Source organism: Macrotis lagotis, chromosome 1 (assembly GCF_037893015.1).
Source record: "Macrotis lagotis isolate mMagLag1 chromosome 1, bilby.v1.9.chrom.fasta, whole genome shotgun sequence".
Taxonomy (NCBI): Eukaryota; Metazoa; Chordata; class Mammalia; order Peramelemorphia; family Peramelidae; genus Macrotis; species Macrotis lagotis.
In genome coordinates, this window is record NC_133658.1 from 891394834 (window position 1) to 891466922 (window position 72089).

The 72089-nt window shown below is 36.3% G+C and overlaps 1 long non-coding RNA gene across 1 annotated transcript; it reads right to left on the reverse strand.

The window, feature by feature from the left end:
• Nucleotides 1-39605: 39605 nt before the first annotated feature.
• Nucleotides 39606-49366, reverse strand: LOC141491398 (uncharacterized). The gene is made up of 3 exons (XR_012469593.1): nt 49284-49366; nt 47186-47339; nt 39606-39821 (listed from the first exon to the last, which is right to left on the reverse strand). It is a non-coding gene; the product is annotated as an uncharacterized LOC141491398 (long non-coding RNA).
• Between the last annotated feature and the right edge of the window lie 22723 nt (nt 49367-72089).

Genomic DNA, 72089 nt, shown 5'->3' on the forward strand with positions numbered 1-72089 from the left:
AATTCAGTCATCCATTTACTCATTCATGCATTTCTATCTGAGAAATAGAATTATTTCATTTGTTCACACAATCATGCATTCATACACTCACTCACTCACTCACTCATTCCTTCATTCAACAAACATTTCCTGAGAACATTGTGAACCCATGAATCCACACTAAACACACAATTAGGAATAGAAGATAAAAAGATGCTCACTCTTCCATAAGACCCTGGATTCCCTCCATTTGCCATACTTGTTAGTGCTATTGAGAATTTGGAATTACTTTGTTTACTATTCATTTCCATTAATATTTATTCTCAGAAATCTTTTATAATGAGAAGTCATTCATTAGGACTTCTTAGGATAGATTATACAAGTTAAAAAGGACTCTGAGTTACTTGGAGGCATAAGTAAAACATAACTTTTGACTTGTTATTTTACCTTCTTTTTAAATTTTTTATTAGTTTTAATTTTATTTTTAAATTCCCCTTCCCAGGTCAACATTTACTTATGAAGCTTTGAATTCTAAATTCCCTCCTTTCCTCCCACCCCACTCCCCAAATTAAGAGAGCAAATTATGGAGCAGCTTGGTGGTGCAGTGAATAGAGCACCAACCCTGGAGTCAGGAGGATATGAATTCAAATTCAGACCAAGAAACTTCATAATGACTTAGCTGTGTGACCTTTGACAAGTCATTTAACCCATTGCCTTGTCAAAAAAAAATAAAGAGAAAGCAAATTACTTGGTATGGGTTAAAAATGTGTAGCCATGATATGTTTGCTATTTTAAAAATAGGCAGTGTAGCTGTCAAGGTGGATGGATAGTTAGATAGAAGCTAAGAAATCAGAAGAAACTTGAGACCTACCTGGGTAGAGACTGGGAGCACACTATACAATTTCCCAGCCTTCCCTTGTGAAATACCATGACATAGTCTTAAATGAAAGTGAAATGTGGAGACAGGGAGCTGTTTGCTCCCTTTTGTCTAAAATAGATGCCTCTGGGCTCAAATAGGAAAATAAATCCTCTAATTTTATTAATTTTCACATGCTGCTTTAAAAGGACATTTAATGGATAGGCAAACAAAGGCCCTTGAATGACTCTGCTACCTGCCTGAGGACACCCAGTAAGTTGTGAGTGGGGCTTAAAATAGAACACTTTTCAATGTTCCATATATTAATCCAGCCCCCCACCTTCTCTCCCTTCCTTATTCATAGCAATAGCTAACATGTGGCTAGCGTGTTACAGTTTGCAGGCACTTTATGTACATGGTCTTTTTTGAAGTCTCACAACCCCTCCACATGAAAGGTGGTGCCATCCTTCCTTTACAGGGGACGAAACCAGCCGGGGCAGCTAACTAGCAAGAGAGGTTTCCTAGAGAACTGGAAACAGAACAAGTCTCATCTCTAAGGCATACAGGCTCTGTAAGCCTGGGCAAATCACTTACCCCCTTCAGCACTCTAGGTAATTCTCTAATTGGCAGAAATGGGGCTACTCTATATTGATCAAGGGAGTTTCTTCATCTTGGATTTCACTAGATCTTTGAAATCTAACTGTGCTCCTAACAGTGAAAAAAATGTAAGAAGAAAGAACGGAATCCAGGGTTTCTGAAACCCAAGTCCACTGCTCTCATTGTCCCTTTTTCTAATTCCTGTTTATTTCAGAGAACATTTGAACTCACCCCTTTGCTGTCTCTCTCTCTCCTCCACCTCCATCTGTCTGTCTGTCTTACTCTGACTCCACTTCAGGGTAAAAGTCACAATGACTTTGCCCACTCTTCTCCCTAAGCAAACTCACTCTGTCTCTGTCTCTATATTGTCTCTATCTGCTTCTCTCTTTCTCTGCTTCTCTCTCTCTCTCTCTGTCTCTCTCTCTGTCTTTCTGCCTCTCTTTGTCTCTGTCTGTATCTGTCTGTCTGTATGTCTGTCTCTCTCATTCTCTGTCTCTCTGACTCTCGTTCTCTTTCTCTGTCCCTATCTCTATCTCTGTCTCACTTTTTGTCTCTATCTCTATCTCTTCCCTCTCCCCCCATGCCTGTTGAGTGAATATCCATCAACTCTTAATCTTTTTCTGATGATTCCTACCTTATCACTTCAAGGCTTTGAGGTTGGGCAGTGGGGAAGAAGATATCCCATCCTGGGGTAGCATATGGCATCCATCATCCACAGTGCTTTCAATACCAGGGCCACTGTCCTTCAGGGAAGGGCAGCAATGTCATTTTCTATACAAGCGCCAAGGTCTTATCTTTTCATTTCAAGTACATTCCTCCTGCATCAGACAGAGGATTCTACCTTAAATGTCATGCTGGTAATATTTATGGTTTTTTGACCAGCTGGAATTTCTCACCCACTTTTTACACTTTCCCAAATTATACACACATACTCACAAACACACACACACACACACAAATACACACAAACACTCCTGCTACTCACATTCAAACAGGATTGCTCAAAGAAAAATAAAATTCTTCTTTTTTACATGTTGGAAATGCACCTAATTTATTTGAGGAAACAATATAAAAGTAGGGTTGCTAAGGCTGTAAACTGCAGAAAATCCCTAAGGAAAGCTCAGTTGGGGAGCTGCTACATGTGTTATTTTTAGAAGATAGAAAAAGAGAAAGACAGACAGAGACAGGGAGAAAGAGAGAGAGAGACTGAGAGAACAGAACACTATATAGCTCACCTCCAGTGCTATTCATATCTGAGTTTAAATCTGGTGTCCAACTATTACTAGCTGTGTGACTGAGCAAATCCAAAGAAGAGGCAGGAGAGAGAGAACAAAAGCGAAGGCAGGGGAGGGAGGGAGGGGGAGAGAGAGAGGAAGAAAGAAAGGAGAAGAAGGAGGAGAAGGCAAAGGAGAAGGAGAAGGAGGAGGAGGAGGAGGAGGAGGAGGAGGAGAAGAAGAAGAAGAAGAAGAAGAAGAAGAAGAAGAAGAAGAAGAAGAAGAAGAAGAAGAAGAAGAAGAAGAAAAGACAGAAAGAAAGAAACTAGAGTTTGCCTAGAGAGGGGTAGGCAAAGTCATCATGACTTTTACCTTGAAGGGGAGGAGAATTGTAAGTGCTAATGAACAAAGGATTGTCATCTCAATTTTTCAATTTTAAAATATAGAAAATAATAAGACTTAACCAGGGTTGTTGTGAGAATCTAATCAAATAAGATAATAATTGTAAAGTGTGTAACACAGTGTATGGCACATACTAGCTGGTATATAAATGCTTCTTCCCTTCTTCAAAGCCTAGATATATTGCTACATATTGATTGTGTTTAAATTTATATAGACACATTATATGTGAATATGCATATCTATGTGTATGAATACATACATGACTGTATACATACATAGATACACACACATACACATACATAACATAAATATAGATAAGCAAGTAGGTGGCATCCCAGTGGATAGAGATTGAGTGCTGGATCTAGAGTCAGGAAGATCTGAGTTCAAATCAAACCTCAGAAACTTATAAGCTATGTGACCCTAGGCAAGTCAATTGCCTGTTTGCCTCAATTTCCTTTTTTGTTAAAAAGGAGCTAGAAAAGGAAATGGAAAACCACTCCAGTATATTTGCCAAGAAAACCCCAAATGGGGTCATGAAAATTCTGATACAACTGAGAGACTGAACAACATGTGTGTATGTGTATGTTTTTGTGTGTTTGGGTGCATGTGTGCATGTGTATACACTTCAAATTCATTTCTTTTCAGGTCATTTTCTGACCAGATTATCCAGGGCTTAAATGGATGACAATATATAGTCTCCTGAGTGTTAGAGGAAAGGAAATTTAGGAAGGCTATTGGGACACAGCTTTTACTGATTAATTCTTTCTCATAGATGGATGCTGGCACACTCTCTTTTGTACTGGGTAAATATCTAGGTTGTCAATATTGTCAGGAGACCCCCTTCCTGTATTTATTCTGCTTAACATTGTCAGCATGGGTTCTCTCTCTGATGCTGAGGATCAGGATGCACATGGGAATTTGCCATTACTGGGTCATTCCTGTGATTCTTTGGGCCTAATACAATTCAATTTTATTTATTTCATTTAAATAATTTATCCCTAGAAATCTACTATATGAAAGGTAAGACTAACATAGACTTTGACATGCTGGTGGATCTCTGATCTCTTGATCTGAATTCTCTTTATCATAATAACTGAAACCCATCTTACTGGTCCTGTGTCCCTTGCCCAATTCCTCCTATAATGCTTTCACTTAGAAATTTATCCAACATGTTGTGGGACTTTCTTCTATGGGGCATGAAGAATAGCTAATAGTCCTTTTATAGCTGAAAATGAAATTTTTGAAAAAGGAAAATTATATAAGTCTAGAATGACGAATGGATGGCCAAGTGTTGATAGAAAAGTCTATATTTTTGTCCTAAAAGCTATAGGATTGAGTATTGTGTGCACAGGAATGATATGATTGAACCAGCACATGAAGAATATTAATTTTATGACAGATCTAATGGCTTGAACCCTGCTCTTGGAGTCAGAAGAACCTGCATTCAGACCTCAGATACTTGATATTTGACCTTGATATTTGACCTTGAGCAAGTTGCTCAACTCAATCACCTCATAAAAACAGTAACAAAAAATATTAATATTAATGTTAATTAATATTAATTAAAGATGGATCTAGAGAATCCAGTGACTACAAAAGTGGGAATAATTAAGAGGGAAACCTTGCCATAAGAACTATTTGATATATATATATATATATATATTTATATTTATATTTATATTTATATTTATATTTATATTTATATTTATATGGGGATGAATGGGGATGGATTTCAGAAATATTGTACAATTAGAAACAATAAAATTTGATGACTCATTCATTGGCAAAAGAAGGTGAGGGAAAGACAAGAGTCAAAGAAAATTGAGATTGTGAGTCCAGAGGAGAAATCTGGAGGGCAGCAAGTCAGGGATGTGTGAGAATGGTGAGTTCCATAAGTGGAAATATTCAGTATTTGGTGAAGGACTAGAGGTCAGGAGAGAGAATAGGAACATACATACACATATATATATGTATATATATGTATATATATATATAAATTTATATAAACATGTGTACATAAACATTATATGTATGTACCTTGGGAAATTATTGCTATAGACATTCTATTTAATATGCAAAATCAATATCATTACTTAGAGTTACTAAGGACCCAGAAAATGCATCACAGCTAGAAAACTGGGAGATAGATTTTGATGGTCCAAAATAAAAATGAGAGAGAATGTCCAGACTTAATGAAGAAGAAAATGGAAATTCTAAGGTCATTGATACCAAGGGAGAAAAGAGTATCCTGGAGAAAAATAGTAGTTAAAAAAATCAAATTCTGCAAAGGGAATTGTAAAGTTAGCAGAGATCATTTGGTTTATCAATGAAGATAAAATTAAAGTACATGAGCAGACAGTTTTCAGATGAAGAAATCAAAATTATAGTCATTTGAAAAACCATTCTAATTCACTATTGATTTGAGAAATGCAAATTAAAACAACTTTTGAGATTCTAAATTATACATATCTGATACATATTATGACAGGAAAGAAATATGGTAAGTATTGGAGGGAATGTGGAAGAATTGGTAAACTAATGCCCTATTGGTGGACTTGTGAACTGATCCATTCTGGATAACAATTTACAACTATGCTCAAAAGGCTGCAAAACTATTACCATTTGATCTAGCAATATCACCACTATATAACATTTCAAAGTATTAAAAAAAGACAAAAAAGACCTATCTGTACAAAACTATTTATAGCAGCTCTTTTTGTAGTGGCAAAGAATTAGAAATTGAAGTGATGCTCATCAAGTAGGGAATAGCTGAATAAGATGTGGTATATGTTTATAATGGAATAGACTTACTTGAACCTATACCGAATAATGTAAGCAGAACAAGGAGAATGTTGTGCACATTCATGGTAACTTTTCGTGATAAACTGCTAGAAATGATTTGGCTCTTCTCAGCAATACAATGATCCAAGACAACCCCAAATGACCCACGATAGAAAGTGCTATTCATATCTAGAGAAACAATTGATTGTCTTTGAATGCAGATCAAAGCATAGCTTACTGTGTTTTCAATTTTTTTCTTTTGGTTTGTTTCTTTTTCCACAAAATGACTGATATGGGCACATATTTAATATGATTACATGTATATATGTATAACTATATAAAATTATTTACAATATTAGGGAGTAAGGATGTGAGGAGAAGAGGGAGAAAAATTTAGAATGTACATTTTTTATAAAATGTTAAAATATTTTAACATGTAATTGGAAAAAGTATTAAAAAATCTAGAGATAATTGCTAACAGTGGAAGAAGTTTCAGTCGAATATTGAAATTTCAAGGGGTTAACAAATTATTATGAGGTAGGGAAGTGGAAACAATAAATATTATGCCTGTTTTCAATAGTTTGTCTAATAAAGAGAAAAGAGAAATGGGATAGTAGTTTGTGGAAATTGGGAGATGACTGAATGCTTTTTTCTCTGATTTATGGTCATTTTGAGTTGTTTTTTTCCCCTTTAAGCTATAAGGGACATAAGGAGTCAGTAAATAAAGAGAAACCGAGAGACAGAGACAGACTATTGGAAGGCATTAGCTCCTGTCAGAAAAGAAAGGGGCTGATATCTTTATGTACAAAAGAAAGGGATGATCTTAACAAAGAGGAGGTTCATCTCTCCCTCAGAGCTTGAAGAAAGAGATAATGGGAGATCTGTGGTTTTGAAGAATGGAAAAGGAGATAAGAGAGATCCAAAAATGGATGTCCTTAACCATTTCAAAGGAGACAAGATCCCTGACAGAGTTAGTGGACAGGGCATGGGAGTGAGGAGGAAAATTTTGTGATTCTGGTGTTGAGGTTATGTAAAGAATCTGAGGAAAGAGAGGGCTTAGAGTAGCTGTTACAGAGATTATGGAATCAATCAGGGAGCCTCATAATAAAAATGATGTTTTAATAATATAATAAAAGGAGTGCTGTTCAGCAGTGAGAATCCATTTGCTATTAGATAATAATCATATAGAGGAAGTAGTTCTCACAATGTGACTTTCATCCATCATAATTCAGTAACACAGAAGTAGGAATGAAAAAAGTTAGATGATGAAGGTAACTCAGAGCTGAGGGGTGGCAATGTAAAAGCAGTGATAGATTGAGGAGAAAAATGACTCAAAGACTGTTATTATTATTATTATTATTATTATTATTACTATTATTATTCCTATTTCACTCAGCCAGATCTGTTTCTTTATAACTCCATTTGGGATTTTCTTAGCAAAGATTCTATAATAATTTGCCAGTTCATTTTCCAGATGGCATTTTTAGGCAAGACTCTTGGCCAAGACACTGGAATTATTTTTCACTTTCTTCTCTAGCCCATTTTACAGATGAGGAAACCAAAGCAAACAGGGCTAAGAGACTGAGCTAGGTTCACAAAGTTAGAGTTTGAGACCAGATAAAGACTCAGGAAGAGGAGTCTTCCTCTCCCAAGTCCAAGCACTCTCTGCTGACCCACCTAGCTGCCATGTCCTCAAAGACAGAAAAAATGTAGATAGTTTGGCTGGTCAACTAGAGAATCCAATCTATGAGCTGAGGAGCATGAAGAAGTGATGGTGTGAAAAGACAGGGTGGGATAGAGAGAGAATAAAGGTCATAATGAGGATGAAAGTTGGAGATAGGAGAAATTGGAAGAGGAAAAGCAGAAAAATAGGAGGTTATAGTCAACGTATTTCACAGTGCAAGGTCATGAAAGAGTTTTATATGATAGTGGCATCTGTAATGCCATTCTTTAGACATATTGATGTGGATCAATATTTTAAGTCAAGAATGTGGAAGGGATTGATATACTAGGAGTTGGGAAAGTCAAATAATAATGGAGAAGGAAGAACATTAACATTCTAATCATGGGAGACCGTGAAAAAACATGGAGGTGAGTGATGAAATATCAAATCTGGGGAAAAGAAGTCAGATTTTTAAACTACTATCTATTTGCTGACATTTTAATCTATTTAAAAAAAAATTAGGTCAGTTCTTTTAAATAATCTTCTGCACAAGGTAGGTACTATTATCATCCTAATTTTATAGAAGAAAAACCAAGACCCAAAGTACTTACTTTCATAGGGTCACCTACTAACCCAGAGTGGTGACTTTCATAGGGTCAAACAGTTAGTAAACTCTAGAGCTGGATTTAACACCTAATTTTCCTGACTCCATGTCAAATGCTCTTTACATTTCTCTGAATGGTTTCTTTACAAATTGATATTTTGTTTTATTTTTCCAATTACATGTTTTGGTAGTTTTTCAGCAATCATCCATTTGCAAATGTAAAAGTTATACATTTTTCTACTACCTACTACACTCCCTTCCTTCCTCCCTCCCCTTTGCAATGATCAGTCCTTTAAAAGTTGTACATATATATTTCTCTTTAGCATATTTACATATTGGTCATTTTGTGCAAGAGGAATTAATACTAAGGCAAGAGAAAACCATGAGTAAGGAAGGAAAAATATGAGGGAAGTTTTTTGGTTTTTTTTTTAGAATGATTTTATTTATTTTCAGTTTTAGAATTTTCCCCCATTCTTGCTTCCCTCCTCCCACCCCCATAGAAGACATTCTGTTAGTCTTTACATTCTTTAAGGGAAGTTTTTAAAATGTAAACATAGTATACATTCAGATTCTGTGGTTTCCTTTTTCTTTTTCCTCTAGACGAGGGTGATATTGTAGATAACATATCTACCAGGGCTGTCCTTGATTCCTGAACTGCTGAGAGTAGCTGCATCCAACCTAGTTGATCAACTCACAATATTTTTGTTTATGTGCACAATGTTTTCTTGGTTCTGCTTCCTTCACTCGGCATCAGTTCATGTAATTCTTTCCATGTTTCTCTAAAGTCCAACTACTCACAGTTTCCTATAGAAAAGAGTACTCCATAACATTCGTATACCATAACTTCTTCAGCCAATTGATGGGCATCTCCTCAATTTCCAATTCTTTGCCACTACAAAAAGAGCTGCTATAAATATTATGAACATGTGGAGCTTATCCCATTCATTATGATTTCTTTTGGATATAGGTTGATATTGCTAGGTGAGGGGGAAAGATCAGTTTTATTGCTCTTTGGGTATAGTTCCAGTTTGCTCTCCAGAATATTTGGATTATTTCACAAATTCACCAATAGTGGATTAATGTCCCAATTTTCCCACATCCTCTCCAATATTGATCAATTTTCTTTTTTGTATTGTTGGACAAATGGATAGGTGTGAGGTACCTCATAGATGTTTGAATTTGCATTTCTCTGACCAGTAAATATTTAGAGCATTTTAAAAATATTACTTAATGACAATTACTTAATCTGAAAACTGCTTCTTCATATCTTTTGACCACATATCAACTGGGGAATGACTTATATCTATATCAATTTTATTCAGTTCTTTATATGTTTTGGAAATGACATCTTTATCAGAAACACTAGCTGTGAAAGTTCTTGCCCAGTTTTCTGTTTTCCTTCTAATCTTGGTTGCATTGCTTTTGCTACTGCAAAACCTTTTTAATTTAATATAATCAAAATCATCCAATTTGCAATTTATATTTCTCTATTTTTCTTTGGTCATAAATTTCTCCCCCTTCAGACAGATAGAATATTTTTCGATTTCTTAATTGGACTATAGTATCACCCTTTATGTCTAAATCCTCTACCCATTTTGACCTTATTTTGGTATTGGGTTTGAGATATGGGTCTATGCCTAGTTTTTGCCATACTACTTTGTAGTTTTCCCAGGAGTTTTTGTCGAATATCAAGTTCTTATTCCAGAAAACAGTGTCTTTGGATTTGTCAAATGTAGACTACCATAGTCATTTACTCCTGTTCTTTTATTCCTATCCTAATCCACTGGTTGAATAACCTCTTATTAAAAGTCTTACGTACAATTATATAGTTGGTTAGTGTCAAAGATAGGACTGGAAGAGGGGTTGTTTGATTAAAAATTATACTAAAAGTGAAATTCACCATGAAAGTACCTTGTGACCATTTTATGATTATTGTTGCTATTATTATTATCACCATCTTGTGGGATAGGATTGTAATAGTAATAATAGAGTTATGATATATAAATATAATAAACATCATTATATCTTAAATAAATATGAAATTATAAATAATAAAAACAAAATATAGGTTCCCTTGTTGGAACAGGGAAAGAACTATGTTTTAACAGCAGTAAGCTCTTGATTAGGCAGAATCACTTGAGTCTAAGGATTAAGGACATGGCAGGTCACCTCAAACCAGCCTTCCATGGCACATACCTACATTTGCAAAGTCTGCTTTATAGCACAAATATCCCTCCTGCTGCCTGCCTTTGCATGTTGTTGTCTGTTAAGATTTGGTCATGAGCCATCTTAGAAATCTTAATTCTCAAGCTTTAAAAGGAATAGCATTTTGCCAGCTGATATGGAGGATTTTATGACACCACTGGGTCCCGTCCATTTTTCCCTTCAAACACAAGTTTGCTTCAACAATTGGAAGGTTCCCAAGCTGACTAGCAAGGAAAACAAAAGAAAGTCATGTTAAAATCTAAAGAGAAGGATAAAGTGTCACCAGGAGACAGAAGATTGGTATATGGCCAGATTGGAAGACCAATCACTGACTCCCTGTCTACTGTGGGACTTGCCCTAATTTCCTTCAGAGACTTTTGACTCAAGTTATCTCTTATTGGTTCCAATCTGTGGGTCAAGGCTACCTAAAGGGAGGGTGGAAGGAGGGAGAAAGACATTATCACAAAGGGGACCCTGATCCACTATGCTGAACAAGGACTGTCACTTTGTTCTTTATTTAGTTTCAACAAAATATGCAGTGTGACACAGTATGATAAATAAACATTCCTGTAGACTGAATAATGTGTCTCACACATATAGGTATTGCTATTTTTCAAATATATGAAGAAGATCTTGTAATTGATAATGTGCAAATTCACTTAAAAGTGTTACTGATTAATATCAGTTCTTTTTTCCCCATTGTATATTTTCTAAATCAATGAGTACTTATAGTACCATTTCTGCCATGTGTATGGCATCTATTATATTTTTCTTCTTTTTCCCCTTTTTTGGGGGGGTTTATAAGGCAATTGGGGTTAAGTGACTTGCTTAAGATCACATAGACAAGTATTGTGTGTCTGAGGTTGGATCTGAACTCAGATCTTCCTGACTCCTGAGCAGGTACTCTATCCCCTGCACCATTTAACTGCCCTGGTCTATGATATTTTTGATGATATGACAGAGGTCCAGGCTCAATGATGATTGAAGACATTATTATCCTGGTCATTTTCCTTAAAATGGAAACTTTGGGAGGAATAAACTAATCAGAGGACTTGGATGTTATCAGGGTGAACTTCCTGAATAAGGAGGCAGCCAAGGCAGAAATGAGACGGCCACTGGGGCAGAACAAGAAATATGAATAATGTATGGCTACTGCAGAGAAGCAGATTTAGGTTTGATGTCAAGATGATGGATGATGTCAAAAGTGCCATCTAAAAAGCAGAAAGTAGTGGGGCAGCTAGGCGGTGCAGTGGATAGAGCCCTGACTCTGGAATCGGGAGGACCTGAGTTCAAATTTGACCACAAACACTTAATACTTAGCCATGTGACCTTGGACAAGTCACCTAACCCCTTTTCCTGGCAAAAATAAAAAAAAAATAATAAAAGCAGAAGGGACTACTTCAAGAGGTTATGAACTCCCCTTCATCAAAGACTTCAAGCAGAGAATGGATGATTACTTGTTGGAGTTAATTGTAGAAGGAATTTTTGATCCTATTTAGGTTCAATTCAGTGGTTTCTGAAGGGCCTTTCATCTCTCAGATTGTGAGCCAGAGAATCTCTCTTCACAAGTTCAGCTGGAAGTCTCCTTAGCACAAAGTGTCTCAAGATGGAGCTTCTGCTTTGGTCTCCAACAGCCAACAAACTACAGTCATGCCAGGGTCAACTGCAGAGATATAGGTAGAGATACGATCTTGCATTGTTTACTCCCTTCAACTATTTTTTGACCACTTTAAATTCACATGTCTAATCACACCCAACTCCATTTTGGTTTGCTTGACTTTTTGGCAAACCCTGCAAGGTGCCTCTATTTTTAAAAGAGATACTGAATTTCTCATTAAAATATAATTGAATATATAAGTGATTGGGGTTATGTTACTTATATAAAGAAAACAAAAGCCTTGTACTCTTTTTATTTTTATTTCTTTCTTTTCTCCCTAGGGTAATATAAGTGGTAGAATCATTATATGAGTCAATACCTTCTGACCCCTCTAAATCCAGAACCTTCCAACTTTCATTTCTGGTAGCTGAATTTATAATAAAAATGAAAATGCAAATAATATGCCATTATTCTGGATATAGTCAATATTTCTAATAGCTATATGGTTCAATGCAGAGAGCACTGGTTTTTGAATCAGGAAGAATCATCTTCAATCCAAATCTGACCCTACACAGTTACTAGCTTGGTGACTCTGTCAAGTCACTTAATCCCATTTGACTCAGTTTCCTTATCTATAAAATGAGCTAGGAAAGAAAATAACAAAGTACTTCATTCTGCCAAGAAAATCCCAAATGGGTTCATAAAGAGTCAGACATGACTGAAAATTTCTCAACCACAACAATGTTCCTATAGCACTTTAAGGTTTGTAAAGCATTTTATAAGTATTTATTTCACATGACCCTTTCAACAACACTGTGTAGTCCTTCCTATAGGTAATAAACATTTTTTAACAGATGAGGAAACTGAGGATCAGAAATATCAAGATACTTGTCCACAGTCAATGCCATTTGAACCAGAGTCTTCTTGATTTTCCAAATTAACAAGATATATCTTTTTTAGAAAGATTTTATTTATTTTGAGTTTTACAATTTTTCCCCCATTCTTGCTTCCCTCCCCCCACCCCCCACAGAAGGCAGTCTGTTAATCTTTACATTGGTTCCATGGTATACATTGATCACAGTTCAAAGTGATGACAAAGAAATCATATACTTAATGAAGAAAAATAAAGCATGAGATAGAAAAAATTACATAAGATAATTTTTTTTTCTAAATTGAAGATCTTTGGTCTTTATTCAATCTCCATAATTCTTTCTCTGGATACACATGGTTTTCTCTATTGCAGACAGCTACAAATTGTGCCTGATTGTTGCACTGATGGAACGAGCAAGACCATAAAGGGCAATCCTCACTCCCATGTTGCTGTTAGGGTGTACAGTGTTCTTCTGGTTCTGCTCATCTCGCTCAGCATCAGTTCATGCAAATCCCTCCAGGCTTCCCTGAATTTCCATCCCTCCTGATTTCTAATAGAACAATAGTGTTCCATGACATACATATACCACAGTTTGATAAGCCATTCTAACAAGCTATATCTTAAAAAAAATAGTAGCTGTTATATAACAAAAAGAACATTGGATATTGGAGTCAGAAGATAAAAGTTCTAAGCCCAGAATCTCCACTTAAGATTAGCAGTGTACCTTTGGACAAGTCATATTTCCTCCCTGAGATTTAGTTTCTTCTATTGTAAAGAGGGAAGTAACTTGTGAAAAGTCTGTTTTACAGGGTTTTGTGAGGATCAGATGCTATTCCTTCCCATCCCATTATGCATTTTGCACCTATTTCGATATACATTTAAACAGGTTGTCGCAACAGTTTTAAGCTGTTTAACTGTCGGATGGCTGTGTTTTCACAAATTTGTGTCTCTGCCTATCTTACATGTTTCTTAAGGTCAGAGACAATTTTCATTCTATCTTTTTAATCCTGGTCCTTTCCACCTAAAGTAGGCACTCAATGATACCACTTATGTCAAACACCGATAAAACTTCAAAATTTAGATAAGTTTTGGCCATAATCAGATGTAAAAATTAGAAGTGATTTGAACCTTTGAGGTCATTTAGTCAACTATCCCCCATGATTCCTAAGGGGAGAAACCACAAAATAAAAGAAAGATTATGGGATAAATCATGGTGGTTAAATATATCTTGTGTCACCCCGGGTCAGTGGTTTTACCTCACTGGGGACCCACTTGCCTCAACTGTAAAATGAGATGCTTGAACTGGATGAACTACCAGGTCCCTTTTACTTTAAATCTGTAATCTTTTCAGTCTAGGATTAGGTTAGATCTCTGGGGGATTTTTGTTGTAGCAGTACCTAGAGGATCCCTTATCTTGGTTTCCTGTCTTACTAACCAGAGCTGACATAACAATGGATCCGGTGAGAAAAGGTAGATGATTCAATGCAATGCCAGCTCTGATGGAAAGAATATCTAATCTTGGGTCCTATCAATGCTGAGTCAGTGACATCACCAGGACTACAAAAGAGGGTCAGCATTTCTATTTTGTAAATGGTGTGATACTTCCTTAGAACACAAGCCAGGAAGTGTACAGGCTGCCTACTCTGTAGAAAAGAATGTGTGTCTGTGTGTGTCTGTGTGTGTGTGTGTGTGTGTGTGTGTGTGTGCCTGTTTATTAGAAATTTGGGAGCATAGTACAGAGGTGGGGTGGTTAGAGAAATATAGTCCCTGGTAGAGTAAGAATTCTCAATGAATATTCATTAGACATAATGAATTTATTATTATTGATAATGATGACAACAATATGCCTAATTTCCCCTCTTCTTTGCCCTGAAAGAGAATGTCAGACAACAAATTCACAATGGAACTACTCAGCTTTCCTTTAGCAAATGTCCAAAATGCTCTTCAAATGATAAGAGTTCTTCTTTCTTTCCATGGGGGCTCCTACCCCCTTGCAGGCAAATTTAGGATTCCTTAAACTGGCTTACCAGAAGGTCGAAGCCTGGGTGGATTTCTTCAGATGATTATGGTGTAAGGATGTATATGAGAAGAGGTCAGCTCTGTTGCTGAATCAATTCACTTTCCTTCATTTCAGGCATGTGGAGATTATCTTTTTCCTGGAGAGAACAAACACAAGATCAAGTTACTCATGTATTGGAAAATGATATAGAGATGCAAAATCACAGCATTTCTATTCTTTGTCTCGGTAGGTTTAAAGATTTCATTGGAAAAACATTAAGTGAGACTAGAAGGAAAGGAAAAGGAAAGGGCTAGAAAGGACCCTGCTCTTGCACTGAATCTGCCCATGACTGAGTTGCTAATGATTGCCCATGGAGAAGGGCACCAAAAACTCCTATTTTGCTTCTTTTCAGCTGTTTCTGAGCCATGATGAGTATGTAACTCAACTTTTCTGTTCTCATAGCCAAACACTAACCTGACACTGATTGGATTAATGGAAACAGAATTGAAATGGTTCCATTAGATTGGGGGAATTAGGTATATCAGGAATCAGACAGGATGTAATTTGGTCTATTTGTTTAAGAAAGAAAAGAAATGTGGGGGGGGGCCTGGGGAGAGGGGAGGAAAAAGATGTTAATTTGAAAGGGCAGCTGAATCCACATAAGAGAGATGACTCTGGGTCTCAGATGCTGTTTGTTTTCATTAACTGGCTGAGAAAGGAGTTAATGGAGATGGAGGGAGCTGAGTCTAAATCATTAAGACCAAAGCAAGAATGTTGAATGAGAAATGATCTATGACCAAGTTAGGAAAGAATGAGCAGGTTTGGTTTGAAAAAGGAAAGACAACATAATCTCCTCTTCCTTTATATCCTATCTTAAACATTTCCTAACTCTGTGACCCTTAGAAATTTACTTCCTTTGTTTGTGCCTCTGTTTCTTTACCTAAAAATAAGATTAGATTTATTGACTTGTGAAGTGCGCTTCAACTCTGAAATGTGGATGGTGATTTTTATTAGCATAGTCCCATAAATGGTAGACTCTTAGATCCATTGGGATAATATCTTTTGGTCATAGGGTCCACTAAAATGTCAATCTAATATTCAGAATTCACTGGAGGTATATATATATATCCTGCTGGTGCATGTCTACTGTAAGTGTGGAGTACCAACTTGGTGGTTAGGACCTTCTAGAGATTTGTGACCTGGTGGTCCAGATAAAAAATGAAAGCATGACTTGATGTTTAGAATGAGCTATAACTTAATAACATTGATCCAGATTTAAAGGAGCTAAAGCCTCAAGTTTTAGAACCAAAGAACCTCAGGTTAGTCCTCAAGTGCTAGTGGATATTAAGTCTAGAAGGCAGAGCTTAGTTTTCCCTCAGTTTAATAATTAATGAATCTGGTTTATAGAGCCTGATGAATCAAATTTTGTTTGTGATGTCCGGTAGTACAATTTCTGACTTATTCTAAGTAAGCAGTTTGTGTGGCTTTTTTTTTTGTTCAGTTTTAGGATTTATTTTTAGTTTTTTTTTGAATATTGTTTAGAAGACATTTGTCTTGGAGGTCAAGGTTAGATATGAATTTGGTTTAATTTTTATCTTTGGGATAATGCACATGTGTCCTTGACTTTATTAACAGTTCCTTAGGAGTATCTGCTATGATGTCAAGAAAAGTGAAAGATACAGATAAGAGTTGACCCAATGTCCAACATTTGTTGTTCATTCATTTTCAGTTATGTCTGACTCTAAAGAATCAGAGCCATTTGGAATTTTCTTGAGTGATTTGCCATTTCCTTCTCCAGCTCATTATTTCAGGAGAGGAAACTGAGATAAAGTTAGTTGACTTGCCCAGGGTCTAGATACAGCTAATAAATATCTCTGGTAGACTGAGCTTAGCAAGCTGAGGTCTGGTACTATATCCATTATGCTAACTAGGTGCCCTGTCCCAAGAATGATAAGGGATAAGGGATAAATTTGTTCTTCTTGTCAAGAGGTTGAAGCCTGATGATAGTGATACACACTACCTCAGCTTGGTGTTTCAAAGCTAGTTAACAGCACAACTGTGATTGTCTGCTAATGCTTGGGGCATAGTAAATGTGCATTTGTGGCCCTGATGCTATGATTGGGTGTCCCCCCCACCCAGGGAAGAGTTAAATGACTTGCCCAAGGTAACACAGTTAAGTAATGATTAAGTGACTGAGGCAGGATCTGAATTCAAGTACTCCTGACTCCAGGGCTGGTACACTATCCATTGCATCACCTAGCTGCCCTATGACTAGGTTTTGATTAAGGTGCATTATACAAGTCACACTGGTGATCTGGATATCCTGACAGTGAAACTTCTGCCTTCTCTGAATGCTTTGCCATTTTCTTCTCTCTTGTATTAAGGTAAATAGAGAGTAAGTGACTTGCCCAGGGTCATACTGCTTACTAAAGGTCTAAGACTGAATTTGAACCTAGGTCTTCCTGACTCCAATGCTCTATCCCCTGAGTCATCTAGCTGTCTTCTCCCTGGCTTGAGAAATCAGGAAATATTGAGTTGGAATCTTAAATTCTGTGAATGGTGGTACTTTACTCAGTGGGCAGGACTAAGTTGAGGACTGAAGTGTTACCCAGTTAGAGTGATGTAATTTTGTAAAACTTTGGTCAGGTTCTTGGGAACACTAGAACCACCTGTCCAATAGCTGAGACTCCTTGGCGGTATAAGAAAGGGAGAGAAAGTTAAGGGAGAGGGTATGGCTGTGATATTTTGTTTTATTGTTTTCATAGTTTATTCCTGCCTTGTCCCATAATTCAAAATGGAAAATGGCAGACTCATCATCAAGCAGTTAGGAATAAGATAACTGAAGTATAATGAGGTCACAGTTGTGATCCTGGTAATAAAAAAAATATGATGATGCTTTAAGGCTTGAGGGTTGACATTTGCCATGTGATACTTTTGCTGCCATGATGATCCAATCTGATCTGGAGCCCATGAATTGACTGGCTGATCTTTTTGAGACAAGTGAACCCAGACTTCTGGACACATCCTTCTTTTTATTCCTCTACTTGAAGGATTTTTCTTGCTCATTACGATATGAGAGCAAGAGTCAACAAGGCTAGAAAGCTACATCTGTCAGATATAGTTTTTTTCAATATAGCAATAGACTGCATCCAAAGTGAGCAGTAGACAGAACTGTTTGGGGATGAGAAACAAGGGACAATGGTCCACCTCCATCGTAGTTTTCTCCTGGTCTAATTAAACCCAAGTCCTTTAGTAGCAGACTCAAATTTTAATCCTTTCTCTTTCCTCCCTAAAGATACCACATTATCTCCCTTACCATATATGGCCTCTGTAACTCCAGAGAAGTGGCTGAAGTAATCTCTTCATATCCCAGGCAACTTTCTCAGCCAGAGGTATTTAACCTCATTTTTTTTATTAAAATACAATCATGCTTTAAAATTTTTAGAATCCTATTTTAAATATGCAAAATAGAATTATGCTTTTAAATTTTCAGAAGAATATTTTTTAAATATATAAAAGGACAGATTTTTTAAGTTCTCAGAATCATGTTTTTAAATTCTCAGAAACATGTATATCATTAATATGCAAAATAAGATAGAATAACATTTTTAAATTCTCAGAAGCATATTTTTAAATTCATAGAATTACAAAGGAAGCCAATTATATTGAAATATATCTGTTAGCAAATTTTTAAAAAGTTCATGGATCCCTAATTAAGAACCTCTACTCTGAATGCAGGCCCTACCAGTTCATTCTTTTTCTTTTTCTTTTTTCTTTTTTCAAGGCAATGGGGTTAAGTGGCTTGCCCAAGGCCACACAGCTAGGTAATCATTAAGTGTCTGAGGCTGGACTTGGCTGTAGGGCAGGTACTCTATCCACTTGGCCACCTAGCCACCCAGTTCATTCTTTGAAGGTAGATAACACTTCTAATCTTAAATTCCATATAATTGTCTTGGATCATTGTATTAACCGAAAACAGCTAAGCTGCCCACAGTAGTCCATAGTAGATAATCAATCAATATTGCTGTTACTATGTACAGTGTTCTCCTGATTCTGTTCATTTCACTTTGCATCAGTTCATGGAAGTCTTTCCATGTTTTTTTAGAGCATCCTGTTCATCATTTCTTTTTTAAAAAAATGATTTGTTTTTTTTCCCCATCTACATGCAACAGTAGTTTTTATCCATCATTTTTTTTGCAGAGTTTTGAGTTTTATATCTTCCTCCCTTTCCTCTCCCCTTCTCCTGACAGAAAGCAATCTGATACATATATATATATATATATATATATATATATATATATATATATATATATATATATTCTACAATTATATCCAAGCTGAACAATAAATCCATATTGATCATGTTGTGCTGTTCATAGTTTCTTTTTTTTATTTTTAAGTTTTTTTCAAGGCAATAGGGATATAAGTGACTTGCCCAAGGTCAAACAGCTAAGTAATTATCAAGGGTCTGAGGTCAAATTTGAATTCAAGTCCTCTTGACTCCAGGGCCTGTACTCTATCCACTGTGCATCCTAGCTGTTCCTCCTCCTCATTTTTTAAAGCACAATAGTTCTACAACATAATCATATACAATACCTTGTTCAGTTGTTATATTACTGGTGGACATCCCATCAATGTATTATTTTTTTCCACCATTTAAAGAGCTGCTATAATTATTTTTGTACAAATACACCCTTTTCCCTTTTTAAAAAAAAAATATATATATATATATATATATTTGGGATGTACATCTAGAATTTTCTTTTGTTGTTCAAAGGGTATGCAAGGTTTTATAGTCCAATGGGCATAGTTCCAAGTTGCTCTCCAGAATGTTTTAGTATAAAATACAACCAATAGTTCATTAGTATTTTAATTATACCATATTCGCTCAAAGATTTGTCATTTTCCTTTTCTGACAAATTAGCTAATCTGACATGTGTGAGGTAATAGCTCAGAGTTCTAATTTGCATTTCACTCATAATTAGTGATTTAGTTAGTTTTTATATGACTATAGATAACTTTGATTGCTTTCTTTGAAAACTGCCTGTTCATATACTTTGACCATCTATCAATTGAGGAATGGCTCTTATTTCTACAAATTTGACTAGGTTCTCTTATATGTTTGAGAAATGGTCTTCATCATTGAAACTCGCTGTAATTTCTTTTTTTTTCACAAAAAATGATTACCAATTATGTATTTCTCTCCATTCTATTCCCCCCTTTCTCTCTCTCTCTCTCTCTCTCTCTCTCTCTCTCTCTCTCTCTCTCTCTCTCTCTCTCTCTCTCTCTCTCTCTCCTTTTACCCTATTCATTCTCAAAAGTTTTTGTTTCTGATTTTTACCTCCCCCAGATTTACATCCCTTATCCCTTGTATCATCTCATCCCTCTTCTCCATTTCCCTTTCCTCTTTCCTTCCTCCTTTTCTGTATAGTTAGGTAGATGTCACTCTACTGACTGTATATATCACTATATTTTTAAGCCAATTCTGATAAGAGTACAGTTCATTTTTGTACTCCCCACTTTATCCATTTTCCCCTATACTGGAAAATCTTTTTTCCAGCCATCTTTCAGGCCTTTTCTACCTCTCCATTTTCTCTTGTCCCAGTGCATTCTTTTTTCTTTCTCCTTAATTTAATTTTATTTAGATAAACATACCATCACCTTCACCTCACACCTCTGCTTTCTGTTTATATTCCTAACTGCCCTAATAATGAGAAAATTTTCTGAATTATAAATATAATTTTCTCATGTAGGAATATAAAGAGTTTGACCTCATAGGATCCCTTATGATTTCTCTTTCCTGTTTGCCATTTTGCATCTTGTATTTGAAAGTCAAATTGTCTATTATGCTCCAGTCTAGAGGAGTCTTTTCTTAAGGCACCATCAGATCCTAGGCATCTGAAAAGATTCATCTGGAGCAAGCTAGCTAAGGAGGCATAAGACAAGATGGGTGGGGGAAGAAGGACCATGAATCTGTGCATCATTGGAACTATTTGGGGGTAGACCCCTATTCTCCTTCTAATAGGGGAGAGGAGCATCAACCTTCTTGACTGAATCACACCTGGGTCTTTCCAATCATCATGGATTTACTGAATAAATATTTTCTAAGATGATAGATTTAGAGCTGGGCCTTTTAGTTCAACTAATCCAATTCTTTTCATTTATAGAATAGAAACCTAAGAACCAGGGAAGTGAGGTAACTTCTCCAAGATCACCCAGAGAGTAAATATCAGGGGCAGGGTTCAAATTTAAATGTCAAATTTAGTTCATTTTTCTCTTTATCAAATGACCTTTATGATTTATCAATCCATCTATCCATTTATCAATCTAGAATTACTCTAGGTGCTGGTGATATTTAGGATAGAATAAAATTGCTCCTGCCCTCAAGGAACTGATATTATAATGTAGGAAACAATGTATTTAAACTAGAATATGCAGTAGAGTAGATAAAAGGTGTTAAATATATGGCCCTAATAATAGGTTGACTGTAATAATACTCCCAGTGTAGCCCAAATCACAATAAAATATAATAGGAAAATATTTAACAAATTAAAAAAACTACAATATACCATAGATTTTTGTGAAATTGTGGTTTTCTAAGTCAATTTGAACCTGCAGTCATCCTTGTATGAAGTTTAGTGGTTCCACTTTCTATTTGAATTTAATGAGGATGGAGTTTAGAGGGCTAGACCTGGGGTTAGGAAAATTCATCATCCTGAGTTCAAATTTGGCCTCAGTATCTTACTAGTTGTGTGATTCCAGACAACTCATTTAAAACTCAGCTTGCTTCAATTTTCTCACCTGTAAAATGAGCTGGAAAAAGAAATGAAAATCCACTCCAATATCACTGCCAAGAAAACCCAAATGGGTTAACAAAGAGTTGGACATAACTGATAAATGAAAACAGCAAACTAAAACCACAGTGGGGATGGTTTTTATGGAAGCATTGACCTGGAAAGGCCTTTCATTGAAAAGATCATAGATTTAGATCTAGAAAGAAATTGAAATTTGAACCCAGGTCTTCTGCCTTCAAATTTATTGCTCCTTCCACCACCCTACTTGCCTTTGTACATGCTACAGCCTTCCTCTTTGATGTCTTTAGGCATCCTTAGAATAAAATGCTCCATTTCAAAGAGATAAGAACTGAGTTCAAGGCATCTTTCAGACACATCAACATTGTTGTTATGTGCTGAGTAATGTGTTTAGCACTTTACAAATAATATCTTATTTAATCCTTACAAATCCGAGAGAAGTTACTCATTTTGTAATGGAGGAAACTGAGTCAGTAAGAAGTTAAGTGTGACCCTGGATGAGTCACTTAATAATTTTCTCCCTTTAAAAAAGAAGCCTCATTTGGGCTAATTATGAATTATAATATCTTGCAAACTTTAAATGTGATCAATTCTTGCCACACAATTCCCACAAAGATACGGATTGTATCATTTTTAATCATAGTATCTCTATTGTCAACACGGTTCCTTGGGTATAATGAGGCACATGCTTATTTATCCAAGTGCTGCCCATGTATCCCTAGTCACATGTGTGTCTAACTATGTTTGTGTGAGTACCAGCAATTTCAAAAACATGAGAATTTAATCTGGGTTTTCCTCAGAAACAACCAACATGAAAGTCGTATGTTGAACTGTGGGGAAATTAGGACAATATTTGCATGATGTGATTCAGTCCTTAAAAACCTAAAAGACTCAGGAGTTTTCTCTATTCCCTTTGATTCAGTCCTCCCCCATCTTCTCCGTCACCTTCCTCCAGAGATTGAGAGAGAAGATGGAAGGGGGGGAAGCAGAGCCTGACTCCCTTATGCTGATCTAGAATTTTTCATAGTAGGTCTACTGCTTGACCTTTAATCCATGGTCCCACCCACTGTTCCCTGTCATTGAACACAGTTTCCACACTTTAAAAATAAAGTTCCTGGCAAGTAAGTGCTTAAAAAGTCCTATGGAATGACTGATTGACTGTGGAGAAGCAGAAACACATCCTATAGGGAGAGATTTTTGCTCTTGGGAAAAGGAACTTGTACAGGACACATGTAGAAACTCATAAGAAATGGCCAATGATCCAATAATTATTTCAACCAAATCCTTAGCTGCCCAGTCACCTGGAAGACCTCACTGCCCCAATGGTCCTTCCTCTGATTAGCCAGCTTTTCATTGAAACTGGAAATTAAGGAAGTGCTCAGTCCTTTACTTCTTCCAATTCTGTGTCTACTTTTGGTGCTTTTCCCCCCCAACATGGCCCCAAGAAGTTGCTCTTTCCTCCCCTTCAACTTGAGTCCCTCAGTTCTTTTTTATTCACTGACTTCCTTTACTTTCCTTAGAATGCATTTTCATGCAATGGATAGAGCACAGGCCCTGGAGTCAGAAGGACCTGAGTTCAAAGCCACCCTCAAATACTTGATAGTTCTTAGCTGTGAAACCTTGAATAAGTCACTTAACCCTTGCAAAAATTAAAAAAAGGATATAACCTGCTTGAGACTAGGGGTTCCTTTCTTCTTACTTGTATTTGTATGTCTAGTGTTTTAGCATAATTGCATGTTCACTTGCCCATAAGTCAGTATCCCATTGCCTTACTAATTTTCTTTTGAAATTCAGAGGAGGTTGAAATTTCTTCTGACTGGGGAAATCAGGGCAGGCTACTTGGAGGAGGTGGTATTTGAACTAGTCCTTGATGAACAGTAGGATTTTGGCACATGATAGAGATGTTAGTTGACTGTTCCAACCTTTTGACCACTCTACGTTCTCTAACCTCCAATAGAATTTAATGTCTGCCTCACATATAACCCTGCTGCATGTACTTTATATTCCTGCCCAACTGGACTTCTCAGTGTCCATGTCAGGAGCTAAGGATACATCTATGAGATTGTGAAGACATTTACAGAGTGATCTTTAATGCATTTATGAACTTGGCCATCTTCAAAAGTCTTGTCTTTAGCAGTCCACCAATCCCCTTCTCCTGTCTTAGTTTATAGACTTCTAGATCTGGAACTGGAAGTGATCTCAGGGGCTATTCCCATGAGGTTTCTGTCCACCTCATTTTACAGATGAGGAAACTGAAGCCCATTGATGTGTTTATGAACTTGGAGGTCTTCAAAGTTCTTGTCTTGGCTGTCCACCACTCCCTTCTCCTGCCATAGGTTGTAGACTTCATACACTCATCAGGTCTAGTTCTGGAACTGGAAGTATCTTCATGAGCCATCTAGCCCAAGCCCTTCATTTCACAGAAGAGGAAAGTGAGGTCTAGGAAGTTTAAATGGATTGCCCAGTGATACACTGAAGTTAAGTATCAGAGAGGGATTTGAACATAGATTCAGGAGCAGTATAGTCTGAAACTATGTGCATAAAGTTAAGTGCAAGAGGCTTCCTGAATAGGTGGAAGGTCATTGTGACTCCAACTGTATCTCAGACAGGCTGGGGTTTGCTTAATTCTCCACCCAGGTCATACCTCTGGTGTGGCTGCTTTTCTTATTTTTCCACCTTAGGGAAATATATTTAGCTGCAGGAAACAAATGCTTTGGTGATCTAGGAAATTTCAGAATGGGCAGCATGGAACCCCCCAGGAGCACAAAAAGGAAGCTAAATAATGTCTTTTCTCCTTCCTAAGTCTATATTGTTCTGATTTCCACTAGAGGGCTCAAGTTCATTCCCAGAAAACTCAGCCTTCTGCCATTGGAAATGGACAGACCAGGGTAGCATCAACCCTCTGTCTTTAGCCTGTGTAATCAAGATCCTTCTACCTATGGGGGAAGAACTCCTAATGTTTTCTTTAAGGTGTCCTGCAGTCTTGCAACTCCATTTCCCAAAAGAACCTAAGTAAGAGAGGGAGGAGGTGTGAACCTTCCAGTGGCTATGTTCAAGTGGTAGACAATACAACCCTTCTACTACCATCAGCCCCAAATACTTAACTCCTCCACCCCCCATTCCTCCTACTGCATACCTCCTCTTCTATTATTTCATCTGTATTTATTTGGGGGAAAAGTTACAAGGGTGAGGGGCAATAATGCTATTAAAACAAATCTTCTGCCTGCATTCTTGAACCCATAGGTGATCCCTAGTCCTACTAAGAACAGCTTTCACCTCCCTTTGAATTTCCTACTAAAATTTTTTTGAACCACACATGACACATTTGCTTAGTCATTATCAACATTTCATTTATATGAAAGATAGGAAGACTTTTTTCATTTCTTTTTCTATTATGAGAATTCTATCTTATCTCTGTATATATTTGTATTTTCTCCCCTCCCCCAATAAAGTCTTCCTTTGTCAAACTCAAAATCACAGTTTAAAATATGATTCACTCCTTCCTTACAGGAAATCTTTTGGATTATCCTTTTGCTACAAACAAAAGATCATTTATTTGTAGTCAGAGGACTCAAATTCAAATATCATCCCTTCTACTTTCTGCTTGCTGGGCTTTGAATGAGTAATTTCAGTATTTTCAGCCTCAATTCTCTATCTGTAAAATGTGGGGTTTGAACGAGTTGGCATCACAGGTCTACTTTTTTTTAACTGAAAGAATTGGGAAAGGTTGCTTGAACATGATTGTATCTGGGATGAGTATTTTAAAAGCAGTATTCTGACATACGGGAGAAAGAAGAGGGGGTGCAATTCAGGCACAGGGGATGACCTTGCTCAAATTCAGAGATATGGGGGAGAATAGGGTGAAATTAGGGAATAGGTCCATGGATCAACTAGAAAATATGGTACATGAAAGGGAGTTATGTGAAAGAAGGCTAAATTCGTAGGAGATCCCAGTCATAGCTTCATTTCCAGATATTTGACCAGCACTATGTAATCTTGTTCAATTAACTTAAACTCTTGAGCCTCAGTTTATTCTTATGTTAAATGAGAATATTAAGAGTACCAATATTATAGGATTGCTGAGAGCATCAAATGAGGTTATATGTGGAACATCCTTTGTAAAATATAAGGCACCAAATATGAGCCATTATTATTATTATTATTATTATTTAAACTTCATATAATTTCTACCATTTTAACACTACTCTGCACACAGTAGGATTTTGATAAATGTCTCCTGAATGAATGAATGAGCAAATATAGTTTCTAACGATGAAATATTTCCCTAGTGGTGAAGGTGGTGATAATGATGATAAGTACTAATGATGCTGGCATCCAGAAAGCATGAAGACTAGACTTTATAAGCTCGATGAAGACATGGCAATTACATTGATATTTTTCTATAACATATAGTATTATAATTATGCCTCACATAAAATAAAGAAGGGAAAGAAGAAAAGATGGAAGGAAAGAAGGAAAGGGGGGAGGAAATAAGTGAAAAAAGGAAAGAAGGAAGAAAAGGAATGAGGCAGGGAGGGAGACAGGAAAAAGGTTGAGCACCTCTAATGGGAAATGCTTCTATTATACATCTCTCGGTCTGTTTGTTCCCCGAGGATCTCTTGACCAGAATTTTTAGGACAATGTAGGTTTGAGGGAGCCTCTCCTGCCTGACTCTTTGGGAAATGTGAATGCCCTGAAGAATGATAAATGGAAATGTGTACTCAATCACTGCTTCCATTTCTGGAACCATTTTGTGGTCATTTCATTTCCATGTCTTGCCATGATTCACTCTCCTTCTTTTCATCTTCAATTCTGATTTTTCCCCCTCCAGTTATATAAAAAGCCAGTCTGACATTACTGGGATAATGGGAAATTTCTCTCAGCTTCTCATCAGCAGGAAAAAAAAACCCAAATGGTATAAGCTCTTTACCCATCTTGCAAACAACCACTCATCTGTGTCCAATCCTAAAGGGCAGTAGCCAGCCTAAGGAGCCTTCTCTCTGACCCAGCAGTCACTGAAATGCTTATAGGTTTGCCTATTGGAAGAGAAGAATAGGTTGAATTGTTCTCCCCAATCTGGGAAAGGTTTTTCTCTGGGAGTTGTGCAGAACAATGTAGAAAGGTTGTGATAGAAAAAAAGGAACACAAATCTATGAATAACTCTTATCCTTTCTTTTAATTGTCAGTTCTATATTGCTCTCTGAATAGTTCCACTAGGGGCAGCGTGGTTTAATGGAAAGAGTACTGACCCTTGAATCTGAGGAAAAAGTTCAAAACCTACTCACTACCTCATTGAAATCTCCAGTTCCCTAGGGCTCAGGAGTCCCATCTGCAAAATGAAAAGTTGGCACTGCATGCATTCTGAGGCCCCGTCCAGATCTAAATCTACAGTCCTTTGTATCTTAGACATCTCTAATTCTATATATTCAAATAGCAATCATTTTGTTTTCCTCCCTAGCTCTAAATTCTTTGCTGTTTTAAACTTTCATTAAGTAAACATTCATTAATGCCTACTATGTGTTTGAAATTGCAATAAGCACTGGGGAAAGAAATAAAGGCAATAGATAGGTCCTAACTTTGAGGAGCTGAGACTCTAATGGAGGGAGAAAATATAGAAGCAAACAAATACATACAAACATGTTATACAAACATATCTACACACATATTTCTATATGAATTGAAACACTAACTATGTGAGCTTGGGCAAGTCATTTAACCCTGATTGCTGCATATCCAGGTCCAATCTCCAGTTATCTAGGTTCATATCTGGTCACTGGTACCAGATGGCTCTGGAAGGAAAAAAAAAATGAGAAGCACCAGCTCTGGAATCAGGAGGACCTGAGTTCAAATTTGACCTCGGATTCTTGACACTTAAAATCTGTGTGACCTTGGGCAAGTCATGTAACCCTAAGTGAGGCTGGTGACTTAGCACAGCAGCCCTTAACTCAATCCAATTCATGTACATGTCATGGCATCACCTTCCTTATGTCATGGTCTTCTTTGAGAAGGAAGGAAAAAATCATCATCATCATCATCATCATCACATATGGCATAAATTGGAAATAATCCAGAAAGGAAGACTATAATTAAGAGAAGTTGGGAAAGGTTTCTTATAGAAGATGGAATCTGAAGGAATACCAAGAATTCAGGAAATGCAGTGGAAGAGGAGAAGCATCCCACCCTGGAAACATCCATCATTGAACTCACTTGGGTTTGTGCTTCTGTGAAATTGCCTTTGAATGCATTCTTTTTTCTTTTTCTTTTTTTCATCTATATGTACATGTATATTTTTAAGTTACAAAATTTTCTTTCACCCTCCCTTCCCACCCACCACCCCTCAGTAGAAAATAGTCAAGTTAACACTGTATTTATATATTTATATATATATATGTATATATATATATACATATATATATTTGATTGATAAACAGGGTTACAGATTAGTCACTTTTGGTGTGTGAGGAATTAGGATTAAGGAGAAGAGATATATAAGAGTTAGTTTTTATAGTGTTCACCAGATTCTGAAGAGTTGTTTCTTGCTTTGTTTTTGTTTTGTTTTTCTTCCTTGGGATGGAGATAGCATTGTCTATAGGCAGTCTTATACAGTTGCCCTAGCTCTCTGAACAGCTAGGAGGAGCTGCTTCCACCAAGATTGATCATTTTACAATGTTGGTGATGTGTACATTGTGTTCTTGGTTCTGTTCCATTTGCTCAGCATCAGATCCTGTAAGTCATTCCATGCTTCTTTAAAGTCTGACCATTTTTGGTTTCTTATAGAACAATAATATTCTGTAGTATTCATGTACCATAACTTGTTTAGCCATTCCCCAACTGATGTGCAGTCCCTCAATTTCCAATTCTTTGCCACTACAAAAAAGAGCTTCTATGGATATTTTGGAACATGTGGGCATTTTCCTATTTTTTTATGATTTCTTCTAGATATATATACACCTAGAATTAGAATTGCTGTGTTAAAGGGTATGAACAGGTTTATTGCTCTTTGAGCATAATTCCATATCGCTCTCCGGAATGGTTGGATCAGTTCACAACTCCACCAACATTGCATAAATGTCCCAATCCTCCCACAACCTCTCCAACATTGATCATTTTCCCTTTTTCTCACGTTGGCCAATATGATAGGTGTGAAGTGATACCTTATTCTTGTTTTAATTTGCATTTCTCTAATCAATAATGATTTGGAGCATTTCTTTCAGATGATTATATATAACTTTAATTTCTTCATTTCAAAACTGTCTATTCATATCCTTTGACCATTTATCAGTTGGGGAATGACTTGTAACCTTATAAATTTGATGCAGTCCTCTATAAAATGAGACCTTTATCAAGAATTCCTAAGGTGTGATTGTTTACCAGCTTTCATCTTCACTTCTCATTTTGACAGCATTGATTTGAACTCATTCTTGATTCTTCTCTACCCTTCAACCCACATTATCAATCGGTAGCCAAGTCTTAGGCATTGGATTTCATTTAAAATATATTTATTAAATAATTATTTGCCAACCATTATAGTTGGTGCTGGGATACAAGGAAAGAAACAAAATAGTTCCCACCTAAACAGTCCCTAGAAATAATAGAAATGACAATTTGTAATCTTTTTGGAGTTTCCTTGGCAAAGATACTGGAGTAGTTTGCAATTTCCTTCTCCAGCTCATTTTACAGATGAGGAAACTGAAGTAAACTGGATGAAGTGCCTTGCCCGGGGTCAGATAGCTAAGTTCAGTGTCTGAATCTGAATTGAACTCAGATTTTCCTGATTCCAGTTCGAACTTCCTATCCACTGTGTCACCTATTTACCAAATAAACATAAGGTGATTTCTTTGGATGGAGATTTATTAATAATTGGAGATAGCAGAATGAGCCTTGTTTACTTACTTTAATTTAATTAAGGGGCTTTAGGAAGCCACTGAATGTTTGCAAAAAGGGAAATGATGGGGTCAAACCTATGCCATAAGAAAACTGCACTGGCAGTTAATAGAGTCAGCTAGGTAAGGCAGTGAATAGAGCAACCTTCCTGGAGTCACGAAGACCTGAATCCAAATCTGGCTTCAGACACTGCCTGACTGTATGACCCTGGGCAAGTCACTTTACCCTATTTTCCATGAGTTTCCTCATGTGTAAAATGAATTTGAGAAGGAAATGATAGACAATTCTAGTAGCTTTACCAAGAAAACCCTACATGGGATCATTAAAAATTAGACACAACTAAAACAACTGAATGACAACATATGGATGAAGGATTTATTTTATTATATTTTGCCTCCAGGGGGAAGCCTGAGGAGAAATGTGTAGAATGTAGAAAAAACTATTGACTTGATATTAAAAAGCAAAACTCTAATAATAAGTGCTGCCCCAAAGTGGAATAAGCTAGCTCAAGAGATATTGCCTTCCTCTGCCATGGATGGGGATTTTTGGTAAGAGTTTATATGATTTTTCATACATTATATTTGCCCTTACACAATATCATTTGGTCCACATGATCATTCACAATTCTACCAATCCATAGATTTTGAGATTCCATAATTCAAATGGCAATTTTAACACACCCACATGGGAGTCAAAATGAATATATAAGAAATGACTTTGAGGATACGATATTATAACAACTTGTTGATTATAGGAAAAAAACTCTTGTGGGAGTGTAACTCAAGTATCTAAGGAAGGTAAACTTTCTAGGAATCAGAAGAAGAAGAAGGAGAGAATTATGTAAATCCTCAAAATTGGATATGGGATGCTGTAAATGAAGAAAATCCATCAGATCAGAATCCTGTAAAATGGAGAGAGCACGAAGCAAAGGTGGAACTGAGTGGGAAGTGGGGTAGTAGCAAGGAAAGGAGTACATATGGCAGATATTTATGCTTCTTGGATCAAAGCTTTGTTTTGCTTTGTATTTTTTCCTTCAAAAGGGTGAGGCCTCAGCAACTGAACAGATTGTAAACTCGTATGTTTGAAAAGCATTCAAAATATCTTTTATCCCTCTTTATGCACCCTTTACTCACCCAAATTAGACTCTCCCAAGTCTGAAAAAAATCTGATAGTCTGAAAAAAATTAGTGAGTTTCTTCTCCTTTGTGCTGGGAACTGAATTTCTAATAAAAGAGTATGATTGAGATTCACAGCAGTTGATACATAAAAGAAAGAAAAGGCCAATGTCATAAAAATTGTCATGTGAGAAGGAACCTAAGGAGAACATCTGGTACAGTCCCCTTTCTCCAGACAGGTGAATGCCAAATCCATGTGGGACATATGGTGTCTGTCCTCTTGCTAAAGCTCTCTAGAGATGAAGACTCCACATCCCTCTTTGCTGGGAAGTTCCTAATTTGGAGGAACAGGAGACTGGATCTGCTTTGTTTTATGCATCATAGAAAAATCACTCTCAAAGTCAATAATCAATGTGATTGTGTGTGTTTGTGTGTGTGTGTGTGTGTGTGTGTGTGTGTATGTGTGTGTGTGTGTGTGTGTGTGTAGGGATAATTATTTTGGAAAGCAAACTTCATTCTTAGTCTTTGGAAATAATTCCTAAAGTATAATGAGAGAAATATTCATGAAAAGACCCTGGATACCATGTCTCTGACAATACCCTTTAAAAATCGTATTTCTTAGTCTGCAGATAGTGAGTAGTTTTAGAGGAGGTAAGTGTGAGAGAGGAGGCTAGTATCAATTATGAAAGTGAATTCAAGGGAATTGAAAAAGCATTCTTCCTCTAGCTCCAAAGAATGGAGAAAGGCAATCTTGTACTTCCTTAGGGGCATGTTGATGCTTTTCTTAAGACCTATAAATTTGTTCTTGCTGTTCAACTGTTTCAGTCATATATGACTTTTTGTGACTCCATTTAGAGTTTTCTGGGCAAAAATAATGGAGTGACTTGTTATTTCCTTCTATAGTTGATTTTTTAGAGCAAAAAACTGAGGCAAACAGGGTTCAGTGACTTGCTCAGGATCCATAGCTAATAAGTGTCTGAGGTCAGACTTGAACTCAGGGAAATGAGTCTTCCAACCTCCAGGTTTGTGCTATCTAGCTGCCCTTACATCTTCAAATTAGGATGATGTAAATCAATGATGTCAAACTCAAAATGGGAGTCACTAAATTGTAAGTAGAGATCTCTCTAGGGTCAATGTACATATAGCCTTAGAAAATCATAAATTGACATGTTTAGGTGTTATATTTTTATTTATTTTGTTAAATGCACAACAATTGAGGAGTGTCATAGCCTGAAACATGGTCCTCAGGTCAGGTGTTTGACACATCTAGAGTAAATGACTGAACAGAGACAGCCAAAGAAATTTAAAAATTAAGGGTTATTTAGAGTGTGAGGATATTATCAAACACAGAACAAGGATATACGGTGATAATACTGATTCTGGTTCTAATTCTATTATCTTCCCTGATCTCTCCTCAACTGATAGAGACATCTAGGTAAATGCAATGGAAAGAATCCTTGTGTCAGGAAGATCTGAGTTCAAATTCTAGATGAGACATTTACTAGTTATATAGTCCTAGATAAATTTCTTAACTTCTTTCTGCCTCAGTTTCTTCTTCATAAAATAGAAATAATAATAGCAGCTACCCCTCAGGATTGTAATGAGAATCAAAGCAGATAATTGGTAGAGAACATCCTGAAAACTTACAAGTGCTAGGTAGATCTTAGCTATATTCAATACAGTGTTTGGTGTAGCCCCTAGAGAGTGGAAGACTCATCAGGTCTTAGTTGGCCAAGGATCCACTTTCTGTCATTGCTTTTATTTTCAAGTGGTAGCTGCAGCAACAACCCAGGAGTCATGTGAGGGATTATCAAAACAACAAATTGAGGCATTTCTTCTCCCTTTTACTCCTTGTATTTTCTATTCTTATTTTTCTGGACTTTTCCCTTCTCCATACCTTTCAAACTAGCTCACTCCTAGTTAAATTCATATTAAGTATACCATCCTTGGGTTACTTCTCCAAGCTTATTTAAAATACATAAATCAGTTTTTAATAGGGCTTGCCCAAAGCACACTATAGCTATATTAATGTAAGAATCATGTACAGGGGAAAAAAAAGCAAAATGTACAGAATGATGCCAGTGTTAACCCAATTGTTTTGGACTAAACTACATGTGGTATTTCTTAATCATTCTTAATTGTAATGTTTTAGGGAGAAGAGATGACAATACCTCTCTATCAATAGATAAACTAGAACCTGTCCAGAAGAAGGTAGCAAGAATGATGGGATAATTGAAAACTATGCCATATGAAGATCAATGGAAAGAAAAGGAGATATTTAGCATGAAAAACAGAAGCCTGGGGATGAGATGTCTGAGATGTCTTTAAGTATGGAACAGCCCATCATTTGGAAGAGGGAATAGACTTGTTCTGGTTGGTCCCAAAGGGGCAAAATAGGAGTATATGGGGGAGTTGCAGAGAGATAGATTTCATATCAATATCAAGAAATATTTTCTGAAAATTGGACCTGTCCAGCAATGAAATGAGATGCCTTGACAAGTAATGGATTCTCCATCATTGGAGGGCTTCAAACAAAGACTGGATGACAACCTGTCAGGGAAGCTGTGAGGAAGATTCTCTTTCAGGTAAGAGTTTTACTAAATTCTCTCTGACATCCTTTCCAACTTCCAGATCTTGAGTCCCTGCTGCTATGAACTTGGGTGTAATATTTCACTAAGAGTCACTGGAGTATTAGTAGAATGTCAGATCCATGATGGCAGGTGCTGTTTTCTATTTTATCTCTGCATTCCCAGCACCTAGCACAATATCTGTCTTTCAATAGGATTATAAATCTACAAAAGGGGACCATATAGTATAATACCTAATGAATGTTCAGTGGATTGCATTGAAGATCCACTTTGCTATGCTTCTAGTCAGCATTTCAGGGGAGTAAGGGTCTTTTATTGGGGACGGGAAAATTAAGGAGTTATTCATTTTTAAAATACATCCTTTCTGACGTCTTGAAAATAGGTAATGCTCAGGTTGAGACATTGAGATCTCCCAGAAGGCAAGGTCTGCAAGATGAACATTGAGGTTAGTGTCAGTCTTTTAAGTTCCTATCCATTTCAAACTTGCTTTTCTCATTTAAAACTTGACCATTTTTTCTTCCTCCTCAAAGCCCTAAGCAGAGAAAAGAAAACTGATCTCAATTCAGCACAGAGGAGGGAGGGAACCCAGTTCAATCCCTTTGTGCAAACAAGAAGTTCACATTGTGGATGACATAGATGGTGGCCTTAAAAATGGAATCAGTGATGAAGATAGTGAGGACAGCTAATTACTACTTTTTCTATTTCGAGCTAATATTTACTCACCCTTTCTGGGGATTTTGGCACAATTTTAGAGCTTATATTAAAAACTATTGTTTGACTAAACTCAATTCATCAAACACACATTGAGTACTGACTATATAAGGGACAGGGAGGAGATCAAGATGATTCTGAAATTTCATTCCCAGGGGCTGCTGAAAAGATAGGCCCAGGAAAAGAAGTAGGTCAGTCAGAAGGAGGCTTTTTAGTGTGGGAAGATGGGGAGATCAGTTTGGGGCATGTTGAATTCAAGTTACCAACACAGGTAAAGAGGGAGTAAGGGTCGGTCAGTGGAACTACCCGGTCTTTTGAATCTGATGATGTTGGTTTTAATCCCACCTCTGCCACCTATGTAACCTTGGATAAATTGCTTATCTCTTTTGTGCCTCATCTTCCTTCAATGTAAATTTAGGGTGTAGGACCAAACCTCTGCAGTTGTTTGCATCTCTACAATCTATGTTCCTATGATTTTATGTGTATGCAATAGTAGTGGGACTTCAGCTAAGATGTGTGATTTTGCTGCCATGAAGAACCTCCAGTGTGAATAAATCTTCCAGTGCTCGTAACATGTCTGTGGTAGTACATAATAAATTTAGTTAATTCCTAGATTAATGCAACAGCCTTTTTAGTCTGAGTACTTCTGTTTTGCTAATTCACCTTCCACAGAATTCCCAAATTGATAATCCTAAAATGAAGATTTGACAACAAGCACTCACCTGCTCAGAAATAGTCAGTATCTCCCTATGGTCTCTCAAATAAAACAAACAACAAAAAAACCACTTCTCAACCTAGTATTTAAGGTCCTCCACAATCTCACTGTCACCTCCATATTTTTCTCCAAATTTCTCACCTCATGCTTTTCCATTCTCAATGATCTGGTTGATTACCTGAAGCAGAATTCTATTTCTTATCTGCTAACCTTTGCAGTGGTCACTCCCAATGTCTAGAATGTCTCATTCTATCACTTGGACACTTTAAAATCCCATAGCTTCTTTAAAAATACAAACTATATTCCACTTAATAGATAAGATCTTTTTGGATATCCTCAGATGTTAATTTGAAGTTCCTCTTGAAATGATTTCATTATATAGTATTTATACTCTGTATTTTGTAATCTGTGCATTTGATGTTGTCTGTCCAATCCCTCTTTCCCAGGGAGAATGATGACAGAGACTGTTTCATTTTTTTATCTTTCTGTTCCAATAATCTTGTTCATGGTCAGAATCAATATAGAAAGACAGTCTGAAACCTCTCAGACCTGGGTTCAAGTCATTATTCTGACACTCACTGTGTGACCTCTATGTACTCAAAGTCACTATCCAACAACATACGTTGAAGAGAAAATATTGGCTTGCATTGGTAGAAGAGACTTCCTCAATTGAGAATCTCCTTTAGCAATGGAATCACAAGCCTTATTAGCATGGTACCCTGCACATTATTATTGCTATTGTGGTTGCTGACCAGTCATGTTAAAATCTTTGTGGTTTCATGGACCATATTGTCCAACTTTTCTTGAAAAAATGCTGGAATCATTTGCTGTTTCCTTCTCCAGTGGGTTAAGGCAAACAGAGGTTAAGTGACTTGCCCAGGATGACATAGCTAGTAAGTCTTTGGAGGGAGGGTGAAGAGAAAAAGGACTAAATATTTGTTAAGAACATACTATGTGCCAGGCAAAATCCTAGACATTTTAAAAATAAATATAATTTCATTTATTCTTTACAACAATCCCATAGAGTCGATATTGTTATTTTCAATATTTTTCAACCTGAGAAACTGAGGTAGACAGAGGTCAAATGTCTTGCCCAGGGTAACACAGCTTGCAAGTCACTGGGGTTGGAGTTAAACTGAGGTCTTCCTTAATCCAGGTAGAGAATTCTATTCTTCCTGTACTTTCCATGATCTTGGTTTCCTCAATTGACGTAGGACAAGCATCAATTATGATCCAGTATCATAATTTTTCAAGGAATAATTATTTTATCTATGTCTATATCTACCTATTTATTCACACACACATGCATGCATATGTAAATAAATACATGCATTTGTACCTGTGTACACATATGCATGTGTTTATATATGTGCAAACACATGTACATAGAAAAATATTTATACTTTTAGTTAATCTATATTATGTGTATATATATTCATTTCTGCATGTATCACAGAGCTACTGTTTAACCTATGAGCTTCATGCTGTTTTTCTTACAGATTTAAATTTTCCTCCTAATCCATGAACTCATTTTCAAGCAAAGTCCTGCTGTTGATGTTGCTATTGTGATAATGATGAAGATGGATTCTGCTTTGTGGGAGCCAAGGCCAAATTCAATCCAGCAATCAATAAACATTTATTAGGCAAATACAAATAGATGAGGCACTGTGATAAATGTATACTGAGCATACCAAAGAAAAAGTGGAAAAGATAGTCCTTTCCCTAAAGGAACTTACAATCTGAGAGAGACGACTTGCAAACAAATATAAATACAAAGTAGATTATCTATATGCAGGATATTTAGGGAATAAATAATAGAGGGAAGCAAAGCCTTTATATGGAAACTGGGATTACAGCTGAAGTCAGAAAAATCAGTGAGGAGGCAGAATATCCCAGCCATGAGGGACATTGGAACTAAGAGCTGCAATGTTTTATTTGTGGAACAGGTCAAAGTAAAAGAATGAATATTATGTGTCAGGGAATAACATATAAAAGACTGAAAAGATAAGGAAGGGGGTCACTGAATTATGGAGGACTTTGAATGCCAGAGCATTTTGTAGTTGATCCTATAGGCAATAGGAAGTCACTGGATTTGATTCATTAGTAGGATGACATGGTGGGAACAGTACGGGAGGAAAGTCACTTTGGTAGATGAATGGAGAATGCATTGGACTAGAGAGAGAGATGAGGAAAATAGAGTCACCAACATCTATTACTATAGTCCAGTTGCGAGGTGATGAGGGCCTGTACCAGAGGATTGACAGTGTTTTAGGAGAGAAAGGAGTGTATGAAAAAGATGATGGAGGTACTAAATCAACAGGTCTTGGAATCAGATTGGATATGTGGAGTGAAAAATATGAGGAGTTGAAGACAATTCCTAGGTAGCAAACATGAAGCACTGGAAGAATATTAGTTACCTTTAGAGTAAAAGAAAAAAAATATAGGAGATGGGGGAGACTTCAAAGTAAAAGGTAAGTTCTGTTTTGGACATGTTTAATTTAAGATTTATATATATATATATATATATATATATATATATATATATATATATATATGTAATGAATATCCATTTCAAGATTTCTAATGTCTAATGTCCTTCATTCTCAAAGAAGACCATGACATCAGGAAGGTGATACTAAGACAAGCATATAAATTGGATTGGGGGTGGGGTGCTGTGCTAAGTCACCAGCCTCACTTTCTGCTCCAGAGCCATTGGGATCTAGTGACCAGATATGAATCAGTATGACTGAAAATGGCCCTGAACATGAGACAGTCAGGGTTAAGTAACCTGTCCAATGTCACACAGTTAAGTATCAAGTATCTGAGACCAGATTCAAACTTCTATACTGTTCACTTGAAGGCCAGTGCTCTATCCATTGCACCACCTAGCTGCCCTAGAAAGATGTTGAAGAAACAAGATTGGAAGTCAACAAAGAGGCTGGGGTGGTCTAGACTAAAGAATCTTTGATATGGAGATGGTAACTAAAGCTATGGGATCTGATGAGATCGCCAAGTTAGAAAGGATAGAGGATAAGGGGACCAAGGACAAAGCTCTGAGCAACATTTATGATTAAAACCCATGATTTGGGAAAGGATCCAGGAAAAGTACACTAAGTAGGAACAGTCAGAGAAGTAGAAAGAGAACCAGGAGTCAGTGTAGGGAGTGTAGGTGGTGAATGGTTGGAATGATGATCCAAGAATGAGACTTGAAGAGGCATAATCAGTTAATGGTGAAGGGGCTAGGGATTTAAAGGAAAGATTCTAGAAGTCTTTGTCCTCAATGTATTTGAAGATAAGATTAGAAAGACAACAGAAACCTGGGAAACAATTTTCACAGCTAGGAATTCTGATAAAGATCTCATTTGTAAAATATATGGAAAATTAAATCAAATTTATAAGGTTACACAAATCATTCCCCAACTGATAAACGGTCAAAAGATATGAACAGGTAGGTTTCAAATGAAGAAATTAAAGCTATATATAGTCATATGAAAAATGCTCCAAACCCTTATTGATCAGAGAAATGCAAATGAAGAGAGCTATGAGATACCATCTCACACCTACCGGATTGGTTGAGATGGCAAAAAGGGCAAGAGATCCATGAGAGAGTGTAGGAGGATTGGGACATGAATGCACTCTTGCTGGAATTGTGAACTAATCAACCATTCTGGAGAGCAATATGGAATTATGCCCAAAGAGCAATAAAACTTATCTTAACCTTTGATTGTTTGAGTTTTTGTTTTTTAGATTTTTGCAAGGAAATGGGATTAAGTAACTTGCCCAAAGTTACACAGTTAAGTATTAAATGTCTGAGGCCAGATTTGAACTGGCATTCCCCCTGACTTCAGGGCCAGTGTTCTATCCACTGCATCACCTAGGGGTCTCTGATCATCCCCTTTGACCCAGTAATACCAAAACTAAGCCTATATCTAGAAGAAATCATAAAAATTTGGAAAATCTCAAATATTCCAAAATATATGTAGCAACTCTTTCTGGAGTAACAAAGAATTGGAAATTGAGGGAATGCCTATCAATTCAGGAATGACTGAACAAGTTATGGCAAATGAATGTTATGGGATACTCTTGTTGTATAAGAAACCATAAATGGTCGAACACTAGAGAAAAATGGAAGGAATTGTAGAATCTGATACTGAGTGAAGAGAGAACCAAGAGAACACATTAACAACAATATTGGGAGTTGATCAATGATGATGGACTCAGCTCCTCTCAGCAATTCAAGAGCTTTTGACAGCGTTGGAAGACCTGTTATAGAAAACACCATCCACATCAAGTTAAAAAAGTAAAATAACAGAAACAAAATCGCATAATTGGAAGGAACACTATGTTCATTTTTTAATACTCAATCCTACGTAAAATCCAATGACCCCCCCTCCCTTTCCTTTTCAGTCTTTTTATGTTATTCCCTCACACTATTCCTTCCATTACTTTGACCAGTTCCCCAAACAAAACATTCCAGCACTTAGCTCTAAAGATTATAATTTTCCCATGGTTTTCTTTCTTTTCCCTTAGTCCTAATTCCTCAAGCACAAAATGACAAATGTAAATATGCTAAATAGAAATGTACCTATACAACTTTTACCAGACTGTTCATTACCAAGGGAAGGGAGGATGTAAGAAAATTATGTAACTTATAACTATGCAAGTGGATGAATGTTGAAAACATTTCATAACATGAAATTGGAAAAATTAAATAATATATATGAGGGCTCCAGAACCACACCTGGAAGTTGTGGCACCTTAACACTTTGTAACCAATTAAGGTTATTTTATTTATTTATTTGTTTTGGAAATCCAGTTTGTTCCTAGTAGCAGCTCCAACATAACTTCTCTTTCTCACTGGGGGTAAAAAAAGGAAGACTGCTGTGACAAATTCCTGAATATCTGAAATCAGAAAAAGTTCTTGATGGATGTTAAACATTCCCAAATATTATAATTCAGGGGAAATGACATCCATACAATGGACCCTCTCAAGTTGAAAAACTTACCTTTCAGTTCTAGTTCATGGTCAGAATGATTTTAGGATCTAATTAATCCAATAGTCATTTGATTGTTTATATAGTCTCATTAATAAATATATATCCATTTCTTTACAGAATTGTTCTGGAATTTCAGTTTCAGGATTCTTGGCATTCATGAAATGTCAGTGATGAATAAACTTGCCTCCAGTTTTTATCAACCCGCTGGTCCTGTTGAGTCTTTGATGATGGACTAGGAGAAGAAATGTCAAAATGGTTTAAGAGAAATGGCAGAAATCATGGAAAACCTGACAAAGAGGTCTGCATAAAAGCCAACATTCAAACCCATGGAGAGACAGAAAATTCTGAATGAATTTTTAAAGTTACATACCACTTCCAAGTACAACAAACACCCTCAATGAATATTAGTGAGATTATTATCCTTAGATTTAATTTTCGAATAGGCTGAAATGATTCTCAGTAGTTTATCATTTTGGGGAATTTGAATAATGGTTCTCATTCCTTCCAAAGAATATAATCTCCTTGAGCAAGTAATAGAGCTCTTAATAATATTCCTAGCACCCAATGTGTTCCCTTTAAAATAGAAAGTGCTTGAAAACTCACTTGATTTATTATTTCTTATTCATAGGATCATTGCTTTCATACTTTACAGGATGTTCAAAGTCATCAAGACTAATTTCCCCATTTTACAGTTAAAGAAACTGAGGAACAGAGAGGTTAAATGACTTATCCAGGTCTCAATGGATAGTAAATGTCAGAGATGAGAATAAAACCTAGATATCCCTGACTCCAAGTCCAAAAATTCTATTTCTTATGCCAACTAGTTGACTCAATTAATTCAATAAATATGACTTTAAAATATCTACCATGCACATATTATTCATCTTTCACTTTTTAAAAAGACCAATGGGGCAGCTAGGTGGCAAAGTGGATAAAGCACTGGCCCTGGAGTCAGGAATACCTGGGTTCAAATCCAGTCTCAGACACTTAATAATTACCTAACTGTGTGGCCTTGGGCAAGCCACTTAACCCCATCTGCCTTGCAAAAGAAAAAAGAAAAAGAAAGAAAAAGAAAGAAAAAGAAAAAGACCAGTGACAGTAAAGGGTGTTATTTTGACTTGTACATGAATTGAATTTAAGTGGGCAGAATTGTGCAAAGTCATCAGCTTTGTTCTCTCTTCCAGCATCATCAAAGTTTAGTGACAAATCAAAATACAGGATGATTGGCAATGGCCCAGAATGCAGTTGATGACCTTGGTGTCTTCAATGCCTGATCATTTCTAAGTTCTCCACTGTGCCTGCTTCAAACATAAGTCTCCCACTCTGTTGTGGAACTTTACACATACCTGGGATAGACATCTCTCTAAATCTTTTGCTTTTTTGGTTTTTGTAAGATAATGTGGTTAAGTGACTTGTCCAAGGTCACACATCTACATAAATATTAAGTATCTGAGGTCAGATTTAAACTCAGGTCTTCCTGACTCCAGAGCTGGTGCCCTATCCTGTAGGTTTCTGAAACAACCCCTTAAATCACTGATGAATTTGAGAGTCACCATGATGGTTTTACTGGAGTGATTACTGTGCATGCTACAGGTGACCTCATAATACTTTGACAGAATGGCACATCGAGTTCAAGAGAAAACACTAGGCAATGCTTTGAGGTGGATCCTATAATTGTCCTTATTTTACATTAGAGCCAACTGAGTCTCCGGTGTGGAATGCTTTGTTCAGATTCACACATTTGGTATCAGAGACTAGGTCTGAACCCAATTCTTCTGGATTCTAAGTATATCACTCTATGTGGTTTACCTCAAAAACAAAAGTTAGGAGAAGTTTAATGGTCTAGAACCTGAATATGAAAGGAAAGAAATATATGGCAACTAAGAAACCTAATAGGAATTTTAGACTGATTTTAGAGAGCAGAGCTTGCAGGAAAAGAAAGCTGATAGCCATACTATCATGTTTTCCACTCTAGTCAGACCCCATCTGGAGTACTTATGTTCAGAGATGCAAATTTATCTTTGATATAGGAAAAAAAAGGAAAAAAAACAAACTTTTTCTAACAATTCCAATTCTCTGAACATAGCACAGCATGTTTGAGGAGCTCATTAGAGGTCTTTGGGTAAAGGCAATCCCTTCTCTGGTGTGTTTTCCAGATTCTTGTTCGCATAAGGGTTGGACTAGATCACCTCTTAGGTCCTTTTCACTTTTCAGATTCTGAATTCACTATATGTTCTGTTTTCTTTGCACAAACCAAAGTGTTTGTTGGGAGATGTCTTTCTGTCGAGAAGTCTTCATTTTAAATAGACATTGAACTCTAATCAATCCCTCTGGCATCATAATTAAAGAGGAAAACAATTGCAACTCTTCTGCAGATTAAAACATCATTTTTGTAAGGTTTAAGATGAGAACTAATTTTAGGGGCTTGGCATTTCAAACCAAAATCCAACATTCCCATGCTGTTTATTTTTATTAACAAGACACGATGTTCTATTTTTAACAGCTCAGAAAAAAATGTTATACGATGGTTCTTGAGTGTCTGCTATATGTGAGGCTCTTAGAAAGCTTCTCTTTAGTGGGTAGCATGGATGAGAGCAAGATGTGCTGTATATTTTTGCTAACTTCTATTCCAGCCTTCTTTTAAGCATTGTCCCCCAAAAAAGTTTGGCAGTTTTTTGGGGAATAGGGATAAGGAAGTTCTATGTCTCCACTAATTATCATTTCATCTTTAAGTTAGAGATTTATAATGTTTGTCTTTCATTCTAGGAGATCAGGAAATTAGGCAGGTGATGCCATGGCAAGCACATGAATTCAATTTCAATGAGGATGGTGTGCAGTCACCAGCTTCACTTTCTCCTCTTGGAGCCATCTGGTTTCAGTGGCCAGACATAATCAGGAAGTTTAGAGAAAGATCTGGATGTGAGACAATCAGGGTAAATTACCTTGCCCAGGGTCACACAGATAGTAATAGAGTCAAATATCCTAGGATAGATTTGAACTCCTGTCCTCTTCACTTCAAAGTCAGTGCTCTATCTACTGTGCCACCTAGTGGATAGAGCACTGGCTCTGGAGTCAGGAGGACTTGAATTCAAATTCTGCCTCAGTCACTTAATAAATACCTAATTGTGTAAACTTAACCCCATTGCCTACAAAAAAATCAACCAACCAACCAACCAATCAATCAGAAGAATGTCACATAGTGATTATAATCTTATAGTGGAACCAGTAAGAAAAATATATATATACAATTTTTAAAGACTCACTGGGGACACCAAGAAAGAAGTGATTTATATAAGATTACAAAGTCAGTATATGTTACAGGTAGGATTTGAACTCAAATCTTGCTCATCTCAAGGCCAATCCTTTAAATATTATATTATACTATCTCTTATGTAGTAGTTTGGTCACTTAAACAAGTGCCGCTTATATATTTGGAAAATAATTACCTATCATACATTCTTTCAATGGGGTCATTCTTTAGGGAAAAAATGCCACTCTCTTCTTTATATTCTTATGCTAATAACCTAGAGGATCAGTTCATGGGGATTATTATTCTGACTACTGCCAAAGCACTCACTAAAATTTATTTGTTGACATTCAGTAGAATCTTGATGGAACCCATTTCTTGTCCATCACTCAAACCTCCATCTATATCAGCCTGGCTGAAAGGTTTGGAATATCAGGAAGATTGAAAATCAACTTTGTCATCCAGAGTTTGGGAAACATTTAAGTTTGGAAAGTACCAATAATTTTTCTTTTGGAGACCCTTGCCACTGACATTTCTTAATGGATATCTGCCCTCATAATCCCATCAACCAAAAGGTATTGACATCTGATATGGGACAGTAGTCACTTGAGGGTTGATTACTGCTTGGAGATAAGAGAGCATACTTGAATTTGAGCTTTCCAAATCATTGACCAATTCCTTCCTTCCTTTATCCATTCAAAAAGCATTCATGAAATGCCAACTGCATCAAGTCATTGTGTTGGTCAATAATTCTACATACATAGACTTTTGATCCTTACAATATACCTAGAAGGTAGGTGTTTTTTAATGATTCCCATTTTATAGATAAGGAAACTAAAGCAGACAGAGCTGAATTGATTCGCTCAAGGCCACACAGTTAGTATGTAGCTGAAGTAAGCTTTGAACTCGTCTTTTTGACTTTAGGTCCAGTGCTCTATCCATTGTGCTACAAGCTGCCATCTTAGATATGGAGATCTGTCCATTGCTAGGATGTGTCCTGGTCACTCCTTGAGGCTATGCTGGTGGAAATAATCCCCAAATCAAGTAGGTAGCACAGTGAAGACCTGGGTTCAAAATCCAGCCTAAATGACTTACTACATAAGTGATCCTGGGCAAGTCACTTACCCCTCATTTCCTCAGTTTCTTCATCTGTGAACTAGATATTAGCATCTACCTTTCAGGTTTGTTGTGAAGATCAAATGAAGTAATAGTGACTGGCACAAAGTAGGTTCTCAATAAATTGATATTCTCCTCTCCTTCCAGCCTTCATTCCATGTTATCTGGCACTTCCAGATGGAAGTTCATTGAGTATGGACTTTTTTTTTGGTCCATATCCTTTCTTCTTAGCCCCTTATTCCCAAAGGGGGAAAAACTCAAGTCTTGCCCTCAAGGAGAATACAATTAATAGATGAATTGATGTAAGTCCATGCAAAAATAGATGTAACTTGATTTTTAGGAGGAAAGCAGGGAGCAAGAAAGGACCCATGAGTGATGGAATTTAGTCTGAATATTGAAGTAATTGGGATTCTCAGCCTAGAAGGAAGGGAAAGAGAACTTTCTAGACTATTTCCTCATCTGTAAAATGAGACCAAGGGTAACAAGGGAAGTTAAGTGACAATCCTCAATAGAGGATTGAATTTGGAGTCAAAAGGACAGAGTTCCAACCCAGTCTTAGACAGTTGCCACTAGCTCTGTGACCTTGGGTAAGTCACCTAATCCTGACTGCCTTCTATCCAGGGTCATCTCGAGTCATTCTGATTCATATCTGGCCACTGAACCCAGAAGGTGAAGCTGGTGACTTAATAGGGTGCCCCTTCACTAAAATGCAGTTTACCTTTTTTTGTTATGGTATCACCTCCATGGTATAATGTTCTCTTTTGAGAAATGACGGACAAATATCATCATAACCATGAGAATAAGAATTCCACCTATCTTACAAGGTCATCACGAGCCATATTCACATAGGATCACAGATCCTGGAAGAAACCTCTTACATCTATAAGTTTTACTCCATGAATTTTTTCTGCTCAGAGTGCTGAGAACCACTGATTTTCAGTAACCTGGCAAAAGTCATTTAGTAAATTTTAGAACCTAGATATGAACCCATGTCTTTGGACTTCAGAGCTGCTGCTCTTTCCAGTGTACCACAAAGTATTAATGTGCTATAGAAATCTGAATTATTGGCATGCAAAACTACATTTGACTCAAGGAGTTTGGAGTGAGCACATTTAGAGGTCATTTCATTAATTAACTTATGCAATGACTACTTCCCTACATTTCTCAACTAGTCTGTCCAATAAATTTTGATCCTGTATTATTAGATAATCACCTACCAGGTACATCTCTCTCAACATGAAGCTAAGCCGTCTCTTTGTAGTGGCAAAGAATTGGCAATTGAGGGGATTCTCTTCAATTGGGAATGGCTAAACAAATTATGGTACATGAATACCATTGGAATATTATTGTTCTATAAGAAATCATAAATGGTCTGACTCGAGAAGCAGGGAATGACTTATGGGATCTGATGCTGAGCAAGGGGAATAGAACCAAGAGAACAATGTACACATCAACAACATCGTGAGATGATCAACGCTGATGGAAGCAGCTCCTCTCAACAGTCCAAGGAGCTAGGCAACTATATTTGACTAGTTATGAACTATATTATTCTCCAACCAGAGAAAGAAAAACAAAGCAAAACAAAACACATGTAAAAAAACAACCCTTCCAAATCTGATGAACACTTTATAAAATATCTCTTATGTAGCACTTTCCCTTAATCCTAATTCCTCATGCTAAAAATTACTAATTTGGAAATATGTTTAACAAAATATATATGTAAAATGCTAACCTGATTGTTCCCTGCTGAGGGGAGATGGACAGGAAGGGAGGGTGGAGGGAAATTTTGTAACTTGGAAATATGCATGAACAAATGGATGAAAATACATTTTAAAATTAAAAAAAAAATGAAGCTAGGCTGGCTTCAGGTTCTAGGTCTTTCCATTGTCCTGAGAATACTTGAAACAGTCACTGATGTTTTATTGAGTCTTTTTCTCATCGCGTCTTCTTATTGATCTTTCCCCATGCCCTCCCCCCATCCTATTTATTGTGGGATTGACATCATCTCCTATCAATATAAAGTGGAAGACACAAACGACATCTTCAAGGATCTTCCTACCTTGCCAGGGAGATAAGATCTGCCTAGCTGAATCACCAAGAGAACAATTTGAGACAATGTGTAACCAAGTGTTAAATTGTGTGATACAGACTGTGAGGGCATACATTAAGAATTCAGAAAAGAGAAAGATCAATGTAGTCAAAAGTCATTGGGGAGGTCTTAACAATGAAAGAATTTCACCGGGTTTGGACTGATAGATAGGATTTGAATCAGTTGAATGAACTAGAGAGGACATTCCAGGAGGGAGGCACAACTGGAACAAAGGCATAGAAGCAGTAATGGACAGTTTTTTCCTCCCCATTTCTCACCAACTACACTGCTTTTAGATTTCTCTGGAGAACTCTATCATATCCTTGAATGGGATATATTGCCATCTATCTCTTTTTAATCGTTCTTTTGTGTGTTGTCTTCTCCATTAAACTATAAGCTCCTGGAAGGCAGGGACTGTCTTTTTATGAAAATTTGCATTTGTATCTCCAGCATTTGGTACAGTGATTGCTGCATTGCTTAGAGTCATGGCTGATTCTTTTTGATGGCATTTAGGGTTTTCTTGGCAAAGATACTGGAGTAGTTTGTTATTTCCTCCTCTAGCTCATTTTACGTGAGAAATTGAGGCAAACAGGGCTAAGTGATTTAATCAAGATCATACAGTTAATGAATTGCTGAGGATGGATTTGAATTCATGAAGATGAGTCTTTCTGACTACACACTCAACATTCTATTTAATGGACCCTCACTTGACTCCCTGTTATTAGAGTATGTACCTGATAAGTGTTTATTGTCAAACTTAACATATTAAGGGGAGGGATGTGCAAAGGTAAGTAGAATTTTTGTTAAGAAATAATGAAAGGAAAATTTCAAATGTTAGAGCAGGAATAGGTTCTGGTGGTAAAATATATATAAGGTTATATCTGAAGAAATGGGGAATTGAATCCTAATTATCTAAGGAAACTTCTCTCAGAATATTGGGCATAGTCATGTCCCTGCCCTAAGTTTGGTGAGTAACAAAACTCTCATATATCTGTGGTCACTCAGGACATATATATATATAAATAAATATATATATATATATATATATATATATATATATATATATGTATGTATGTATGTATATATATTGGAGAAAGGGAAGAGAAGAAGAGAAGGTAAAACTTTGCAAAGTTGGGCTGCTCACCAGTTGATCAAGTCACCCCTTCCCAAACTGTGAGATCCATCCTCAAGGAGATATCCAGGGGAATGACAAAACTTCCTTAGAACATACAGTCTCTTTAAAACAGGCACATTCTCTAAGCTTTGGATGGGTTTGTTCTGTTGACTAATCTCTTTTCCTATAAGAAGGGGGTTTGCATTAATTTCTCTCTCAGATGTGATGCCCACAGGCATTAAATGTATAATATTCTAAATACCATATTGAAAAGCTTCCTTTTGATGTGATAGGGAGCTATACAATGCACTTGAGTAGGAATAGTTCTTGTCAGGGAAGAAAAAATATTATACAAAAATTCAAAGAACTAAATGAGTTGCTAAACTGCTGATGCATCTGATTTATTGGGACTTGCAAAATGTTTCTTTCATTCAGAGGCAGCAGATACTCAGTAAATGATTAGAGAAATAAAGCTTCCACATAGACTCATTTGGGCAATAGTTAAGCATTATATCTATTATGCTGTCAATTCAGTGTGGGGACAAATACATATATGATTTCACGGGGGCTAGGGAGGGTAGCAGAGGGAGATGCTTTGTCATCAAAAGGAATGTTACCTCTATTCTACACAAAATCAATTCTGTTCAATATTCAAAAGCCTTTAAACACAAGAGAAGCAATCTGTCTTTTTTGTTGGCTGCTGGAGGTGGGAAGGAGAGACTTCAAGTTAAAGAACTGGCTGGTGGAGAAGCTAAGGCCATTATCATAAAAACAATATAACTTTCCTGAACTGAAATCTATTGTTGGGCTTGGTTCAGGAAGATCCTTCCTTAACCAGCCTTCAGTGAGAAATCACTTTCATTGACCTTTGGGATTCACCATAGGGATGGTTAGGGGCTCAGAGATGACAGGATGGTTTCCTGACATCTAACTCAAAGATTCCTTGGGAATCTCCACCTAGAGCACTTCTGCTTCAATGGGATCAGCCCCTAAAGGCATTTTCACAGATACACATTGCTCTTGTAGGTCCAACCATGCAAGAACTTAGTGACTTTTGGCAAGTCATTTCATAACTGAGTCTTAGTTTTCTACCTCTAAAGTAGAGATCAAATTAGCTTAATACCCAAGAAGAAATGGTCCCAATGAGATATAATTTGAAAAAAAAATTAAATGAATGCTATTTTTCCTCATCATCACTATAGGTAAAATAAAGATGAATCATTAATTGATAGTCTTTTATAACAGTGGAGTATTTTTAACTAGAAGGGATCTTAGAAGATTTTCTCTTACAACTCCCTAATTTTGCTCTCCCAAGGCATCTCCTGCCAGGTTGTCTTCAACTGGGTTATCACTTCCAGAGCCTACACATCAGAAAAGTAAATTGCTCCAAGAAACTCCTTGGATTTGAGAGATCAGATTTGACTTCATTCTGACTGTTTTCATGGCTCCATAATACTTCACCTACAATCATGTTACATAGCCAGACATTTATCTTCCTTAATGTAGGGTCCTTGAGGGTGGGAACTATTATATTTGTTTATACACTATCTGACACATAGTAAGCATTTAATAAATTTTCTCTCTGCCTCTCTGTCTCACTCTGTCTCCTCTCTGTCTTTTTGTCTGTCTTTGTCTATCTCTCTATCTCTGGCTTTGCCTGTCTGTTTTTCTATCTTTATTAGTATTTCTATCTCTTTCTAAGTCTGCCTCTGCTTTATCTCTCTCTGGCTCTGGCTCTTTCTCTTTCTGTCTCTCTCTGTCTCTGACTCTCTTTTTTTCTGTCTGTTCTGTTTCTCTGTCTCTCTCTCTCATCTTTCTCCCCCCACCCCATCCCATGCTCTCATGGTTTTATAAAGTAAAAAACTTAAAGAAACTGTAAAGGCCATGCCTTCCTAACCCATTTCTTTTACAGAGAGTTTAGTCACCTTACCTGGGGTGACCCAGTTTAGTAAATGACAAAAAGTAAGATAAAAACCAAGATCTTCTAGATATAACCCAAGCTTCCTTTCTTCAGCAAAGCTTTTAAGGGAATGGTGTCCAGTCTTCTTCCTACACTGGTTGACTTCTGATCTCATATCAATTTTTTTATACCTTCTCTTTAATATGTTGCTCAGAATTCAACACTCACCCAGATATGTTTGGATTAAGACAGCCTATGCCTGAATCCTCATTTCATTTTTAATTGAATTGATTTTCTTTTCAGTAATCAAGCATTTTTTTCCCCTGGGGAAAGAAAAAAAAACTCTTGTTACAAGTACGCATAGTCATATACAACAAATTCCCATATTGACTTGCACAAACATAAGCCTTGTTGTAAACATCTAGTCCATCACCTCTCTACCAAAAGATGGTCAGAATGTCACATTATCAGCCCCCTGGAATCATGAATAAACTTTGCTTTGATCAGAGTTCTTAAGTCTCACAATTTTTCACTCTTTAAATGTTATTGATACATCAATCCCTATTTTATTGACAACAAAACTGAGACCAAGAGTGACTCATGAAAGGCAGTGCTTGAAATAGAAAAACCCTCTTTTCCAACTCCTACTCCTTGCTTTTTTTTTCCTCCCATAAACCATCTGTGGGGTCAACCATGCCCTATATGCCCTTCCCAATTTAAAATAAATGAAAACACTAGAAGATAAAGAAGAATGAGGGGAAACAAAATGATGGGCCAGGCTAGTAATGTAGCTTTAATAATTCAGTAATGTTTCCATTAATTATAAAGATATAATGGAAAGAGCCTTGGATAAAGAAGTGGCAGGTTCACCTCTTAGCTCCCCCACTTCCTGTGTGATCTTGCAAAAGTGAGTTCACCCTCCCACTCCCACCCGCCTCCCCCATGTTCAGTTGGACAGTTGTGAGGTCTAATGGATCAAGCTCCAGACCTGGAGTCAGGAAGACCTGAATTCAAATTTAGACACTAACTATGTGATGCTCAACAAGATACCTAACCTTGCTTGTCTCAATTTCCTCATCTGTAAAATTGGTTGAAGAGGAAAATAGCAAAATCATTTCAATTTATTTGCCAAGAAAACCCAAATGAAATTGCAAAGAGTTGGGCAAGATTGAGTAACAACTGAACATAAGTCTTCTGTTTGTCATCTGCAAAGTGGTGTATGTATAGGGGGATGGTTAGAAAATGTATTAAAGCTCATCTCCAAGGTCCCCATCCAACTCCAGACTCCTCACTCCTACTGAAAAAAGCAGGATGTGAAGTGAATGCAGAAAAAAAAAGGGGGAAAGAAAAGGGGCTGCTACTTGATTTGGAAGAGGCTGCTGCAGAAGCTAACAATTTTTTTGCAGGGTGATGGGGAGGGGTTTCACCTTGCCCATTCTGAGAGAAGATTGACAAATTGATAGCTGGCAGTGTTCACCAAGGTCTGCACTCATTGGCTCTGGGACCCCCTACAATTCAGAGCAAAGACATTGACAGATCAGAGCAAGCAATGGCCCATAACCCCAATTATCCAAGAATAATAAGGCCTTCAAGGTGCAGAGAATATTTGTACCTGCTCAGCATTTCCCACTTCAAAGAAGGTTACCTGTATTTCCCATAAAATATTTAACCGTCAACTAAATAGCAGGGAAGTTTGGTTGAGTAATAGTCAAAGAAAACAGTTTTATTTTAATTCATGTGGGTGGGATAAGGAAAGTCTAAACTAGGTTCAGGAACAGAATCTGGTAATTCAAAACTATTCCTGTGTCAATCAGAAGAGGATCCCAAGCTTATGTGGAGCATCACAGAAAACAATCAGCAGAATCTGGACAACTTGCTGTATTTAGAGTCAGAAAGACTAAGGCCTACCCCTCTTTTTTATGTTTTTGCAAGGCAAATAGGGTTAAGTGGTTTGCCCAAGGCCACACAACTAGGTCATTATTAAGGTTCTGAGATTGTATTTGAACCCAGCTACTCCGGACTCCAGGGCTGGTGCTTTATCCACAACACCACCTAGCCGCCCCTCTAATCCTCTTTCCACCAAGTTAAGATTGGTCTTTCCAATTTCTATAGGACGCTTTTCCTATACTCCCAAATTGCTACTGTTTTGAGAGATACCACACCTAATAAATCAGCATATATCTTGCAAGCATTTATACATGTGTGTATTTGTTGTCACTTCCAATAGATTATGAGATCTTTCTGGACAGGAAATTTTTCATTTTTATTTTTATACACTCAGCACTTAGCACAAGTGCTTGGAAGACAATTGGCACTTAAACACTTATCGGTCAATGACTCAGTTTTCTGTAAAATGTGTGATTTATTCTATGTAATCTCTAATTCTCCTGATCTTTTTGATTCTTTGATTCTGTGTGAGAATAAAAATCATCATGAACTTCAATACATTTCCAATGCAGATTATGAACTCCTTAAGGGCAAATTTTGTCTCCTTTTGAATCCGCAAAACATAACAATGTCTGATACACAGGAAATGCTTAATTTGTTGATAGGGTCCCCAGGATGTAGAAAGCATTGTGCTAGGAAACTTGATACTATAGTAATTAGAGCACTAGTTTTGAAATTTGGAATATATTAGTTCAAATCCAACCTCCAACATTTCATAGATATTTGATTCTGGGCAAATCACTTAGTTGCCCTCAGCCTCAATTTACATATCTATGGGGGAAAAAAAGGATAATGATAGCATCTATCTGAAAGGATTGTTGTGAAGACCAAATGAGAAACATTATATAAAAAGTTTTTCAAACTTATAAAAATGTTATTTATCATTGTTATTGTTATTGGCAATTGAAGGCAAATAAAAATGTCCTTGAGCTCAAATTTATTTTTTTTCTTGTTTTTTTTTTGTGCTTGCAAGGCAATGGGGTTAAGTGACTTGCCCAAGGTCACACAACTAGGTAATTAAGTGTCTGAGACAGGATTTGAACTCAGGTCCTCCTGACTGTATTTGGAATGGATTTCATAGGTCCTACAGTATTTTATAGAAGAAGCTATTTTCTGGGTACAAAGGTGTGCCATCTTTGTATGTGCTAACTCACTGCCCAAATTGATTATTTTCTATCGATCTGGAGACAAATATAATATTTACAAAACTAAACATAAGTCATGTAGAAAATATTTCCAGATAATTTTCAGAAGGAGGATGTAAGAAGTTGGAGCAATAGGATGTGGCAATTGAGTTGTGCTTGTGAGTTGATAGTGAGGATGGAGTGCATCTGAGACACAATGGAAGGTGATAGAATATCAGATATGAGGCATAACTGGCAAAAGAGATTCAAAAGATCTGGGTTCATTATAAAAATTATCTATTATGTATCTCTTTCCTTTAATCCTAATTGCTCATATCAAAAGTGACTACTCTGTAAATATATTTATCAAAAATATGCATGTACAATGCTAACCTGATGGTTCACCACTAAGGGAAGGGAGGGTGAAAGGAAATTTTGTAACTTAAAAATATGCATGTGTACATGGATGAAAAAATAAATAAATTTAATTTAGTTTAAAAAATAAGATCTGGGTTCAGATCCAAGTTCCTCTATCCAGTTTTTAAAGTCTTAGATAAGTCACTTTAGCCTGTTCTCCTCAATTTTCCTAATAAGAGGCAGAAGTTAGAGAAAATGGCTTCCAAGGTCTATAATCTATAATCCTATGTCATACAAAAATGGCATGCCTTTGTACCCAGGAAACATCATCTTCTCCTGGAAAGTACGGCAGGACCTGTGTAATCCATTCCAAATACAGAACTGCCGGTCTCACATTTCAGCCCAAACTCCCGCTGATGGAGAGAATATATCACAGTGCAGATTCATGGAGGCTTCTGCCGGCTGCTCTTCTGAGCATCCCATCTCAGAAATGTCATTACACTCTAATGAGCTGCTTTGAAGCATCAACTTTCCAGCCTGCCCAGATGCTCCAAGGGTCTTTATGGCTTCACTGCAAAGATAAAAACACCCAGAAATTCCTGAAACTGAGTTTAAACTGTAGTGTACCAGGAGACAATCTGGCTCTCTGCTATTAGCTGATTAAACTGTGAAGGTCACTTCCACAGAGAAGAATTAAAGCAGAAGGAGTTGGGTGACCAATAGGTATATTAAGTGGTTCATTGTCTTGCAATTTTGCCTCTTCTGCTGACCACTGATTCGGTTTTTTTTTTTTTGTTTTTTTTTTACCCTGGATTGATGGGCAATTATCTGACAGGAGCAAGTACAGAAAGCTAAAAAGTGAATTTTGGAACTGTGTACCATCTCCAATTGTGTTGTGTTTCCCTAAGGATAGCAGATGCCTTGGTTGTTCTTGAACAGCCCTACCTAGCTCCCTGTCTATTCTTAGAATTTTGAACCCCTAACAAGTCATGAATGGGATTGTGAGGAAGGGGAAGAATACTGGATCTAGGTTCAAATTCTGATTTATTTTTTATTGTTTTTTTTATTTCTTTCCTTGGGCATATTACTTACTTTATTCACTCTGAATCTGTTTGATTACCTACAAAATGAAGAGATCATGCTATAAGTTTTGTTTGTTTTTGCTAATGTTCATTCTTATTTTAACCTCCTGTGATTCCTGTTTACTTCCAGATAGCAATGGTCTTCTTTGAGATAGAAGTTAAAAAAATAAAGAAAAAAATCAGATAACAATGGGCATTTATATAATTAGGAGCCCCCAATTCATCTTGTGGTTGTTCAATTATGTCCAACTCTTTGTGACCCTATTTGCAGTTTTCCTGGGAAAGATACTGGAGTGGTTTGTCATTCCCTTCCCCAGTTCATTTTATGAATGAAAAAACTGAGGCAAACAGGAACTTTTGGGGGGTCGTTTTGGCAAATATATTGGAGTGGTTTGCCATTTCCTTCTCTAGCTCATTTTACAGCAGAGAAAACTGAGGTAAACAGGATTCAATGACTTGCCTTTTCACACCACTAAGACTTATCTGAGACCAGATTTGTACTCAGATATTCTTTTCTCTAGAGCTCATGTTTATCCACTGTTTCACCTAAGTGTTAACTCATAAAGAGTAGAATATAAATATGCCATAAGACCTGAGAAAATCCTCACATTCATTAGGAGATACTGAATGCTTAGGATAAGTAAAATGAAATTTCCTTTCTATCCTACTCTGGTCATATCATAGCTAGAGTATATGGTTGTGCCCTGGGTCCCCCACTTTAAAATGACTACAGATGAACTAATTACCATTAGAGGAACTATCTTAGGGTAGCAATGAATTCAAGTCTATGTCTTATGAGAATTTTTAGAAGAAACTGGTAATGTTTAACCTGAAGAACAGAAAGCTAAGAAAGGATAAAAATAGCTGGGTTTAAGTTTTTGATGGACTGTCCTGCGGAAGAGGGATTAATCTGCTTGACCCTAGAGGGTAGTACTAGAACCAAGGGATGAAAGTGGTATTAAGAGGAAGAATATTTCAACTTGATTTCAAGGAAAACAAAAAATTAAAATAAACTAAAACTTCCTAATAAACAAAGTCTCCCCCAGCAGAAGTTGGCTAAGGCAGGAGTAGGTCCCCCCCCCCCCCAGTTAGAGGAATTCTGGCAAAGGCTAGCTAACCACTGGCCAAGGATATTGCAAAGAAGAATTTTCAAGTATGTTTGAAGAGGATGACCTCTACTCTTTCCTCCAATGTTATTCTGTGAGACCACCCCCAGAAGCATGTGCCAAAACCAAATAAACATTGATTTGGGCCACAGCCCAACAACTGGACTTTGGCACCAGCTATTGTTGGACTATTGGCCAAGTCAATGAAAATGTGCCAGGCTAACAAACAACTCAATTAGTCATACTTGCCTTCAAGTTTGACATTGTCTTTGTTAAGGCAAAGCCTTGAAGAACTATAGCATGGTAGAATAGAAAGAGATCCTAAAATACAAGAACCTGGGTTCAAGTCCTGATGTATGCTGTTTGCATGATGTAGAACAAATAATTTAAATTTCCTCAGTCACAGTTTCCACAAGTGAAAATTTTGGTGTTTTAGTAGGTCCCTTCTAGCTCTAATCCAGGTCATAAATTCTATATATAACATTATTATAACATCATAATGTCCTATAACATTCCATATTACAACATTATATTATTATGACATTGTATTATTATAACATTCTATAAGCCTAGGGCTCACCTTCAGATCTTGGTAACATACATTTAAATCTTAGTGGGTAAAGTAAATCTTAGAGGTAAAGGGGATCTACTCACATGATTTACCCAAAATCTAAAATTTAGAGGATTTCATTTTACTTTTCAAGAGACAGTTTTCAAGCATCTTCAATGTGCCAGTGGAGATACAAAGATAAAAATCAAATTCTTACTCCCTTCAAGTAGCTTAGATTCATGAAACTGTATTTCATTTTAATTGATTTTTATTTAAGTCAGGGCTTATTCTATGGAACTCACTGAGATTGGCAATGGTAATATAAAGACAGAAAAAGAAAATTCTTACTGTCAATGCATTTAGATTCTACCCTATTTATCCTTTTTGATAGCTTGCATATAACCTCCTGCATGATGCTTTGAGTTTTCCCCAAGACAGGAATTATCTTTTACCTGTCTTTATCTTATCAGTGCTTGGCTCAGAGTTTTACACATAGTAGGTACTTAATATATATTCATTAATGAATTATTATGGGGTAATTTTCATCACAATCATATGAGGGAGAAAAGACTACAGAGATCATGGGATTCAACCCTTCCAATTTAGTGATAAGGAAACTGAGGCTCAGAGAGGGGGTCATGGAGCTAATTCAGTGATGGACTTGAAACAAGAAATTTAGTCTTTTCCACCCAGGGCTCTTAGTTCTCCACTGTAATTATAGCCCAGCTTTGGAAAATGACCTCTTCATGACATTATTTCTGCACTTTGATTTCCTTGTGTATAATTGCAAGGTTGATAGAACTGCCTTTCTAGTTTATGAAAGCTGTGATTTATCATAGAACCCATAAGAAATCCTTCCTTCCTTTAACCCAGACAGAATTGATGAGCTGCATAACAGTTACAAACTTTCTGGCTGGGATTGTAAAAAGCTTCTGGTTTACTGTGCTCCCAAACTGGTACTATTTTTTTATTATTTCCCCCCCAAACAAACATAGCAGGATGCATTATTGATGTCTTATTAAATACACTTGTTTATAGAAAAATGACTTGTAGCCATATGTAAAATTATTTTCTTATTATGTGCATACATTATAAGATGATGGAGTCAACCAAATACTGTAATAAGAACTAGCTGTGCTTTTTTCACATAATTTTACTTATGATGTCTTGATTAAAGTCAAGTTCATTATTACAGGCTTTATTGACCTACTTTATTCCATTTAATATAATCTAAACCATACTTTAATATATCCTCATAACCATCAAAACTGCCTTGTCCATTATATATTGATCTCTCATATGTTGCTACATCTGTCTCTGCAATATGTCATACAGAAAAGAAGAAAAAGCAACAACAAAAGCAAAAAGCCTAGTTGACAAAGTCCCAAGATTCCTTTCCTTGAAGACTCTGTGTCTGTGATGAAATGAGTTTCAGGGCTGTGTCTCTAAGTTGTGAGGAATTTCACTCTTTCTCTATTAGTTTAATAGCTTTAGAATGAGAAGAGACCTTCAGGGTTATCTGATCCAGGATCTTCATTTTTCTCTTGAGAAAACTGAGTCCCAAAGAGATCAAATGACTTGTCCAAGGTCACAGAGGAATAAATGGGAAAGTCAGGGCTTGCACTCAGATCCTCTGAATCCAAATTCAATTCTGTGCCACAAGTCTCCCTTCCAAAAATAAAGACAAAACTATTTAGGGATAGGTGAAAATGGTGGGGGTTTTACTCAGACTTCTGGGTCTAGAAAGGGAGCTATTTGCTTATACTGGACATAATATATTATCATTTAAATAGATAGTTTTAGTTACCAACAATTTTATACCTTATTCCCAAGTGAGAAATTGCTATACAAGTCAGATCCTTGCCAATCAACATTGATTAGCCTGTGGAATGCCTTGCCTCCTTACTTAATCCCTAACTGTCCCTAGCTTCCTTCAAGGCTCAGCTTAAAGACTGACCTTATCTGATTCTCCTTAGTAGTAGTATTTTACAGAGAGAGAGAGAGAGAGAGAGAGAGAGAGAGAGAGAGAGAGAGAGAGAGAGAGAGAGAGAGAGACAGATAGACAGAGAGAAATAATATGAAAGAATTATAGTTTTAGGGTAAGATAGTATCTTGATGCTTTCTCATCCAATACTCTCATTTTATAATTGGGGACCCTGAGACCCTGAAAAGCTAATTGAGTTCCTCAACATCAGAGATACGGTAAGTGGTAAACCTTAGATTCATTCCAAGTTGTCCGACTCCAAATCAAAGACTCTCTCTTCTGTGTTATCAACTCACTCAGACCTCCAAATATCTTCTACTTTTCTATAATAGTCACCACCTTCCCACATTCAAGGAAACTCTTCCCTCAGTCTCTACTCTCCTGACTGATGATTCCCTTTTCCAGACTATGGCTTCAGGAAGGACCCTACCCATGATTGGCCTTAATAATATTACTATGAGGGTACCTTTCCTTTCTCCCTTTGCGTCTTGTCTTCTTCTGATAATAATACCACAAGCTCTTGGGACAATAGAGAAAGTATTGTTTGCTTGTATAATAAGCATTTAATAAATCCCTTTTCTATCCTTTTTTTCTACGTCTATATGTATCTATTTCTATGTCCATATCTTTATTTCTGTTTCCATATCTGTGTTCACATCTATATCCAGTTCTTGTTGTAAAGTTGTTTCAGTCATTTATGACTCTTCATGACCCTAGTTGGGATTTTCTTGGTAAAGATACCAGAGTAGTTTGATATTGTTTTCTCCAGCTCATTTATAGATGGAGAAACTGAAGAAGTGACCCCAGGGTCACACAGTTAGGAAGAGTCTGAGGCTCTTGGACTCATTGAACTCATAAAGGATGACTAATCCTGACATTCTTCCTGGTGATCTGTGCACTGTGTGACCTGGTCTTTCCACTAATTACAGTGTTTCACACATGTTCCTTAATAAATATTTATTGACTGGCAGATATCTTAGACTCTCTCAATCTTAGTTTTCTCATTTGTAAACTAAGAGAGTTGTAGTAGGTAGCCTCTAAGAGTCCTACCATTTCTTAGTCTATAATCCTAGGTTTTGCAAAAAAACTGAATAAATATATAGATATCAATCTCATAACTTTTACTTTAGTGGATTTGGACACTGAACTGCATGATCTGAATGAATCGATGAAAATTCACATTATAAAATATGTATTATATGTCAAACAAAATAAAAATTGGTGGGGAAACCAAAGCAAAGGTACTTTATTGAAGAACTTAATCCTTCTTGAGGGAATCACTACCTAGACTAGTGTGGTAGCCTTGGAGGGGTGTCTTGGTTTGCAAAAGTTAAAGGGATAGTGAGGAAATATGGGGGAGTAGACTAGCAACCTTTCCAAGAGCACTGAAAATAATGATTTGATAATAGTTCTAGTGCTGATATAGTGAAAACGATGCTAAATTAGAGCTAACCAAACCTGAGATTTGGTCCTTTTTCTGCCATTATATAGTATTATGATACTGGACAAGTTACATCAATTTTCCAAGTTTTAATTTCCTCATTGCCTAGTGAAAATAGATTTGATGGTTAGATGATCAGAAAGTTTCCTTCTAGCTTTAACATTCTCACGTTTTTCACTATGAGTTCCTTGAGAAGCAGGGACTATAGTTTACGCTTTTTTGTGTATGTGTCACCAGTGCTTAACACAATGCCTAATATTAGTGAATATTGATTGGTTGACCCCTAGGAGGTGAGAGTAACTTTCAAGAATACTAATGAGGACATCTAGCACAGTATTATTCTGTCATTCTCCTTGTCTCTCTCCTCCACCAAATCACTTCTCCAATGCGATCTCATTAATGCTTATTGCACATCATCCTCTTGAGAGAAGAAGACTTGTAATATTCTCTTTACATATGTGGAGTGTGAATTAATCAAATCTGAACAGTGGTTGTTCCCAGTTTCTAGGCTCTGTCTTAGGTACTTTAGTCCCTAGCATGCCCTGACTTTCCCAGAAAAACAAATAATTTCACCTAAGAGATAAAACTGATAATTTTTTCAGGCCACAAAAAATAGGTGAAAGTCAGAGTTGGAAAAGATCCAAGGAAATAACCAATTTAATAAAGGAGGAACCCAGACATAGGTAGCATTAAATTGTAAGGTTTTGATTTTAGTTATTTTTTTCTAATTGAGTCAGTCATTGAATCAATAAAAATTTATGATTTTCTAACATTTACAATTCTTGTGTCCAAGACAAAAGAAAAGTAAAGATATCTTCAGATAAATTTTAAAACACAATTAGTTGTTGGGGTAGTAATGTTAGGTCTCCTTCCTATGATGGGGGGAGATAATGTGCTGGGGTAAAGGAAGAGCCAATGAGGATCAATTCAATTGGTCCTATCTAATGAAGATATAAAATGCATTTCATCACCCTCTCAGTTTCAGAACATTGCAACAAAGTTCTGAATGTTCCACCCTATTTATTATTCAGTTATTCTTTCTACTTTTCCCTATAGACATAAAAAGTCCATCTTTAAAACATTTAGAGAGGGGCGGCTAGGTGGCGTAGTGGCTAAAGCACCGGCCCTGGAGTCAGGAGTACCTGGGTTCAAATCTGGTCTAAGACACTTAATAATTACCTAGCTGTGTGGCCTTGGGCAAGCCACTTAACCCTGTTTGCCTTGAAAAAAAACTAAAAAAAAATAGAGAAAGGATGTGAGGCACCCATTGAATTTGTAAGGTATAGTCAATGATTTTTATATAATTTAAATACTTTGTCTAATATATTGAAGTAAATAAACTGATTGGTTAGACTAATTGTATCCCAAAATACTGACCCAGCTTAATTAAATAAACATTTATTAAGCATCTACTATATTCAAGACACTGTGTCACTAAAGTTATAGGAAAAAATATACAACCACCCCTGCTGGCATTATTTGGGAAGTGAGTATGTGCAGTTTACATGTATAATATTGTTTGAGGAAAAACTGGGTAGAATCAAGAAATAGGTTTACTAAAAGAAATAGTACCTGAACTGAAAGTTAAAGGAAATAAATTACAAAAAAGAGAAGGAAAACATGTATTTCAATCCAGGTGTCGGAAAAGTTCAAGAAATGGTTTCTCAGTCCATTTGGTGGGAATGGGTCTGAAAAGGAATATGAAATGTCAGGAAAGTGAATCAGGAGTTAGATTATAAGAACCTTTATATGCAATCTTGGAGTTTTCTTTTTTATCCTCACATGGTGAAGACAGATCAGTCCTCAGTCATAAAATAATTAATTCAGCAACAGCATGGAGAATGGGAGATGAGAAATGGGAGAAGCTGGAAGGAGGGAGACTCATTATAAGATTCAATAATAGTCCAGGTGAGAAGTGAGAAGAACCTGAACTAGGTAATAGCTGTGGGAATGGACACATGGATGGGATGAGTGGGATCTTGTGGAGATAAAATTGATGAGATTAAGTGACTGATTGGATATATGGAATGAGGGAGAGCAAAGCATCTGGAATGATTTTGGTGTTGTGCCCCTGGATGTCTGGAAAGATGGCAGCATCTTATACATTCAGGCAATGATCCTTTATTAAGTGCCTATTACTGACCAGCATTTAGCTAGGTGCTGATAGAAGAAACTCAGTTACAGAAAAATGAAGATTTGAAGGAGGGGCATACTGAAGAAATGAATTCTGATTTGGAATTCCTATGAACCCCCTCCATCTTCATTCTGTGCTAAATTAATATTTAGTAAGCTTGAATTGAAGAACATTCTCATACCTGGTCATCTATGTAATTCTATATATTTGTAGATCCTCATTCAAACCCATTTCTGACCACTCACTATCAACTTCTTTATTTATAACCCCTCAACTTGCCTCCCCAAAATTTCAACCAAACACCATCCAGTCCTTCTACTTGACTTTCTAGAATGCTTGTTCCATATGCAACAAATTTTACTTCTTCCTAAATATCTCCCATCTACTCATTATTACTGAAATCTGCTCCCCCCCAGATGACATAGCCTATCTGACCCCCCTTTCTAATCCCCCCCAATATCAGTTATTTCTGGTAACAATCATAATGAATTAAAAATATTTCAACATATTGGCAAGTGTCTAAAAATGTATGCCCTATTGACTCACCTTCACAATAATTTTAACAGCCATGCTATAGGAACTTTTTCATCCTTGAACCTCTCTTCACTGAACTACTTCTCAAATTGGAAGTATCCTCCACTCTATGGCTCTAACTGCTGATTTCCTGGTTCCTCTCAGAATATTCAAAATAAAAAGAAGATCCAGGCCAAAGAAGTCTTCATCCCTCCCCAGATTGTAATGTTGATTCATCTTCATAGGACTTTTTTCTTTCCTACCACTTCTTCTCCATCACTTGCCAACTTCTATTTATATGTTTTCTTCCCTCATTAAAATGTAAACTCCTTGAGGGGAGGTAATATCTTTATGCCTTTAATTGTTTCTCCAAACCTAAGCATAGTACCAAGCACCCAGTAAGAATTTAATATATATGCGTGTCAATTAATTGCAATTCTAATCCATCATATTCTTGACATTAGGTAGTAGAAAATGCTTTATCAACAGACTTCTGGAGTCTGGTTCTTTATTGATCAGAACCCTGACATATATCCAGAAATTTCTGCTTTTTTCCATGATTGTGACCCCATGCAAGTTGCTCTTATGGTTCTTCTTCTTTTCACTCTGCATCAGTCCATAAAAGTTTTCTCAGATTTTTTTTGAATGGATCACATTTGTCATTTTGAGTGAGGCAAGAATATTCTAAGGCATTCATAAAACACACCTGCTTTTGCTATGCTATATTCTTGGAGTTAAAGTAGGGCAAGGGTCAGATGGCTTTGGAAATGAGTTCAATAAATCAAAAAAGATTTTCCTCTGGTTTATTCTTCTGGGCTGGGTTTAGCAACTTAGATACTTTTATGATGATATTAGAACTTTATAACCTGAACACATTCTATACGCATTTCTGTCAAGTCTGATATTTCTGATAGCAGTTCCACTCTCAGAGTAAGTTAGTCATGTCTATGAAAAGCATAGCTACTCTATGAGTTCATGAGGTCAAAACCAAAGTTACTATTTAATTCCTAGACCAGAGTTTTTCTTCTCAGGGTTCTCATTATTTAGCAACTCCAAAACCATAGCCTGCACTGAAATAATTGGATCTATAATGAAAAAGAGACAAATAACTGTTTCGGATAAAGAAACGCATTCACTCTATAGGATAAGTTTCTGTTTTATTGGTCTGAGAAACAAATACTACTTAGAACTTAGGAAAGTCTGAATATGATTTTAGCTGTAATTGCCAGTTTGCTTGTTTGTTTTTCCTGTGGCATCTTTGAAGCTTCTCTCCAAAATATATAAAAGATCTATTTTTTCACATGAGAAAAGGGCTTTTTTTTTGTATTTTTAAAAGGCATCTCCCTGATACAAGGATACTGAGAAAAGTCTGTAAGTCAACACACATTTATTGAGCACTTACTGCATACTAGACACTGTTAACTTCTGAGAATACAAATATTAGTGAAAAGGAAAGTTCATTTCTTACCTCAATTAACTTCTATACTAATTTGGGAATATAACACAAAAAGGGGATTCTGAAAAGCAGGGAGATAAGTAAATATATATTTAAATATGTATTTATATTTTATGTAATACCCTTTTTGGGAGCTACCCTCCAACTGACCCTAAGATGTTGAGTCCCCAGGAAGTAACAACCCTGGATTCTGGATCTGTAGTGAAAAATTATAGACCATAATCCCACCATGGAGCATTTGCTTTTATTAATCAACTAGAGGATATAATTAGCTCAAAGAAGAAACAAGTACTGAGATGACATCATAAGAACCATAGCTAAAAACATTCCCTCTATAAACCTGGAGTTTTTTTCCCTCCCATAAATATACATAGCACAGCTGAAAGAAGGGAAATAGAGCTGGAGTATAGATGTAGTCGTTGTTCAGTTGCTTCCATTGTGTCCAACTCTTAGTGACCTATTTAAGGAGTCTTCTTGGCAAAGATGCTCGAATGGTTTGCCATTTTCTTTTCCAGCTGATTTATAGATGAAGACACTGGGAGAAATGAGAGTAAATAACTTGCCTAAGGTCACCTAGCTAGGAAGTATCAGCCACAGGATGGTGCATAAAGGAAAAGGCTTAAATGAAAGAGTTGCCCTCAAAAAATAAAAGGAAAAAGAAAAAAGTGACTCATTGAAGCATTTTTAAAAGTAGGGAAGAGAACAGAAGGAGGGCCAGAAGGAAACAGACAAGCAGGATAGTTTTGATAGTTCCATATCAAATGGATTTTAGACTTAAAGGACAAAGCAAGCTAGAGGAGAGATTCACAGTTTCATGTATAAGATTCATTTTCTATTTATCTTGTAAGAGAAATTCTCATCTTATTTAGTATTTGCTAAGTTGAAAATAAAAAAAGTGAAAAGATACATGTTCAACATGGGCAGACTATGACAAAGCACCATCAATGACCTGTGAGTCAGAAATATCATTAAAAGACATCACCCAAGATGCAAATAACCAAAAAAGGAAGATGGGGAGCTAATCATAGAATGTGAATGAAATATAACAGATGGTCAGCCTAAGTACTGCAATAGGTACTATAAAATATTAAAAACCAAAAGTCACTCCAGGGCATTAGGTAATTTATTTTATAAAGCATTTATGGAAAGACATGGTTAAGAATTGAGTAAGATGAAGAAGTGTGAAGGGACAGTGGCATTTAAAGGAGTAGTCAGCTTGATCATATCAAGACAAAAGATGGGTAATAATTCCACCACAGGGAATTACAAAGAAAATAATTTGTAAATAATGCAAAAATCACAGGTATATATGTATTTATAATTAAATATACATGTACTTGACTCCTCCTCCTCCTACTACTACTACTACTATTATTTTTAATATTATTGTAGAAATTTTTTTTCCCCTTTTTTGATAGAAATTCACATGGAAATAGAGCTAAAGTGATGATTGTCAACACCATAACTGCCATCACAACCTTTATTCTTCTAGAGGCAGTTAGGAAGACTCTAAAGTCAGGAAGACTTGATTTCAAATTTTGTTTCTGATAATTATTAACTTTGTGAGCTTGACTTCTGTCTTAATTTCTTTAATTTTTTAATCTTAGAATCATAATAGTGCCACAATGCCAGGGTTTTTATGAGGATTGAATAAGATAATACCTGCAATTGCTAGTATGGTGCCTAGTACATAGTTGGTATTTGTCTTTAATTTTTGAATCAGGTCAATGACATCACAGGTGATGTCTCAACTCATGTTGGAATTGATTTAAGTGAGGCAGAATTGCACAAAGTTGCTGACTTCACCCTCCCTTCCAAAGTCATAGAAGTTCAGAGGCAAGGCATGCTTAATAAATATTTATTGTTCCCTTCCTGCCTTTTCACTTTACATGTTGTTGTTGCTGTTGCCCTTGAATTAATTGTTCTATGCTTCTTTATATTAAAATATATATATATATTTATATAATATATATTAATATATATATACATATATATATATATAAAATTCTAATTTTAGCCAATTTGAACTTTCCATCATTCTGTTCTTCAAGTAACCATATAGATGACCAGTAATTTTTTGCACCCTTACTTCTTCAAGAGTTCTTTGTTTCTGTCCTTATTTGGTGTCTTTCTGACCCCCTGCATCCTTCCTTCCTTCTCTGTCTCTACTTCTGTTTCTCTCTGTCCCATCGCTTTGTTGTGATTTCCTGGTTTTCTCTATTCTTCAAATCTTTGCAATAAAATGTTGTGATTGTTGAATTGTGATTATTTTCTTATTTTTCTTATTTCTTATTTTTCTTAGGTTTTTTTAAACTTTACTTTCAACTGGTGCCTTCAATTCTTATACTTTACACATGCCCACTTACTTCAACTGATTCTCAAATGATATGAATTTAAGGCCTTTCATGACCCTAGCCATTTTCATTTAAAATAGGATGTCTGAAATGAAAGATGAGTCCTAGAAACTCTGTCTCACTAAATAAAACCTAACATTGGCTTAGATTTCCTATCTGATACATCATTAGTCTACGTTGAATGATCCTATGGTCCGTTAAAACCAGTAGTTATTTTTTGGTAGAATTACATTAACAATTCTTTTCCCTTCTGACACTAGTGAAGCTTATTTTTTTGTCTCAAATGTAAGTGCTTTTAAACAGGTTCAGAATTTTGTTTGTTGTAAATTTTTTTTTACAATATTTACAAGTAAATCAAAACACAAAATGTATACCTTGGTGATAGCTGACATATAGGAAAATGAAAATACTATGAAACAAGGTTGGAAGACAATTATCTAGTCTTTTTATTTTTTCTTTTAATTTTTTAAACTTCATTTGCATTGCAGTTGTAAAAGAACTTGGTGATAAAAATGGGCTTGTCACTCTAACCCAGGCATCTTCAAAGGTTCTGATTGTTTTTATTTTTTGTTTATTTTGTTTTGTTTTTATCAGAGTAACTGAAATTTATTTGGGGAGAGTTTTACAAGAACTCTTGAAATTCTAGATCACAAATCTGGAACCTACCTCAGACATAGGCACACACAAGAATAGACTTGTCTTAGCCTGGAGAGCACCCTAGGAGTATCATAGTCTTGGTTTGAACTAAAGAACTCTTGACTTTTTATTTTTTTTTAAAGTTATAGGATGAACTATGCCTTAGCCGATAGTAGCTGAGAACAAAGAGATGACACTGACAGCTGGTAGAAAGTAGCAGAAAATCCTAGCAATTTGAGAATCCTGGAAGAGATGTTAAAACACTGAGCAGAGACCCCAAAACAAAGTGACCCACAAGGATTAGAAATGTGACAGAAAGCAATATGATATTACTAAGAACATTATGATTTTGTAGCATTAGGGGTAGAGTAAGAAAGGGTCCAAGAATATTGTTGACTCTTATAGTCTTCATGTGGAAGTTTGCCATGCATGTAGCATTTAATAGATGGTTCCTGGTCACTCTACTATGGTGGAAGAGAGGTGGAACATAATGGGATCATTTTATGTAAGCTTATTTTCTGTGTTGTCCAAATGAAAGTGATTTGTGTTGAAATAATGCACATCCTTGGTATATGTATATATTTTAGAGTGTTGTCAAATCTAAGAAGATTAAATTGTTGAGTATGGTCTGTGACACCAACTTTTACAGTAGTCCCACCTTCCCTCCCAGAAAAAATTGCTACAGTTTTGAACAGTTCTGTGAGTCAGAAGTTACTCAATATTATGGCCCATGAACTTTTTTTAATTTTTTAAATAAAATAATTAATTTATTTTCATATACTACAATAGTTCTGTTGTAAAAATAAACATGATATCCCCTCCCACTAAAAAGCAGGAAAATATCAAGAAAAATGAAGTGAGAGGGAAAAAATATAATTCAGCCTGTGTTCAGATAGCAACAGCTCTGTCTCTGAGATGGACAGCACTCTTCATCATAAGTCTATCAGAGAAGTTGCTTCAATATTTGTTCCCACAATTACTATTGCTAATTGTATTTTCCTCCATCATATTTCTTATCACACCCATTTATTCTAATCACTCTCTCCTTTTACCCTGTCCCTTCTCAAGAGTGTATTGTATTTCACTACCCTCTCTGACAATCTTCCCTCTCTTCTATCACATACAGCCCCTCCTCTCCCCTCTCTCTTTTCTCCCATCCCTTTCCTCTCCTTTTTTCCCCTCTAGAGTAAGATAGATTTTTCTACCCAATTTAGTGTGTATGTTATTTCTTCTCTGAACCCTTCTGATGAGAGTGAAAGCTCACTCTTTCTCCCTCATCTTCCCTCCTCCCATTCCATTGCAAAAACTTTTCCTTGCCTCTTTTACATGAAAATGATTTCCATATGCAATATTCCACATCTATATTCTCCATAACTCTTCCAAAAAGTGGGGAAAGATGTTTTCTCATACCTAATTCTTTGGGGTGAATACTGTTTATAATTCCATAAAATTCACTAATTGTTCTCCCAATTAGTTGTACATTTTCCCGTGTCTTTGCTAACTTCACTTTGCCTCACTTTTTATGTCTTTCCTTTTTTCTCCATATTCCTTTTATTTGTAATTCTTCCAACACAGAAATATAATATAGAAAAGTTGCCAAAAATGTTTTGATATTTTGAAAATTTCTTTTTAAAACAAAAGGTACTTTGGTGTATAGGTCTTACAGAGGAATCACCAGGACAGAGTATGGATATTTTGATTACATGATCTTAAATTTCTTGATAGAATAGATGCATCATTAAAGAGTTCAACCAACAATAATGAATTATTATATTTTTCTTTGTCCAAAAACAACAATAATTTACCATCTTTGCCAATTTACTAGATGTGAGGTGACACTTCAGGTTTTCTTTGATTTGCATTACTCTATGCTGTGATGTACTTTAAAGGTACTTGAACAAGCATGTCCAAGGGATAATTTAAGATAGGCTCCCCCCAACTTTAACCCTTATAGAGTCCCAGTTGTGTTTTGGGGGACTGAAGTCAGGAAAACTGCTCTTCCTAAGTTCAAAGTCGGCCTTACATGCCACTTAAGCCTATTTGCCTGTAAAACGAGTTAGAGAAGGAAATGACAAAATATTCCAGTATCTTTGCCAAGAAAACCTCATAAGAAGATACAAAGAGTCAAGCATAATTAAATAAAATATTAGAACAATAATAGAAACAATCAAAATAAGGGAGACAGAGCTTTGTAACATTTATGAAAATAAATAGGAATTATAATGACCAAATTGCTCAATATCTCACTACAATGACAGAATTACCAAAAATGTTGACACCATCTTAGATTATTAAAAGAAGCAGGAGAAAGGGAGACTGGTCAATGAGCCTAATCTTTACAGGCATTTATAGGCTATTGGGTGATATGATCCCTTATTCTTTTTATTTTTGCAAGATTGAGATTTGAAGTAACTATGACCTTGTGAGCATCCAAAAGTAAGTAAGCTACTAAGGGGTTGAAATTCTGAATTGTATGATCAGCTACTCCATCACTAAAACCTTTGGTAATCAATTTATTCATGTATGAGATACTGATTCAAGTTGGTTGGAATATTATAGACAAACTGCATTAAGTATTAACTTATCCTCTTTAGAGATTTAGATTGTATAGGTTAGAGAGGGGTGGGAGTAAAAATATTGATGTCACTGCTTTGTTTTATCTTTGAAAAAAAACTTTGTAAGAGTTAACTTATGTTAATTGATGCTATTTGGTCATGATTTACAATGGGGGGAAAGCACCAGCATAAGTGTTCAAGCTGATAGCATTACAGAAAACCACTTACTGTCCCTTAAGAGTACCCTAGAAAACTGAGGGGAGATGTAACTGTGTTTTTCTGGAATATACAAGGAAACTAATGGTTTCACTATACCCAATCCTAGTTAAACTAAATTTATGAGTCATGTCCAATTCTGAGCATCATATATATACACATGGAGAAGAGCAGACTAGAATACATGCCATGGAAAACTCATTTAAAGTACCTAGATATGAAAAAAGTCTCTAAATATTTGAAGTCTTGTTATGGGAAAGAGGAATTAGACTTGTTTTGCTAGGTTCCAGAGGGCAGAAAAAGGAAGAATTAGGGGAAATTAGAGAGACTATAAGTAAGAATTACAATAATTTTCCTGAGAATTTTACTATTATAATGTGCTGCTATCATGATACAGGATATAAATAACTCAATACTCCCAAGTCAGTGAATTGTAGAGGATGGTATGCTGACCTCTGAGTCTAAAAGAATTGGATTTGAGCCTTACATCTGAAAGGAATATTGGCTTCAGAACCCTCAAAAAGTCACTTAGTTTCATAGGCAGAAACTTTAAAACTTTAAACTGTAAAGCATATGTAGATGTATCTCAGTAGCACCTATTGAATCCTTAGACCCTTATGAGCCCTTGACCCTGGGAAAATCACTAAAGTCTATCAGCCTCCTGTTTCTCATTTGTAAAAAGGGATAAATTAATCACATCTACTTCCCAGGATTGCTGTGAGAAACAAATGAGAGAATATTTATACAGAATTTTGTAAATTTTAAAGTACTATAGAAATGTTAGTATGTGATGATGATGATGATGATGATAATGATGATGATGATGATGATGATGATGGTGACTGTGATGTGGATTATGAAGGTGATAATTATCATGATCATGATAATGAAGATGATGATAGAGTTGATGGTGATGCTCTGTATTCACCACTAGGATTCCTTACAATGATAAAATTAAAGATCAAAGAAAAAATATAATAAAAATAGTAGCTAGTATTGTATAGCACCTAATGGCTGACATGACCCTATACATAATGCCATCTCATTTGATTCTCATAACAACCCTAAGATATTCATTCTTATTAATCTCATTTGAGAGATAAGGAAACTGAGTTAGACAGTAATTAAGTGCCTTGCCAAGGGTCACAAAGCTACTAAATGTCTAGATCTGAATATGAACCCAGGTGTTTCTGACTCCATTGCTCCATTTAACAGTGGCTATTACTAGCAGCCCACATTTTGAACAGAATTTATTACTTTCAATGTGACTCAGTTGATTCACAGAATATTCCTTTGAAATAAAGGTTATTATTATTATATCTCCATTAACAGAGAGAATTCTGTGGATAAGAAAGCTTAAGTGACTTCTTCAGGATCATACTACTAATAAACAATTGAGACATGATTTAAACCCATATCTTTTTTACTCTAAACCCAGTTGTCTATGTACTCTGCCATGTCAAAATGTGGTAAACATGCCAAGAACCTCTTTATCTTGATTTAGTAATCCTCAGGCAGGCACAAGATCCAGGCAGGTAGTGAATAACTCTGATCGGAGTATTGTCTGACCAAGAATGGCCCCTGAACATTGTTTCAACAACGTAAAATTGAGTGCAAACCATATGAGTCAGAGAAAATCCATATGATTTGGAAGTAAGCACACCCTAGGCACTTTTTTAGAACCTAAACATAAGTCGAGAAGCTAAGAATGCACAAATAAATCAAGATAGTCCCTTCATTATTTAGTGGGTATAACACCAGTTCCATTTCTTTCTGTTTACATATGTATTAATTTCCTCTGGAGGAAGATGCTTGATACAACAAGATTTCCTACACCAATATTCTTCAATTTCTTCTCAATTGGCCTTGAAATACCAGCAAGATTCATTGACATAGTGACTGGAACACTAGACTTGGAATAAGCCTTGCTCCAATTTCAACTTTAGATACTTAAAATCTATTTGACTCAGAATGTTAGTTTGGAGGGATCAAAGTAGTTATCTAGTACAATATATACTTGGAAAAAACAATCTCCTTTGAAATATAATTGAAAAGTGATCTCATCCAGGGTCTACCTGGAGATATGCACAACCCTCCTTTACTTAAATCCAATTTATTTACTTGTCAACACATCACCTCCTTGATGTCATGGACCTCTTCAGGAACAAAGGCCAAACAGCAACATCTTGGAGACAGGCAAAGAAGGGGAAATTTATCTTTTCCCAAGGCAGCTCATTCTACTTTAGTTCTAATTACAGGAAAGTATTCCTTTCCCATTGTTCCCAGTTCTGCTCTCTAGCCTAAGCAAAACAAATACAGTCCATCCTCAAAAATCATAGCTTTTCCTATCATTATAATCAGTCTTCATACCTCCATTTAATTTTTTTTCTAGGTTCTTCTCTAAAAACTGATCCTCATTTGACATGAGTCTCTGAACCATATCTAGCATAGCTTCTCTCCTCTAGACACAATAGTTTATCAAAGGCATCTTTAAATCCTGCCTCAGTTTCTCCATCTGTAAAAATGGAGCACTCACATCTGTAGCTCCTTTCTCATGAGCTTTCTTGAAGATCAGATGAGACAGTGCATATAAAGTACGTCTCAATTCTTCCAAGACTATGGAATTTCAATCATTATTATGCATACATCCTATTTGAGGGAATTTACAGATTCTAATTATGGAGTTACCCCAGGCTTTACCATATCAACCACAAATCTGGGCATGAGGATTTGCCTTTATTAGTGTCATGGAAAAAGGCAATCTAACATAATTTAAGGCATTGTTTGGATGTTTTCTGAGTGCTAAACAATAATTGAATCCCAGGATACCAAGCAGGATCTGACCACACACAGTGAAATTATTTCTCAGTCATAAACTAAGAAGTTAATTAGCTTCATTTCTTTAAACAGATTCAATTATTTAAGTAACAATGAATCTTCCAGAGGTACTTACAAGTTAGGGATGACTACAGGAGATGGAGATCTGAAATTCACTATCCAAGAGTCTTTGCTCACCTCCACTAATGAGTTTTCAGATTGATAAGAGATTTATTTATGCTTATAAAATATGAAAAACTGTCCTTGGTGGCAGGATTATCCATGTTAGCATATAATTTTCCTTATTAAAAATTTACCCAGCAAGAAAATCATTCTGATATCTAGCAGAAAACTCTTCTTAAACTCAGGTAGAATTAGAAGTTCTTGTTACTGAACAAGGAGCTAAAAGCTAATAGGGAAGCTACAATCTTTCCAGATCCTGGAATGCTATTTTAACTGTGGGATCTCCTCTATTTACATTCTGATGGAACTGAGCTGGAACAGGACTTTGAATAGTTTTCCACATGGGGGAATAATTGTGTGACTTGCCAGAGGAACCACAGGGATATCATCATGGACAACATGCTGATTTCATCTTCAAAAAGAGGTCTTTCTCATAAAGGTGTAGAGTTGAAAGAAAATTTGAAGACTAGCCATAAGACAATAGCCAGGATACTGAGGACTGACTAATAGAATTAGGGAATAGTTAGCCTGGAACCCTAAGGACTTGGGAGGATATGATATCTATCTACATGAATTTGA